Source organism: Abramis brama, assembly GCF_963993115.1.
Source record: "Abramis brama genome assembly, chromosome: 9".
In the NCBI taxonomy this organism is placed as follows: domain Eukaryota; kingdom Metazoa; phylum Chordata; class Actinopteri; order Cypriniformes; family Leuciscidae; genus Abramis; species Abramis brama.
Genome location: NC_139971.1, coordinates 10672887 through 10727625, shown reverse-complemented (window position 1 = coordinate 10727625; position 54739 = coordinate 10672887). Strand labels below are relative to the sequence as shown.

Sequence of the window (54739 nt, the reverse complement as noted above, 5' to 3'; positions counted from 1 at the left end):
GGCCCATTCTCCTCTGACCTCTAGCATTAACAAGGCATTTTCGCCCACAGGACTGCCGCATACTGGATGTTTTTCCCTTTTCACACCATTCTTTGTAAACCCTAGAAATGGTTGTGCGTGAAAATCCCAGTAACTGAGCAGATTGTGAAATACTCAGACCGGCCCGTCTGGCACCAACAACCATGCCACGCTCAAAATTGCTTAAATCACCTTTCTTTCCCATTCTGACATTCAGTTTGGAGTTCAGGAGATTGTCTTGACCAGGACCACACCCCTAAATGCATTGAAGCAACTGCCATGTGATTGGTTGATTAGATAATTGCATTAATGAGAAATTGAACAGGTGTTCCTAATAATCCTTTAGGTGAGTGTATATTTTAGGCAACAATAAAACGAAATATGTTATAAAACACCACACTGTTTTCATTTAAAGAAATCTTAAACATTATAGCCACACAAATGTGGTTCAGGCAACGCGTATTGTTTATATTCACTGCATATAACTTTAGCCTATTTATAACAAAACGAAATATAAAACACAACCCTGCCTCTTTTCGTTCCAAGCGCCCGGTTATCGTCTGGATTTCACAACCTGGATAAAATTTTCATAAATCTTTATAAATAAACCACAGATTTGAGCTTTAAACAACTACATTCTCGCCTGAAAAACTCTTAAAACTACATTTCATGATACAAAAACAGTAGTATTATATTTCAACTGTATATTAAAAAATGGCGCTTCTTATGTTGTCATTCTCCTTGGCTCAGCCTATGCTCGTTATCAGCTGTCAATCAAGCTGTCAATCAAAGTTAACCACGCCCTTATTTGTCATACATTTTATATCTAAATACGATCTAAACTAACGAGTTAGAAAAAAATTCACCCCCTCACAGTTGTCAGGCACTCGGAACCTATCGAAAAATACAATAAAAGTCCATGGGACCAACCTGTAAAAACATGAATTTATGCTGTGAAAACTGACATTTTAACATGGGGGTCTATGGACATTTGCTCCCTTTTAGGACCTCCCCCTAGCGGATTTTCGATGTATTGCAGTTTTTCGCACTTCCGGGTAGGCTTCATTTTTCAGATTAGAATGTTGCCACTTGATTCAAACCCTGCGCAATACACGCTCTCGCGCTTGATCTCCTCTCACCTGCTGCTTTTGCTGGCTCGAACACTAGGCTTATTTGAGATGCGCCTTGCCTCGACTGAAATGTATGCGAGAGTAGGCGGCTGCAGTGAGGGGAGGAGTGAAAAAGCGCAGGCAAGACAGACAGTTCTCTCCTCTTGCAGTGGATCTGACACACCTGTGACATCAAAGATGGATATCGCGGGATTCACGTGATTCACGCTCGTGCACAGTGTTGCTAATAAACTGGATGTAATTTAAGTTCTGTTGCTTTTATATGAAAATAATTATAATGAACAAGACACCCATTTAATTACATAGGCTACCAAAGATGTGTTTATCAATAATCTTTACTCTAATACAGACATGTTTTATATATATAGCCTATATATTTAAAAATATGACAACAATCAAATAACCCATAGATAACACTGTCAGAGAGATTGGGAATACTATAACGTAATTTATACACATAAAAACATGAGATCAGAGTTTTAAAATCAAACAGTTTAAAAGAGAACAATACATCACGGTTGTTTAAACCAATGAGCATTAAAGGTGCTGTAAGTGATCTCGGTTGGCGTAACCTCTTGTTGATGTTTGAATTATTATCAAACAAAACGGAAGCTATAGCTAGACCCTCCCTCCTCCTCATCCACGCACTAACCCCCGAACCCCACCCCCACATCATTCTTATCGGTTATTGGCTGGAACAGTTTGTTATGTTTCATGCTGCAGGTCGCTGTTTGTTGCTCAGTTTGTTTTTGCTGCAGTTTGTGGAGCGTGGGCTGTCTGCAAAGAGTGTTTTTTTACAGTGTGTTCAGGGGACAGGCAGCTAGCAGATAGTGAGGAGATGTTTGCGGTAGCCTATGTGAAAAAAAATGTTCTGCCCTAAAAAACGCGTGAGATCGCTTATAGCACCTTTAAGCTGTGTCGTCAGCAAGTCGTTTCCCATCATGCTTTTGATCAGCGCAGTCGGTGGAGAGCAACTGCGCTAGACTGCAGAATTCGACACGTCTGCCTTGCGTCTGCCTTGCCTGTCCTTGACTTCAGATATGAGACATCACTGTGGCTCAACACTTAATTATTTATATTAATGTGTAATGTGATTTAATGCATTGTTAATATAGAATAGATTCTTACCAGATACTTCATTAATAGGAAGTCTTACTAGTGATTGCATTGTGTTGTTAAGAGATATTTACAGACTGTATGACGCATTTCCATGGTTATTAGCATTGTAAATCTACCAAAATTCTTATACATTTTTAATTTTACGTATATTTAATTTTACGTACATATAAATGGTTCATTATATTTTCTATTAAATGTAAAAGGGGTTCTGGCTTCTCAAGTTAAGATATAGTAGGCTACACAGCATTAATTATAGCTTACAAATGCCTTTTCAGAATTTGCTACAGAATGCAGAGGAACAAAATTAAACCCACCATATTATTAAACCCATCTTAAACCCAGCAGATATTACAACATTACTAAAGTAGATATTACAACATTATATAGTGATCTTAATCATCTAACTTTTTGTAAGCGAATAACCTAATCAGAGAAAGTATGAGGCAAGTACAGTACATAGCATGAATGATTACACCCCATCTGAACATAAAATATATAATAATAATAATAATAAAAAAATGCATTCATGCTGCCAGAATCCCTTTTTACATTTAATAGAAAATGTAATGAACCACTCAAAATTGACATAATAGTAATACACAGGATGATAAGAAAAAGCTTACACAAAAAACTCTTGCTTGATATAAACAAGTAATTTATCTTTCATCCAAAGCCCTTGTTATATTTACAGCTATTTAATGGACACTTTTTACATTTCTGAGGTTCTCAAATCCAATATAATTTTGATGGTGGTGAACTACAGCAAATATGACTTTGAATTCCCATTTTTCTCCAATTTCTTTTAGATATTTTAATACCAATAACACCAATAATAGTGTTATAAATATAAAATGTAAAAATGTATAAGACTTTTGGTAGATTTACAATGCTAATAACCATGGAAATGCGTCATTACAGTCAGTAAATATCTCATTACAGTCAGTAAATATAACAACACAATGCAATCACTAGTACGATTTTCTGTAATAAAGTATCTGGTAAGAATCTATTCTATATTACCAATGCATTAAATCACATTACACATTAATATAAATAAATAAAACAAATATCATGTCTGAAGTCAAGCGAATTACTGGTCATTGGACAGGCGTCCAATCACAACTGACTTCCGGAAAAGGGGAAGTAACCAATGACATTTGAGGTTATTAAAACACTAAGTCCCGCCCCTCGACTGGCAAAAATAATAGTGTTCGAGTGAGCAAAAGCAGCAGGCGAGAGGAGATCAAGCGCGAGAGCGTGGGGAAAGATCATGCGCTTGATCATTGTGGGGTTTGAATGAGCTCGTGAGTCCCCGTTTCCTTGCGTGTAGATCTGTTATCCTCTCGCGAATGTCATTTACTGCGCGCGCCAGCATCAGTTGTGCACTCCGTTAATTTTGTCATTGATTTTTCGCCATAATATGTCCCTCCCATCAGAGTTGTATCTCTCAATGACCTGTCCAAGGCTGTTGAAGAAACGTTTCATTTATGGGGTTAAAACTTGTGGCCCGTGTAAGACTGGTTGCCTCTGTAGGCTACTCCTCATTGAGAGGCTGGGGTACCATGAAGTATGAGAACCAGTCAGGCCCTGCCATCTGCTTCTCACCCTTGTATTTGAGGTTATACTTAACAGCCAGTTCATATGCAAACTTTCTGACCTAAAAGAAAGTGAAATAGAAAACATGACTAAACAGACACAAAAAGTTTTTTATTTATTTATCTGGCATGGCACCTATGCTAGTATTCAATTATACTCAGAAGCTAACCTGTCATATTCTTAGGCCTACCTGACGTGGAGTCAGTCCATAATAAAGGTCTGCTGCCTGAAATAAATATCCATTAAACTCCAGTAAACTACTCTGGGAAGATAACTGGACCCCTGGTTTCTCAGCTTCTGCAGTGATTTGCAGAATCTCCTCAGCGTCACATGGCAGATCCCATGTGTCTTGGCAACTGATCTGACTGACTTTCCCTTCTTTGTGACCTCATCAGATGCTTTAATTAAAACACTGGCAGAGACACCTCTGTCAGTCTTTCCATGTCATTCCCTAGTCATTCTGTAAAAAACATTAAAATCAAGAACATTCTTAGTTGCATGTAAGGGGATGATTGTAACACTTTTTAAATAAGTGTTACAACCCACCCCACCCCTGTCAGTAATTTTTTAGCTTGCTGTATTAGCATAGTGCTTTGAAATTAGCAGGGGGAAAATGCATGACATATTGCCTAAGAAACTACTTTCTACGGAAGAGGATTAGGGCCAAGCAATAATAAAAATAAAATAAAACCATCTCGAGATTAAAGTCATTATAATGCGAGGTTAAATTTTAAATTTTAAATTTCATAAAATTTTGAGAAAAAAAAGTCGAAATACAATCTTGAGAATAAACTCATTAAATATTGAGAATAAAATGATTGTGTTTCGAGAAAAAACTCGAAATACAATATTGAGAATAAACTCATTACATTTCGAGAATAAAGTCGTTGTGTTACGAGAAAAAACTTGTTAAATGTAGAGAAAAAAAAAACTCGAAATACAATCTTGAGAATAAACTCATTAAATTTCGAGAATAAAGTCGCTGTGTTACGAGAAAAAAAGTCGAAATGAAATGTAGAGAATAACGCATTCGATCAGTGTTCATTGTACAGCCTACTGATAGAGGACATGGCAGAGTTGGATCACTTAAGGCCTCATTATACTTCTGCGTCGAACTCACGCCGGAGCCTCTACGCTGTAGGCAACGCGTTGGTTTTCATTTATACTTCGTTGTCCGCGTTGACGCGCATGCAGAGTGAGTGTGTGAAACCCGAGGGAGCGGTCCTAGCAGACCAATCACAGCGCTTGCATCCGCGTAGAGTTGACGCGTTGTTACATTTTTGGAGAGGTGCACGTCAGGGTACGCCGAAGGGTACGCGCGCTGCACACAGCCTACGACGTAGCTACGGCGTGAGTTCGACGCAGAAGTATAAATAGGCCTTTAGTCAAGCTATACTTTAGACTTTCTTTCAGTAACAAAGAAATACTATCAACTTTAGCTAATTATGACAAAATAATAATTAGCATACGAACTTTAAAGGAACACTCCACCGTTTTTTCATATTAAACTCTGTTATTCCCTTAAATAAGACGAGTTGATACATACCTCTCTCGTCTCAGTGCGTGCAATCAATCGCTCTGGCGCGCGGCGACACTTTGATAGCACTTAGCTTAGCCCAGTTCATTCATTAGGATCCAAACAGAGATGAAGTTAGAAGCGACCAAACACCTCCACGTTTTTTCCTATTTAAATACAGTTACACGACCAAGTATGGTGACACAAAATAAAACATGGCGCTTTTCTAAGCGGGTAAAAAAGATAACTATAATGTATGGCGGAATAGCACTTGGGAGCACTTCGACTCGGCGCAGTAAAAAGTCACGTTGGTTCTAATGACAGAAGTGAGAGGGAGAGGGGGAGAGGATTTTTCAGGAGTGATGATGTTACTGCGCCGAGTCGAAGAGAATTTGCAAGCGGCTAGGTCTTTTTAGAAGAAAAAATCTGTCCAATTTGGTCAAAATGGTAAAGCAATGTAATGTACTTCATATGTCAAACAATTGCAAAATTCAATATGCTTTTCCAATAAAAGATAATTAAAAAACAAAACAAAAAAACTTGTCGATCCTCAAGGTGTGGAATTTCGACAAAGGAGACGCTTGAGAAGACGCCAGTACACTTGCGCTGGCCCAAATGCACAGTAAACCAACGAAGTTGACTCGCTATAAAGGTTCATCCAAAACTGTGCGCTCTGCTTACAGAGGATACCCCACCATCCCTCGAATTGTTGGTTTGCTGTCCCCTCATTCAAGTATACTTGAATCTGATAATCAAGTATTAGTCGTCACTAATGTCTAGCGCAGGCTTGTGGAAATATACGGATCCTATAATCTATAAGAGTAAAAACAATCTCAGAGTCAGTCAGAATAAAATCAAACGTTTACAATTTATTGACCAGGTAATGAAGCAATAATTCAAAATCCAATTCGCAAGAATAAAATCATCAGTTAATCATAACATAACAACAATTCAAGAATCGAAGAATTTGTAAAGATTATTACCTGGCAACGAAAAACTACACACATGCGGTTGTGTGGGCAGTCAACCTACAGACTCCTCAAACTTTCTGCACCTTTTCCTTATATACCCAGATAATTCAATATTCTTACCAAATGGCCGTCTATCATTATAATTAGATTTTGGTTCCCTATTCAGGGATTCACACTGGGAGATCAGAATTTGTATTTGAATAGGTTCTTGTTTTACATACAGGAGGTACAGTCTGAATGGAGGATCTGGGGGAGGGAACACCTTTAGAAGATACATCACTTTCTCATATTTTATAACTTCTTTTAGCTTTTCATTATGGTTGGGAGAATGAGACCATTTTACCAGGCGCACTGAGACACTTTAAATGATATCGAACATACATAGATTCTTCTTGTACATACTTTACATTGCATAGGTTTTCAGTGTATTTCAGGTGAGGAGGAGGGGGGATGAAGGGGAGGTAGTGTGTGTGAAGTGTGAACTGCACTGTGTGCTGTGTCTCGAGATCCCTGTTACATATGCAGGAGATAGTTCAAGTGTTAATGTCCAGGGGGGCCTTTTGTTCCATCTAGGGGTCGACCAGACATACTGGCAGCAGCCTTACAAAACACAACGACTTTATTCTCGAAATTTAATGAGTTTATTCTCAAGATTGTATTTCGAGTTTTTTTTTCTCGAAATTTAACGAGTTTTTTCTCGAAACACAACGGCTTTATTCTCGAAATGTAATGAGTTCATTCTCAAGATTGTATTTCGAGTTTTTTCTCGAAATTTAACGAGTTTTTTCTCTAAACACAATGACTTTATTCTCGAAATGTAATGAGTTCATTCTCAAGATTGTATTTCGACTTTTTTTTCTCGAAATTTAACGAGTTTAATCTTGCATTATAATGACTTTAATCTCGAGATGGTTTTATTTTTTTATTATTGCTTGGCCCTAATCCTCTTCCGTAACTTTCTGATCTAATATAAGTTATACAATTTTAACTGCAATAGTACAGACACTAAACAAAATATAGTCTTGGTCAAAATTTTTACTTTTACTTAACGCCTTTATGTCTGATGCCTTTTTGTCTGCTTCCGTTTCATCCGATTCCTTTTTGTCTGATGCCTTTTAGTCTGAGGCTATTTGGTCTGATGCCTAATTGTACGAGACCTGACACCTGACATTGTTTTTCCTGAGACCCGAAGCCTTTCAGTCTGAGGCGTGATGCCGTTTTGTCCAATGACTGAAGCCTTTTAGTCTGAGGCATGACGCCATTTCGTCATATGAGTGAGGTTTGAGGATGTCCTAAAATGTACACCGTACTACGGGGATGTGTTCATTTTATAAACTGTACCGGTATCTAATGTTTTTACCTGATCTCATGTCAGTTTTATATTTTAGTTTTAGTTTTAATGACAAACAAATGCATATAATGACCTGATTAGTGAAGCTCTCTAAAAAACACATACATAGCTACATTTTATATGTAATTGCAATATGCTGAAGAGTTGCTGTATGTATTTTCCTGAGGTTTAATTCATGGGGCCATTTCATACAATGAGTAATCAGTACCTTCCTATTACCTTTGGGGCCAATTTGACCCCATTCAGTGTTTAAAGTCTCTAAATACATAATTAACAAATAAAAATTTGCTTCATATTTAAAGACTTTTCCTAATTTAATGGGGACAACTGGGTAAACATAAAATTAACATGATGATATGGTTTCAATGTTCTGTACACATTTTGTAGCATCTGTGCTCTTTGGGGTCAATTTGACCCCAGGCTCATTTTGCTGTATAAAACATATAAGAAATAACAAAAAAATTTGTTGTTCACAAATTGGTGATTTGACACAAATCACACATTTGTTTTGGATGATATTGAGGTCATTATAACTTGAGATTTTCTGATCTTCAAAAAACGTCCATCTGCTTTAGGGCCCAAACCTAACATTACCATAGGCCTACCTGAAGTATTGCGAGAACCACAATATAGTGGAGGGGGGAATCATAATTCTCACAAGAAATTAGGTATTTCAAGTGCCAATTATATATTTACAGGGACGGGAAAACATAATTCTTGCAAGAACTTAATATTTTGTGCCGTGGGGGAGGGGAAAACATAATATAGGGGAGGAGCAAATATATGAAAGCTTCCACAGAAGCCTTATAAAACATTTCTCTTTGTGCTCTGTGAACTCTCTCTTTATGCTCTTTCTCAATTGAAAATTACTTCCAAGCAAAGGTTCTCTGTCAATTAGATTTTGTCATAGTTCTTTGAAAGTGACAGTGACAGAGGAGAATGTGTCTGAGATAGACGATAATATCGAGGAGGACCCTGATTATTAGGCATCCTCCTCAGATGAGCATAGTGTTGACCCTCATGTTGTCTAGCAGATAAATTACCTTCCAAAACTGGAACGTTATTATGGTCCCACTTCCCACTTGAATGACAGGGTACAACTGTGACCAAATTTGAAAATTTTGCTGCTTCAGTTGTTATGAAGTTGATTCACATTTTTCTAGATTAGTGTGCAGAGTGATCAGAGGCATTTTACATATTTGCAAAAAGCTTTATCACAAAACCCCAAATTTCACTGTTTTTGTCCTTGGCACCAAATGACCAGCTAACATAATTTTATTAATCATATCATCAGCACATGATTGCTATAAAAGGAAGGAAGAAGTGCTTCCAATCATTGTGTTCTTCTGTTAGCAATGGTTTCCTCCAAAGAAAAATGTGCAGCCATCATCTTTGCATCAAAATGGCCTCACATGTAAGGAAATAGCTGCAAAGAATTTTGCACCTGAAAGAACCATTTACCAGATCATCAAGAGCTTCAAGAATAGAGGTTCGGCTGCAGTGAAGAAGGCTTTAGGACGTCCCAGAGTGCCCATCAAGTGCCAGGACCTTCTCCTCCTGAGGAATCAGCTAGGGAATCGTGTCACCAGTGCAGAACTGCTCAATATTAGCAGCAGGAGGGTGTAAGTGCATCTGCACACACAGCGAGGCCAAGACTTTTGGACAACGAACTGGTATCAAGAAGGGCAACAAAGAAGCACTTCTCTCCAATAAAAACATCAAAGATTGACTGAAATTCTGCAGGAAGTACAAGAATTGGACCGCAGAAGATTGGTGCAAAGTTATTGTATCTGATGAAGCATCCTTCTGACTGTTTGGAACATCTGGAAAATCGATTGTCTAGAGAATAAAAGATGAACGCTACAATGTGTCGTGCCAACAGTGAGGCATCCTGAGACTATATCAATGGGAGTTTCAAATTGACCCCAAACCTATCCTTCATAAAACAAATTGTATAATATAATAATATAAAGCTATTAAAATGCCAAAAATATGTATAATTTTTGAATTGTATGTCAATCAGTGACATTTTATAGTGATTTGCTAATTTGTCCATAGTCGTGCAATAGGTATTCTGGATGTATAAGGGGCGGCAGTGGGGATTGGGGGCATGGTGGTGTTTTATTTAAAGGGCTATTTAAGTAGTCAACAAAGAAACATAAAGTACCTGACCTAAACCTTTGTGGGGAAAAAAATCACATTCTGGGAGTTTAAATTGCTGGGGTCAAATTGACCCCCGTGGGTAAAAAAAAATTTGGTAGATTTATGGGGAACAGGAGGGTTAAATAATTATTAAATATTCATATGTCAATATGCATAATGCAGCATACCTGTAACATGAAAATTAAGGACTGTTACCAGGTTTGATTAATATATTTTTTTTGATTAAAATCTTTGTTTTATTAGATTTTGGATTGTCTTCCTCTGCCTCATCAGTTTTAATTTCAAGGTAAGATCTATTACTTAGCTGCTTCTAAATGTGTTGTCCGCTCCTGCCCATGAAGTTGCTCCAGCCTGTGAGTCCGCTCCTGCCCATGAAGTCGCTCCAGCCCGTGAGTCCACTCCAGCCCGTGAGCTCGCTCCAGAGTCCGCTCCTGCCCGTGAGTCTGCTCCACCCCGTGAGCTCGCTCCAGAGTCCGTTCCTGCCCATGAAGTCGCTCCAGCCCCGTGAGCTCGCTCCTGCCCGTGAGTCCGCTCCACCCCCGTGAGTTCGCTCCAGAGTCCGCTCCTGCCCATGAAGTCGCTCCTGCCCGTGAGTCCGCTCCACCCCCATGAGCTCGCTCCAGAGTCCGCTCCTGCCCATGAAGTCGCTCCAGCCCCGTGAGTCCGCTCCAGCCCGTGAGCTCGCTCCAGCCTGTGAGCGCGCTCCAGAGTCCGCTCCTGCCCATGAAGTCGCTCCAGCCCATGAGCTCGCTCCAGAGTCCGCTCCTGCCCATGAATTCGCTCCAGCCCGTGTGCTCGCTCAAGCCCGTGAGTCCGCTCCAGCCTGTGAGCTCACTCCAGAGTCCGCTCCTGCCCATGAAGTCGCTCCAGCCCGTGAGCACACTCCAGCCCATTAGCTTGCTCCAGAGTCTGCTCCTGCCCATGAGCACATAGTTCCACCACTCTATGTTATATTTTCATAGTTACAATGACTTATTAGTAGTTAAGTTTTATTTCTGTCAAATAAGGTATATATCGTTTTTAATATCTGTGTTGTGTTGTCTTATAGATAATGCTTATTGTAAGTGATAATACTAACATATATAAATGCATCATTGTTGGCTTTAAAGGGCACCTATTATGCCCCTTTTCACAAGATGTAAAATAAGTCTCTGATGTCCCCAGAATGTGTATGTGAAGTTTTAGCTCAAAATACCCAACAGATAATTTTTTTTACAGCACGTTTAAATTGTCATTTTTGGGGGCTCAGAAAAACGCACCGTTTTAGTGTGTATCCCTTTAAATACAAATGAGCTGCTGCTGCCGGCCAAAGGGCGGAGCCTCACGAGCTCGCGCTCAGAGCCAGGACAATCTCATCTGATAATATCAAAACAGAAACTCTCAGTAACGGTGTTCATTTCGACCTGGAGTCGCACAATAATGCCCACAGGGCCAGCGAATATTTGCTGTCAGTGATGCGCGGGTCAATATATAAACAACCCTCACCCGACCAACGTTTTCAACTAACCCACCTGCAACTCGGACCGCAAAAAAAGAAAAAGAAAATATTGTAACCGACCCGCTTCCTGACCCGCATTTTTTAAAAGTAGTAAATGCTCATCGTAGCGTCATTGGGCCATAGACGTAGGAACTAGGGGTGCGGGGGTGTGTGAGCTCCGATCAGAGCTCGTGAGTGAAGAGCACATTTCTGAATATTCCGCTCACTCATTCCGTAGGGTCGCTCGCTCAACCCAGAATGGCCTGCTGGTTCGAAAATATGTGGAATAAGGGCTGCCTCCGACTAATTTTTTTTCTAGTCGACTAGTAGTTGTTCATTTAAACCATTCGTGGACAAATCGCCCTTTTATATTAATTTAATTACTTAAATAGGCTATAGCCTACAGGATAATAAAAAGCGTTACCGCACGCATAAAGCTTGCCACAAAGAACCGGTTAAAGTAATGATTATGAATGTGTCTAAATTAGCAAGGAGACATTTAATTGTTTAGTAATAAACTGGTGTTTTCTGTGTCGCTGCAAAGACGAAGTTGACGATGCGGACTCGCCATGAAGGCCAGAGAAAAATGCACATTTCATATGGATTACATAATCAGAGAGTAGCCTATTTATTTTGGTTTGAATATTTTCGTTTAAAAGTAGACATTTCAAGCTTTCTGTAATATATAGCCTATATTTCTCAAATCTGTGAGGCACAAGCTGAGTTTCGGCGCCCTCCAGTTCACATGCAATGCAAGTGATCGTGCCAGTGCCTTATTACATTGTCTGCTATATATTTGCTTCTTATTTATTAAATACGGGCAATTGATTGATAAAACATTGATCAAAATTAAGATACAATTTATACAAAACGAAAATCTTTTAAAAAGAGTTTTCTATAAAACAAAACTTAATGAAGTCGTCAAAATCATGTTTTACCAAAAACAGCGCCGTTGCTAGGAGGGCGTCAGCGCCTCTGCCTTTCAGCACCTCTGCCTCGCAAGCGGATGATAGCCCTGAAGATGCCTAGCAAAGATATACCTTTAGTGGTAGTATACCTTTAGTTAAGTTATACCTTAAAGGGATAGTTCGCCCAAAAATGATATTTAAGCCATGATTTACTCACCCTCAAGCCGTTCGAGATGCATATGTCAATCTTTTTTCAGACGAACACATTTTCAGTTATTTTAGAAAATGTCTTAGACCTTTCAGTGGTTATAATGTGAAGCAATGGGGCTCACCTCGTTGAAGTCCCAAAATGTGCGCGCATCCTTCACAAAAATAATCCATCCGGAAGTGGAGTGTACACGTAGTGTAGGAAGCGTCGTGACGTAGAATGAACGTAGAGTTTTGTTTTGCTCTGCTCACGCTACGTCATACGTCATACTCCAGCATCCATCTCCGTGAACGCGCGTCGACCGCTACCGGAAGCCAGTTATTTTCGTTTATAAAGTTTTAAATATGTATATTTTTACGACAAAAACGCACGGATTACCCTCAGAAGGCCTTCGTTTATCCCCCTGGAGCCGGATGGATTATTTTTGTGAAGGATGCGCGCACATTTTGGGACTTCAACGAGGTGAGCCCCATTGCTTCACATTATAACCACTGAAAGGTCTAAGACATTTTCTAAAATAACTGAAAATGTGTTCGTCTGAAAAAAGATTGACATATGCATCTCGAACGGCTTGAGGGTGAGTAAATCATGGCTTAAATATCATTTTTGGGCGAACTATCCCTTTAAGAGTCTTCGTAGCGCAGGTTGCGTATGATGCGTAATGGAGATTCCAAAGCGCTCTTATTTGGTCAGAACCATGGAGAGCGATCGTGGATCGGTCCGTCCTATGCACCGAAACTTTTAACAATGCAACAAAATATTTAAAGAGCATCAAGCTATTAAAATCTATATTATGTATACGCACAGATAATATAACAGTAGGCTATATTAGTCAATATTTTTTATTAGGTTAAGCAGTGATTGGATAAGTTTTTTATTTATTTTTTTTATTTAACGTTTTTAATTTAAGGCCCACCCACAATTGGTCTGGCCCATCCAAAACTGGAATCCTGGCGCCGTGCCTGGTTGGTCGTGCCAGTTTTGTGGCTATCAAATGTGTAAATAGCATCGCAAGAAGTACACATGACAAAGCCAGCACTTTGGTCATCATCTTTCATTATTTCGGCAAATGTCTCCCACACTTTGCTCTTTCTATTTTTGTATTTGCGGAGCTTCCACTCCCCAGTCTTCACCTTTTCTCTTGCCGCCTCCATCTCTACCTGCAGACTGAGCTTGTGCGTCATCTTCGCGCCAGTTATTCAGCCAATAAAGTGTAGGCCTATGTATTTCATAGAAAATTGTGTCTAGTAGGCTACTATATAAATTACAAAGATTTAATTGGCATCCGCAGGCACCCGCTCATTTTGGATCAACCCGCGCATCACTGTTTGCTGTATGGAGATTGAACAGGTTTATCTTAATTACGGTTATAACTTATTTGTCATCTGCTTTTATCCACTATTAATACAAGCCTGCTGTAGCAAACCCTGTCCAAATGATGACCAAAATATACTGAGGAGTTCAATGAAGTTTAATGTACATCACACAAAAAATGAGGGGTTGGTTTTACTCCAGAAAATCACTGTAAGAGCTGAATAAACACAGTATAAGAAGTGCGCATTAAAGTCTTATTCATAAACTCTCTCTCTCTCCCTTTCATTATAATGGAACATACAAAGTGAAGTACACAAAATACTCGTTACAACTAACAGTAAACAAATATACACACCTTTTCAGTGGGCGCTTAATAAACTGGTAAACTTTATATCCGTAAAACGGCTCGATGAGCTGTCATAAAGTGCGCGCACTCACTTAAATTTCTTCCATGATCAGTCACGTTAGGCCTGTCGCTCTGGAGACTGTAAGCTTGATCACGAACAGTTGGTGCTGATCCATCCTCGAGTAACAATGAGAGTAAATGAAGACTGCTATGTTCATTCTTACATCCAACAACAAAACACCTCAGTCACTTAGGAGACATTCTTGTCTACAGCTGCTCCGGCGTCGAAACACTGGTGGACTGTGTCCAGCTCACTCAGGGCGTGTCTATGCTCAAACTGCAGTGTCAATCAACAGTCGTGGGAGGGGCCTGTGCAAAGTGATGTCACATTGCCCAGAATCTGAGAACAGCTTGTTCTGAGACAGTGCTTATGATTTATGGGGATTTTAAAAAAGCACTGGGTGGATTTTTATCATTATAGGGTGGTTGTGTACACACACTGCCACTGCCAACACACATTTATGTTCAAACACCATGTAAAAGTGAATTTTGCATAATAGGTGCCCTTTAAATAAAGCGAAAACTTAGGATGCAATTTAAAAAATTTTGTTAAGAAATCGCGAAAATGTGTTCATTATGCATTTTAAATTATTTATTTGTAGATGTAACTAAGGAACAGTAATTCTAAATAAATGGGAACCATCCCCCCTCCATCCCATACAGAAATCATACTGTTACAATTATTTAGTTGTTAGTTTCATTTTCATGGACAATTAAAATGTCTCAGGCAATTCCATGCAAATGTAATCCATACCATGAAAAAATAAAGTTTTTACCTAAAGATCAAAACAATTCTGGCCCATGCTGGCAAAGGTTGAGGGATCTGAGCCTTTTATCATCTGCCTGTTTAGTGGTATGACAAAACCTGAACCATTGGAAGACTATGTCCAAGACCTGGTAGAAGAATTTAAGACAGAGCTCAGGGAAAATGGAATCCAACACAATGGAAATGTCATACAGGTTCACATAAATGCCTTTATCTGTAATGCTCCAGCAAGAGCTTTCTTGAAAAACATAATCTACCACACTGGATACCACAGCTGTGAGAGGTGTGAAGAGGAGGGTGAATGGCTGGGCAAAATAGTGTTCAACAGCAAGGATACATCCCCTAGCAGGACAGATGAAAAGTTCAGCCAGATGGCCTACAAAGCAAAACACCAGAATGGGGAGACACCACTGATCAGAGCAGGCATTCCATGTGTTGGCTCTTTTGTTCTTGATTACATGCACCTTGTTTGCCTTGGGGTTGTGAGGCGCATCCTGTACTACCTGTGCAGGATCCCCAATCCTCGTAGACTCTCTCTGAGACAGAGAGCTGAACTCTCCAGTGAACTCATTAAACTGAGGAACTCAATGCCCAGTGAGATGGCAAGGAAACCCAGAACCCTTCAGGAGTTGGCTAGATGGAAAGCCACAGAGTTCCGGCAGTTCCTGCTGTACACTGGACCAGTGATACTCCATGGAATTGTGGACCCGGATTTATACCACCACTTCCTTTGCCTGACGATTGGAATGTCGATCCTTCTTTCTGCAGATCGCGAGCGGAGAAACTACATTCTACCATATGCAGCAGACCTCCTTAATCACTTTGTAATCAATAGCGCTGAGGTCTATGGAAATAAATTCACTGTCTACAATGTGCATAACATAAAACACCTCCATGAAGATATTGCACATTTTGATTGTTCGTTAAATTAAATATCTGCTTTCCCTTTTGAGAACCATCTGAAAACCATCAAGAAGCTTGTCAAGACCAGCCATAACCCTTTGGTGCAAGTGGCAAAGCATATGGCAGAGAAGGAGCATGCACAAAAAAATTCGAAACAGAAGCAAACTCGCATGCAGCCAGTGTCCGCAAAGCAGACGGACAGCTGCTTTTTGCTCCAAGATGGCAGCGTAGCTTTTGTAACTGAAAAAAAAAAAAAACAGATGGCAAATTAGTTTGCAGTGTCATCCCAGATCACCAGACCTCCAGCCTATTTGAAAAGCCTTGCCAGTCTAAACTCCTAGACATTGCTTTTGTTGGCAGTACCTGCAGCACAGCTAAAACACAGCTACTACAAAGCCAGGACTTGAAAACAAAAGCTGTACGTCTACCACATTGTGGAGGATATGCCATATTCCCTTTGTTGCATGATATAGAATGAAAAATGAAGCTTTTTCTTAATTTCTTTTCTTTCTTTTTTTTTAAGTTGCCCTTTTGTAGTGTAGCGGATGAGCAGATCATTAATTCATTCTTTGAGTTTGAATTAAGTAATCATGGCTTGTTGAATCTAAAACAATGGACATTCCTTATGAAACCCAAAAGCTTTTAGCCTCTGAACTCATGTATGTAAATCAAACTCTCTGCAGGCTAACTGACCAGCCTGGTGCCAGCATGGCTGGGTTTAGAAGGCTTGTGGCAACTTTTACGGCTTCCCAGATACTTTATAGCACCCTAGACACCCTTCAGAACAACGTTCTGCATTCCAAACCCCCTATCTCTTTGCACCAACGAAACTTTAGATAACGAAACTTTCTATAGACATTCCGAACACACAAACTTACCTTACATTTAATTCAGAATGATTCAGAACCTAAGATGATGTATTAAGGCATGCATGTTTGGTTAATTTTGTTATGATCATATAGTTATGATCTTCTAGTGTTTGGCTCTGAAATGTATTTTTGAAGAATGTTTCTCCCAGTGGAATCGCATCCCGTAACCCGATCTCACGGCAGGTCATAAAGTTTATGACCAACAAGCTTCAGCAGCTCATCCAGTTCCTCTGCAAGAGACATTCCAACACACACACAAACATCCATGGAACTTTTCAGAGGAAAGTACCTCTAAATGTTTTAAATGCATTCCTTTTTGTGTTTAGATGTCTTCACATGCCATACTGGAAGTACTGACCATTTTATGACGTTTATTTGAAGGAACGAACTTTTAAATGCTTCTATTCATGCATGTGATTGTAACTTTATATCCTTAGCTGTTTTATAATTCATTCTTGGTATCTGTTTAACTGTCTCATTCTGACTAAACCAACCGTATACAGGAGTTTACAGTAAAATGTATTATTCTATGTGTACAATCTTTTCTGGGTAGAAATGACGAAATTTTATACCATCATAAACTATGCAAATAAGTTCTCCTGACAAGACAAAGAAGAACTCTTCCCGCCCGAGATGCGCTAAGATGATTCGGACGCAGAGGAGGTGTGAACCCATCTTCTCCATAAGAGGCTGACACCGAAGTTTCAAAGCTCATCTTCTTTTTACAGAGAGCACTTTTTTACGAACCCTCATCGTTCAGTGAGAGAAAATCCATGGCTCCCTTTTAGGGAGCGTTCTCCGTTTTCTCTTTTCTTTTCTTTAAGTCTTTTCTTTATTTACGTCTTCGGACTCCTACGTTCAGTGAAGCGAATGTAGCCGGTAACTTCAACTCAAAGAAAAGAACTCTGTTGAAATTCCCGCGGCTCCGCTCCTCTTTCTTAAAGGAACACACGCACGCTGCTCCACATGCACGCTGCTCTTAAGGAAACTCACGCACGCGCCGCTTAAGGAACGACCCGAGCACATGGCTCTTTAGGGAGCTCTCATCTCCGTTTTTCTTTTCTTTACTAAGTTTTATTTTCATATTCGCCTTTCCCACCACAAGGGAGATGAACTCTGAATTATTTCTTTGGTAACTTCACATTCGGAGAACCTTTAAATCTTCCTGCGACCGCGCTCGCCCAGAAGACACGAGAGAACTAGCTCCAAGATAATGACACACGCGCCTTCTTTCCTCAAGCAAATACAAAGAGAACCATATGCAAGTATTGATTTGATTTGATTTGATTGATGTGATTCCTTGTTGTCTCTCTCAAAAGGTTGCATATGTGAGTTTTGCCATTCCATGATCTCTCTCGGATCGCAGATTCTCATTCTCATCCTCACTCACTCTTTCATCCTCTCTCTCTCTCTCTCATCTGTTATCCGTTTGTCTTGTATTGTTTTACTGTTTGTTTTGTTATGCGCATATTTACTCTGTGTGAATCGTAGTTATGTATTCATTAGTTCAACTATTAAATTCCATATATTCCTGATTGTCTCTGTTTTAAATGCTCATATAACCAAGTCAATGAGATGTTTCGATCTTAAGCTACATGCTTTATCTTGTTACGATTTCAGTAACCTAAATTTGATAAGGACAGGAGAGTTGTTTCAATGGCCAGAAACTATTTTTCCTGAAATTATAAGTGATAACTTTATTGAGAAGTTGATAAGTTAATCTTACGGCCGTTTTGCTGGACAAACAACTGTTTGATAATTATATTAATTTCCATTTAAGGTTGTCTCACATAAATCGATCTGAAATAAGACTATTGATATATGAATGAGGAATTATAATTCGTTGTAATTGATTATTCATATATACAATCGGATCTGTGTTCAAATTCGATAATTTAATGTAACTGTAATATGCAATATATTAATCATATTCATGATTAATTATTAAAATTCCCTATAGATCATTTGAGCTAATGTTAACGTACTACCCAGTGCGGCTACAGTAGTTTCAGACATATTTTTTGCAAGGGCTGTTTGGATTGAGGGTGAAAAACATTTTGAGGGTGTCATCCCAAAAAACTGGATCCTTTAAGATGAAAAGGTTGTGAGATGGCCAAAGACCCAGGTGCAGTCAGCACATAAAAAAAAGTTAAACCCCATGGAGGACTGGCTCACTTTCCTGCTGGGGAAAATAAAAATGACATCAGGTACAAATACACATACAGTAATGACCTACTGAATTTGGTGTTGTTATTATTTCCCTGCATTATTTATGTAGCGTCTGGACCAATCAGACACACACAAATTATTCATTTATTTAATGAATAATCCAGCAAACTCACTCTCCCAAATAAGGCCTTTGAAACTACCCCCAAAAACTAACATACCAAATGAAGTTTTACGACCCAAAGGAATGTCCTGAGAGCTGCGACTCTCACTTAAACTCTTGCAAAGGAAGAGAAATAAAAACCCTGTTAATCCTATATACAGTATTCTATATATATAACCACTTGATAAATGTGTAAACATGTATCTGATTTTCCCACCTCATGATTTTCCTTTTATGTGGTTGTCTTTTGTATTCTTGTAAACTCTATTGGGTTAATGTTTCAGACTTTGCATATTATGGTTAACCAAATAATTTGTGTGGCATGTTTGGTATCTATAAAATCCAATCTTTGTCTCCGATTTGTAAATCTACATTACATTTTGCTAACTTTGTGACGCATTAGTATTATAAGCATCTTAAAGATTCTTGTGTGAAACATCCAATCAAATTACATGTTCAAAGGAACAATAGGTCGTAAAAATTTCCCTCCAAAGGAAAATCCTCTCATTGGCTCTTGCACCTCCAGAAGGTGTTACTTCTTCACACTTTAAAAACCCAAGATCAGCTTTCAGCTCTCTCTTACTCCTGTACTGGAATGCTGACGTGAAGAAGATGCTGAACTAGAAGTTTCTAAGGACCCACCAAGCTTGTGCCAGGCTGCGGCCTTATCTTTCCATTCACCAAAGATACTCTGAAAACCACTGGTTCTCTCTCATCAAGACCACATGAGCAAAGATCAACTGGAGCCTCAACAAATTGCATCAGGACAGTTTAATTCAAATGGGCGAGACATGCAAGTATAAAACTTAGTCTCATTATTTGATACATTAAGTATCCTTACCCCTTTAAAGAAGGGCGCGTTAAAACTAAACTGATGGTTTGCTCAAGGCTGTTGATCTGCTGAATTTCAAACAATGCTATAACTTCTTGCTTTCCTGTATTCTGCTCAGTGGCGTAACTTTGTTTTAAAAAGTGGGTGGGACAGGTGGGGGGAGGGGGGGTAACTCAATGCTAAATCATAAAACAGATGTATGTACAATAACATTACATTACGATGTCCAGCAATCGATTTAAATAGTACAGTGATTGGGTTTAATTAGTCGTTTAATGAGGCCTATTATATGTTGATCTGACTAGTTTAAGCGTGTAATTAAATGGTCCAGGGGCAGAATTTTCGCCCAGCGTGTCAGAGGTTGTCGGTTCTAACTGCACTCATATATATATATATATTTTTTTTTTTTTCTTGATTATGTTTTTCAGTGGTTGTATATCAGGCATGGACACGTTTGTGTGCATTTTGTTTTGTAATTTAACCGGAACGAATAGAGAGTCTCTCCACAACGGATTGAAGCGTGCGTCCGAGTGAAGACTGTGCGCGAGCCACAAACAAATACAGTATCCGCGCCACTGATCGCAGCGGCAACAACGAGCACTTTGATCAGTTGATTTCAAAAACAACACATTTCAGAGCTAGATCGCCTCTTATTTGACAAACGAATGAAATTAATGCTCTGGTAGTTAACTGGAGATGTTTTGTTTATTTGTATTGGTACATTCGTGCCGCAAGATGTTTCAAAAGTGGTGGGGACAATATCGACCTTAGCAAAAAGTGGTGGGGACATGTCCCACCCGTCTCACCCGCAAATTACGCCTATGATTCTGCTTCAGCTCTCTTTCCCTTGGTAAACTGTATGCATGTATGTGTGTGTATGTTAGAGTAGTTTAAGTGTTTAGACTAGTTAATAAAATCTTGTTCATGTCACACGTAAAGTTGTCCTGTCTCAAGCTCATAACTGGAGTCACTAATCATTTAAATTTTTGCTACTGCTCTTAGTAGTACTGGAAATTAAGAAAGACATTTCCCATGCCCTGGAAATGTACATTTCTTAGAGTTAATAAACAATTAATCCTGAGTGTTCACGGGACAAACAGGCTAATTGATTGTAATATTAATTTACGACAGTAAGTTAATTATATTAACTGATCCAAATATTCATAATCAATTATAACCAGTTATTATTAATTATTAATATTTTATAGAGCTAATTTGCTACATTCACATACAGGTAACTTTACATTTCTATTTAACTTGGCGATTTATTTTGTAGAAAACGAGAAAGACTGAGCTTTTATGACTACAAATCATCAGCCCAAACTGACCACGAAAATATCATCACTATGCCATATAAAAAGAGAGTTGTAAAAAAGAGGAAACATAACGATTATATGGAATGTAAGTGCATAATTGTTCTCCAAAATATTTTAGACATATACAGGGCTCGACATTACCGCTTTGTCTGCTTGTCCAGGAGTGGTTTTTGAAGGGGCAAGTGAAAGAGAATTTTACATGTCCGACCAGCCAAGTAGACAAATAAAAAACTACAGTGAATTTTTTATTTTATTTTTTTATTAAAAAAAATATATATATATATATTTAGTGTAAGTGGCAATAATTGATCGTGAATGTAGACTACTTGCTGTAACAAGGTTGCACTGTTGAGGCTTGCGCAGCAAACGAGCACTGCAAGCACAGAAACAATGTTAGTTGTTTAAAGAGTAGATTTTCCTGTAACCGAACATGCTAATGTTATTGCATTGGATTGGATTGGATTGCATATTTACTAACTTTGCTCACCTAGAGTCTTACAACTTCTCAAAAATTAGGATTAGGCTATGTTTTTTTTTTCACATTGTAACTCTTTTGATGTTCCTGGTAAAAATGAAAAAAATTGCTTATAAATCCCTTATATCCCCATCCTCACAAAATATTGAATGCAATCTTTTCGTCAACTTGTTTTCATTCAATTAGGACAGTTTTTGTATTTATTTTTGAAACCTCATTGATCTTATGAATATTGGTCAAAATATTAACGGCCATTTAAAATTCACTTCGCTGCCCCACCGAGGGTACGTCTGTGGTTCACATGACCCCGCTGGTTTAGTTCTTGGGAGCCTGGCTAGAGCTTCCCAACCTGTCCTGCTGGGTCGCGAGAACCATCAGGCTCGGTTATGTGATTCAGTTCGCACGATCTCCTCCTAGCTTCTGGGGAGTCCGTTACACTATGGTCGCCAAGGCTTAAGACATTTATTTTCCTTCGGTGGTACAGCCTGAGACATGCACAATAAATAAAAAAATGCCTTCTGCATTTTTGTTTTGCTTTTCCTTCCATTGCACCGAACTCGTACCGAACCGTGATGTCTGAACCGAGGTATGAACCGAACCGTGACTTCTGTGTACCGTTCCACCCCTAATTCATAGTTGTTGTAAAATACCCCTTTCTTATCTGTTTTTGTCGTTTAACATATATTCATAGCTTTCAAAAAATAGTGAGAATTATTCAATATAAATTATTTTGAATAATTGATGTTTTATAAGTCAAACTAACATTTAATGTTCAATTTGCACCAGTATTAAATGTTACTAAAAATAAGACTATGAACAGGGGGTACAAATTGTTTAATATGAGTTATTAAGAGCCCATTAAGTTATTAAGCCTACATTGTAACTTGGGTTACTGAATTGTGTACTTCTAAAGAAAATTTATCAGATGTAAAGACACCATCTTGTCTATAATGATATTCATTAGCTGCATGTGTCTAATTAATTTTCTTTTCTACATTTCAGTTTCTTCCGAGTCCATTCCTGGAGTTAATGCACAAAATGCAGAGAGCATGCCCCCCGCAAAACTAGAGGCAAATGAGTGGACAATTCTTCACAATTATCTCGACATCAGCGGATTCAGCGATGATTTGTTTTGTGGAGCAGATGAGCTGTTCATCATGAGCACACCAGACCCCACTCCTCTGCCACTAATGACACCAGAGCCTTGGACTGCCCATGTCACGGCCCCAGACCCAGTTCTTCCACCAGTCACACCAGCCTCAGTCTCAGCTCCAGAGAGCCCACAAATAGACCACCAATGAGGGTACCATGTCAAGCTAAATGCCGACGGCAATGCACAGAAACTGGCCTTTATCTTTGCCTCAGTCAGCCAGGTTCCAACGGAAAAGGTCTGTACCAATCCCAGTCGGCAGCGGAGCAGGTCGTTTGTCTACAGGCTCCAGGATACCCACAAGACCCTGCAGGTGTGCAAGCTATTCAATCTTTCCACACTAGGCTATCATCCCACCAATGATAGCCTAGTTCTCTCAGTCATGGGCAAAGCAATAAGAACTGCTCTTGCTCCACCCAACGACATGAGAGGGAGACACAAGCCTGCCAACAAGCTGGACTTGCAACCATTGATTGACCACATTGAATCCTTCCACCCGTCAGTCAGCCACTACCGGAGGGAGCATGCACTATTCCGGCGCTATCTCCCAAGTGATGTCACGGTCAAGCTCATGTTTGCCGACTTCATTGATAAAGGGAACCGCTGCTCTTATGAGACTTACCGTAAAACAGTGAAGTCAAAGAACATAAGCTTTACCAAGCTTGGAGAAGAGGAGTGAGAGATGAGACCTGCCTGTACCAGACCGCGGCGGAGGCAACGTCAGACATGGCATCACGGGGGCTCCCAGTCAAAGTTATCCGTCCCTCAGTCAGCTCGTACCAGCGGGAACTACGACTGCTTTCATTTTGGCAAGTGGCTGGAGACCAGGACGCAGTAACACCGAGCGGCACGCGCTCCCAGGAAGATGATGAGCCCCGGCAGCGGTTTAAAGAAAAGTTGCAGGAATTCAGACGTCTACCCCCTACAGATAAGTGATTCCCCACAGAACGCATTTAGACTGATGCTTGTTCGAATAAGAAAATAGAAGTTGTCCTTTTAGTTTTTGCTGTGCCCTTGTTTTACTCCTAACTTTAATTGTAAACTAAAATGTCGGGGCATACAAACATTTTGAAGACTGGCTAAAATCATAATGCAGCCAACACAGTGGGCCCCACGCTACATGATGAGCGGGTTTTCCCCTGAAAGGTGCTCTAACATCTCGAGCCCCTTAAAGGTTCAGTTCATTGGAACCTCTGATCTGGAAGCAAACCTTATGTAAAGAAATGACATTTTGATATTTCTGTTAAAGATTCCACCATATTTTAGTTATGTTCATGTTTTACTTGTTATTGTTATGGGTGTGCATTGCTTTTATTTGTTTTTTATGGAGATGTTTTCAGTTAAAAACACAGGAAAGCATGGCTGACAAACATATTCTAAAATTTGCATAATTTAATGTGAATGGGGTTCTTAACCCCACTAAGAGAAATAAAATATTGTCTAAAATGAGAAAGGAAAAAGTACAATTTGCTATGTTACAAGAAACACATCTTAATTCACTGGAACATTAAAAAGGATGGGTTTTTTTCTAAAATATATTACTTTTCCTATAAATCAGGTCATAGGCGGGGTGTGGCCACTCTAATATCACAAAGAGTCCCATTTGAACTTATCTCTGAAACTACAGACAAAGAAGGGAGATTCTCGCTGATAACTGGTAGAATAGATGGAGTCCAAATAACACTGTTGAATGTATACGCTCCCCCAGACAGTGACATTTCATTTTATAGAAAACTATTTGATTTAATGGCACAATCAACTGGTATACTTATTTGTGGAGGGGATTGGAATGTACGACTTAATTCTAGGCTTGACTCCTCAAGACAGATTCCCCAAACGTCTTTGCAGAAGAAAATTAAGATCCTCATGTCAGAATATGGTATTGTGGACATTTGGAGGGATTTATATCCAACAAGCCGAGATTATACCCACTTTTCCCATGCACATACAGTATACTCTAGAATTGATTATTTTTTTATTTTTAAAAGGGATCGCCATAGGGTATGTAACTGCGAGACTGGAAACATTGATCTCTCTGACCATGCTCCCCTATTGCTAAACGTAGAAATAAATTTGAGATAAATTACCAAATTAATCAAATCTGACATAAAAACATTCCTAAAAGAAAACCTTAATGGTGAGGTGAGCCCAGAAATCGTCTGGGACACTTTGAAAGCGGTTATGAGCTGGCAGAAATTACAAAAAAGCAATTTTTAGAGAGGGACAAAATGATTTCTAGATTTATATGGTCAGGAAAAAAGCCGAGGATCAGATTTAAAACATTACAGCTCTCCAAAGAAAACGGGGGTCTTACCACATCTTAGAAATTATTTCTACTCTGCACAAATTAAACCCCTGATGAATCTATGTAATACAAACTACCATGCTAGGTGGAAAGACATTGAAGTACTTCTTATGTCAGAACCACCTTTACTGGCAATACTGGGAAATAAAGACTTAGAAAGGACTCTATGCAAGATTGAAAACCCTTGGATAAAATCACAATTAAACATCTGGACGGAGGCTAAACATGAATATAAATTGCACGGTAATTTGAAGATAATGAGGTGGTGTGCCTATGACCCTTATTTCGAGTCCAATCAAACAGATGTTGGATTCCAGAACTGGGTGTCTAAGGGTATAACAACACATTTCTCATTAACAGATAAAGGTAAAGTGAAAGATTTCCAAACACTTAAAACCAGTCATAATTTGGAGAAACAGGACTTTTACAGATATTTACAGATACGTCATTATCTCAATCAAGAAGTTATTAGGTTCCTGGATGTGCAGGAACCAGTGCTTCATGAAATATTGATGGCATACCAGGCAAAAGTCAAAAAAGGTATTGTTTCACGGCTGTATAAGGGATTTATGAATAAACAAACAAATTCAACATTATATGTGAAAACAAAATGGGAAAGGGAAAGTAACATGAAAATAACTGATGAGGAGTGGAATGGTTGCTGCATATCACAGTGGAAATGCACAAACTCACATTCATGGAGGGAATTTGGTTGGAAATGTTTGATCAGGTTTTTTATTACTCCAAAACAGAAAATTCCTGGTCCTGGGGAGGAGACTAAGTGCTGGAGGCAGTGTGGAAGTGAAGATGCCAACCATTGGCATATATTCTGTGATTGTCCAGTAATAAAACAATATTGGATAGAGATACACAAAGATATCGAAAATATTCTCAAAATGAAAATACCTTTATTAATAACTTTATTTTGGGTAACACAGACTTTTTACCTGATTATGCAAAGTATCTGTTCAGAATTTTAATTATTGCCTGTAAGAAAACTGTCACCAGACACTGGCTCCTCCCTGATCCCCCTACTCTGGAAAAATGGATAGAATGTGTTAATGAAATCTACCAGATGGAAAGATTAACATTTTCACTCCGTTTGCAGATGAATAGATTTGTAGTCTTATGGTCAAAATGGGTATCCTATGTTAATCAAACACAACATGCAGGAATGTTGTCCTGAATGTTGTCAAGATAGTGATAATCAAGGGTTGATTTTATTGTACTGTATTCTATGTACCGTATATTAACAAAATAATTGTGTTGTCTTTTGCTTCTATATGTATTAGAGATTTGTCTTATAGTAATGCACCCTTTGTTTTGTTTTCAATTGTGTTCTTATTATATTTACAAAAATGGGAATGTTGGGAATGGAGAACTTTGGTCTAGATCACAGACTGGAACTGTGACCATGAGGTAATGTAAATCTGGCTATTGTATTGTTACCAATGTTTCAAAAATAAAGAATTTCAACAAAAAAAAAAAATTAAAAAAATTGTGAGCGAGAACTGTAGTCTGTACATGCATGTGGTACTAAATACATGTTCCATTCTGTCCAGGATTATTACAGATTATTATGTATTAATACAGAGTTTTTTCATTAATTCTGGAAAACATACACACGTCATCAGATATAAGCATATTCCTATACGTTTTGTCAGAAAAGGGTGAATGGTATTTGAGAAAGGGCGTCTACATATTACTGGCATAGCCAAATCAAACCTTTCAAATGTAAGAAATATTTGTGGAATGTTACTTTAACCTCTTAAAGTGTTATTTTACTTAAATTAAGTACAACGATAAAGTTTTAAAATGATCCAGTAAAGTTGTAGCCTTCTCATTATTTTTTATTTTGTAATATTCTATTGATGTAATATTAAACCTTACTAGACAGAACTCACTAAATGTTATTTTAAGGCTATCATTGTTATCATAGAAATGTTTGTATAGAGTGATAAAAGTCAAAATGGTCAATAAATTAGAAGTTAAGGTATTTTGCCTTTGTATGACCCATTATTGTTTTGCAGATAATGCAAAGGTAGAATACAGTAACTTCCGAGTGGAGCCAGTGTCCTCTCATATACTCACTTCAACCAGCCGGTACTAGGATCTGCTCAGATGTCTTCGCTTGCTCGCCATTCCACTCCGCGGACTGGAGTGGAATAAGGTGAGCCACCCCGAGAAGCCCTGAGTTTCCTCCAGCGCTGTTGACGTCAACGCCAGAGTTACGCCACCGGCAGCTTTCGCATTGGCTAGGTGCCTGGTTCCCCCTCTGGGCGACCCCCACATGTGTATTTCCACTGTAAGCCTCTCTGAGCATGTGTCTTTCCCTACCCAACCCCTACCCCACCCCTAACCCCACCCCTAACCCCTAACCCTACCCCACCCCTACCCCTACCCCTACGCACATAGGACCATTTCCATTGTGTTTTGGCTTGTTTCCAATGTGTTTCTGATTTTGTTGTGTTATAGCACTTCATTGTGTTGTGGTGCTCTCATTGTGTTGTGGCTTCTTTACGTTGTGTTGTTTAAATTTCATGTGTTGTGCACTACTGGGCCACCTGTATGTACCCCCTCCGTCACCTCACGTACCCCGGGTAACACGTACTCCAGTTTGGGAGCCACTGAATTAGATCAAACACATCTTCTCATACACATGTTCTACAATGGCCTATTGTTATTGTTTTTTCATCATTAAATCATTATTCCAGGCTGTGAAATAGGGGGTACATTAAACAGTAAAAACAGTCAAATAATTTTATATTAGTTGTAAGTGATCAACATCAAATGCAAATGTCACTCAGTTTTCCTTTTTCTGCTGCAGCACTTGACACACAGATATCGAACTGTTAAAAATATAGATAGAGTGAATATCAGAACAACTGCAAACAATGTAACTGCAACATCTACTGAGTAATAGGAGTACCAAGGCAGTTTGTAGGACTCTGTACGGAGGTGAGCAGCACCTTTGTGTCTCATTACAAACTCAATCCAGAAGAGGGCGCTGTCCAAAGGTTTAACTGGTTTATCTCTGTTCAGATGAGAGAGTCTCTGCATACTCAGTCTGTAAGATGGTTCATTGATTACTTCCTGTATGGCTGCATGCAGTGTGTTCTTGTTTAAAGTTGAGACGGAGAGTATCTTGGCTCCTCCCTTGTCTTGCAAACGAAGAAGATTGTCATACTGGTCAAAAAAGAATGGAATCCCAACCACTGGAATACCATGGTACCAAGCTTCTTGAACCCCATTGGTTCCGCCATGTGCAACAAAAACTTTAGTCTTTGGATGCCCTAGAATATCATTCTGTGGCATCCAGTCAACCAGTAATGTGTTGTTCCCCAAAGTAGATGGTCTCTTTCCAGTGTATCTCCAAATTACCTTTTGCGGGAGCTGAGCAAAAGCAGTAGCTATTTCTGCTGTAAAATCATCTGGTAGGACACTGATAAATGACCCTAAAGACATGATGATGACTCCATGCTCTCCAGAACTTTGCATGAAGTCTTCCAGATCATGTGGAAGGGCCTTTGCTGGTTTACACTGAAAGCCTCCAATGTAGATAATATTTGGCATTGTTGGACGTGGAAATTCAAAAACAAAATCAACCCTCATAAGCCATATATCAGCCCCCTGGAGAAGTTCATAAAAACTTACAGGCGGATGAAAATATTTATCACATAATGTTTGGTACAATGGCAAATTAAAACGTTTGTTCTGAATGTCCATTAGCAAATAGAAGAAAGCGTTTTTTACTCGTTGGAAAAAGTTCATCTTGTCAGTGTTTCCGGATCCTGTGATAGGGATGTAAGACATTGGTGAGGGAGCGACGTCAAAGTGTCCCTCTCCAGTAGCGGTCCATCTCACATTATATACCATGGGTAACTTGAGTTCATGAGCCAGGATAATCCCTGCACCCCACGATGGATCAGTAAGTATCAGATCATACTGCTTTTCCTTCAGTGTCTTCAGAATCTCCGCACTTTCAAATATGTTTGTTATAAGCTGACATATCATTTCATGAGTTTTATGAATAGCTTTGGATACATATAAATGCAGCTGTAAAGCGCTCAGCTGGCTCTTTCCTCTTTCATAGTCGATCATTTTGAAGAGGACATTGTCTATAAATTCTTCATCCATTCCTTTGGTGTTAGGTATGGTTATAGAGTTGTAATAAGTTGAATTCTCCTTTACAAACCAGCTATTATAGGTGCGTATTACATCAACGCTGTGCCCTTGACCATGTAAAGCCTTGATGAGGATGTCCATGTTCACCCAGTGACTTCCCTCCACAGGCAGCACCAAGATTTTGCCACCATCACAGAGAGAACCAAAAAGGATTACGACTGTTATCCAGAGAGAGACAGAAATGGTGTTCCAAGAAAATTGAGTCATCTTGCCTGTAAATGAATAAAATAATTGGATTATATAAATTTGTATAATATTACATTTTTATATGTTGTCGACACTGTGCAGTAGAGATGACATTATGAAAGGGACACTTTTTTCATCCGGGACCTGTACTTTTTCAGAGTGAGACAGGCAGGTAGAATCATTACAAATGTTTTGTGAGAGAACACAAAGTTTCTCAGGGGAACACAATACATTTGGGTGAGAACATAAAAGTTTTGTGAGAGAACACAAAAATATTATTTTCCCTCCTATCTCATTTTTTCTTTACCACTCTTTCTTTTCCTCTCAATTTTCACAAAATTCTACTACCCTTACGAAAAAGAAGTACACTTCAAGTTCATTTTATTAGTATACTTTAGTGTTCAAGTATATTTTTAAGTATATTTTATGTAGTAAGTATACTAATATCAATGTACTAGTAGTAAACTTGAAAGTGAACTATTTCAATTATTATTGTCTGTGTTTTTGGTGGCTCATTCACACGGGCAAATAAATGTTCGTAATTCCCTCGAGTTTACGGACTTTACAGCGTGCACCCACCCATTCACACTTCACTAGCTGAAACGAAGATCGCGCTCCAGTATTGCAATTCAAAAAAAGAACTTATTTAAAACCAATTTATTAGTGAAATATATTATATATATTATAGAATATCATATTATTGTATAAATATATATCTTCTTTTTATTTTATTATTTGTCCATATTTACAACAAGCCTGCCTGAAGAAGGTATTATAAATACCGAAACGTCGCGATATGCTTGTTTTTCTATTCATTTTATTTGGTTTATTTCATTTTATATAATTTTTACTCTTTCACACTTTGATTTCTTGAGATACTTACAGGATGGACGTCTTTAGAGGCCGTGTGAGACAAAGACATGCTCCACGATACAGACTACTAATTACACTACCACAAAAAGCGTCCAAACTTTCCAAAAGAGCTTCCATGTTGCGCCAAAATGCTTAATTTGACGTTTCCATGACAACGGTCCGAGTTGAGCTTCCGGATCACGTCTTTACTGTAGTTTGTTTTCTCTTTTGCAGCACTTCATAGTTTTTATTGGAGAAAAACTATAATCGGATTGGAGTAGAGCATATTGAGATATTTTATAGTGTAATATAGTTTTAATACAGACGTAAAATGGACTGTTAAACGGCCCGTAATGGTTATTACGTTCTTTAGGAAACGATAGGCTCACAGAAAAACAGCCCAAATCACAGACATGGGGATTCGCACGGGACTGGTATTATCAGAGGACCCCTGTGTTGGCCGAAATACGGTAGGTAATTTTCGGGGGAATTTTTACAGACATTTTTACAGACATGGCAGATTCGCACGGGATAAAAATCACAGACGACCTCTGCGATTATTACAAATTACCGGAGGTCCCTAGGTAATACTAATCCCGTGTGAATAGGGCTTTTGACTACAGGAGGAAACATACAACAATGAACCAGGGGCCCGTTCTTCGTACGTCGCTAACTCACTTAGCTGGATTTGATTGTTGGCGATTTGGCATGATCTTGGATTGTTTGGTTCTTCAACGCTCATCCTGGACTTGCTGTCATAGCAACATGTGCGCAAACTTAAACCTGCTCGGGAGCAGGCTTATTTCATGTTAACAGGATTAGATCCCGGCTTCATAAGCGGAGCTGATACGGGAAGTCCAGCGCAGCGTGATAGTGCACTTTCTGAGATATATATTTTTTCTCGTGATTCGTGAGATTGTCGTTTTTTGTCGCTTTTAGGTTTAAAAAACAGTTTTAGTTTTTTTTGTGGCATTTCCAAGCCACTTAAGACCCAATGTTGTAAAGCAGTTTTTTTTTATTTTTTTTTTAGGCTATCATAATTTTTTATGAAGATCATACAATCATGACCATGCTGATTACAGATATGTCACTCAGGCTTCACTAACGTGATTGGTACCATAGACTATAGGCTACTATAGACTGCCATCAAGGCCTCAATGAAGGGGATTATGTGAACAGAAAGGGGATTCACAATGTAAATGTGCAGCCCAGTTACTATTGTGATTCTTAATATTCCAGATTAGTAATATTATATCAAATAAAAAAAAGGCAGTTGACTAAAATCTTCCATATCACAAACGTGAAAGCAAAATGTCCAGGATCTGTGCATGACTTAAGAATTTTCAGAGATTCACATTTATGCACATTATTTGAAAGTGGTAAGAAAAGTTCCACACTTAAATATCAAGCTCACTGTATTACATACACTTATGCTGATCCTAACAGAACTGCATTTTTTCATAGGTGATTATGACATGTTCCTGCCTGCAGACAGGTGTTTTATGACCCCATTCCCTGACCCAAACCAGTTACAATGCAGCTCCAGGACAAGGGCACACAATGAAATGAACTTTGGCTAACTAAAGGGAAGATTTCAGTGTCTGAAAAGTCTGAGGGGTTGCACACCTGACAGGGCCTGTGACATTGTTGCATGTGCCATATTACACAACATTGCCAAAAAAAACCCCACTTTTCATTAAATGTTTAATAAAAGACAAATATGCTTAGTTCCTTGAGTTTTATTTCAATTGTTCTTTGTAAAGAAAAGCCAGTGGTCAAGTGCCTGCAACAAGAGATAGACACATGCCTCATGCAACAAATAAAAAGGAAAAGTTGTCTATACACTGCCCACCTGTAGGCCTATGTCTGCTCTGTCTGTGCAGACTCTTCTGTAGGCCTTTCTGTAGATGTGGAATTCTGCAACTTATATTGCAGCCATAAAGCATACAAGTATAAATTAAGTAAAGTTATTTATGCACTTGCAGGTAGGCTAGTTCCTCCATATGACAGTTATCTGAGAGGGTTTATTCACTGTCCAGTGCAATGGAAACAAATGGACATTACAAAGTCTTATACTTTCTTTCCTTTGGAAAGTTAGAAAATGTCCACTTACTGCACATATTTCAGCCACCACTTTCTTGGGAACAGATACAAGTGTTGGTGTATTATGTAAAAGTGCACAAAAGAGGAAAACACAATGCCATTACAATGAACTACACTGGGGAAAAAATGTGATCAATAACTCATGGCAAAATATTTTTACATTAACATAAGTTTATCAGTTTTCACTTTCACAAGTCAAAGCAATTCATCATTACTCAAGATTTAACAGTTGAAATGACTATACAGCCTTAATGCAGCAAAAATTATTTTACAGTGTAGGCTACTAAGATCTTTTCTATTTTTTTCTCAGCCTTTTTCTTGGTTGCTTTTATAAACAGACAACCATTTATTTAACAGTGCCTTTTATAAAAGAGACTATAATATAACTAAAAATTACCATTATGTAGAATATTTTTGTACTTCACTTTTATTTGTTCCCATGTTCTAGTGTGGTGACTGACATTACAATGCACAAAGTAATTATGCAATTATTAAAATACAAAAATATAGACTAATAAGTGATAAAAACATATAACATGGCCACTTCTAACGGATTTAAATTGTCTGCTACTTTTTGCCAGCCCTCTCTCCTGGCTTTTGCAGACTTTGAGGTGTTGCCTGGCGTTTTGATTAAACATTAAAATTCCGAATAAACTTCGACTATTAGTTCTTGCTCTGCTGAGGAGAAAAACTGAGCGCGCTCTTTGGCCACGGTGAGCAGCCAATAGCAGCGTTGCTGATCAATGTTTCTACTATCGATACATATCCCCTTTTAACTAGCGCATGAACGCGCAATTATCTCAGATAACTCAATCCAGCGATACTAATCATATCCGGCAAGTGTGTTCGAAGAACCGAGTTAGCCAGATCATGATTCGCATGATGATATCATCTTGGATGTGTCATTTGATCTTGGATGTAATAAGCAACGTACGAAGAACGGGCCCCTGCACAGGACTGAAAACACATGGAGAATAAATAGGGAGAGCAAACAAAGCAGGGAGAGCAAACAAAGCAGGGAGGGAGGGAGGGCAGGTGGGGCAAATTAATCAATAATCAGGTAAAAGATGGGAGGGCTAGACAATGGACAGGAGAGCACATGGCACAAGGAAACACATGATAAGCCTTGTGCTCACACCAAACATGACACAAACACAAGCACTTGGCCAGTAAAACAAATCACCAGCCATGTGCTCACACAAAACAAGACATGAACATTCAGCTAATGAAAACACTCATAAGCCACGTGTTCACACAAAACATGACAACATGAAAGCACACAGCTAGTGGAAAACACAAGCTGTGTGCTACACAGCACAAGACAAAACATGACATGAAAACATGCAGCCGATGTAAACACGAACTTCGTGCTAAACAAAACACAACACATGTGGACAAAAGAGCGTACGGCCCGAGCGAACTCGAAACCGCACACGCTCACACGACAAGACAGAGCGCACAAGAACAAGCGTAACGCCCGTTTCACACATACTTCATGTGCAGTGCGTATGCTGTGCAGGAGCAGCATGCGCTATAGTGCTTTCACATATGCTGTGTTTGCAGTGCATAACTGATCCGCGGCTGTACCACAAACACATACTCACTATTTGTATTTTAAATCCATAAGTTATCAGCAACTTTTATTTTAAAAAAGTTTTGTCAGCATTGCGATTCTCTTTGTACACATATACACTCTTTAATAGACATATTACTTTTTAAACACAATTTAAACAACGTATTATTCAATGCATTACTTCTATATAATTATATATTAAGTTGCTCAAGCAAGTGGTAAAATATTTAACCATGTTTACTTATTAAAATCGCATACATTTTAAATTAAAACTTACCCTTTCTTTTGCATAATTTAAATCTTGCATAATTAAATGCATTTATGGTGATATTACATTTTTTTAATTAAACGCATTTATGGTGAAATTACTACATTTTCAGGTCAATCTGTGTTCATTTTGACCACGAAACATGCGCTGTCTCTTTAATTCAGCGTTTGCAGCACAGCAAAAATAGACTCGGTGCGGAAATGATCGCTGCACTGCTATATACGCACCGCAACTGGAACGGATCGACGGACTGCAACCCCACATGGAAAGAACCTATATGAGGATATATGCGCATATATGAAACCTATATACAGCATATATGCACATATATGATAATATATATGCTGCATATATGCGTATATATGCCACATATAGGCAAAATTGAGGTGCATATATGTGCATATACAGGCCATATAGGTCTCCTGTATTGCTTCTTTATATCCACATATAAGCCCTATATGTACATACAAGATATGTCTCCTATATAGCTCATGGCAGGATCTGGTCATTTTGTAGCTCATATCTCACTTTGGCAACTGATGCCTAGCTCAGATAGGCACATCTATCAATTTGAAGCTCACGGAGCTGAGAAGATCAAAAAGATAACATATATTATAGATATATGATATATGTATATATAGATACAGATATATATACATATATTTTTTTCTGTTCAGTTTTTTTGTCTTATTTTTGTTCTTGTACTATTTGATTGTTCTTAAGTAAATAAATAATGTAAATTTCTACATTTTGGGCTTTTATTTATGTTGCCTATGGATTTTAATAATTTTACTAATATATAGGTAAACATATAGGTGCATATATAGGTGAACATATAGGTGCATATATATGTGCATATATGCACACATATATACGTGCATATATGTACCTATATAGGTACATGAATGCACAAATATATATGTACACATATATGTACATATATGTGCATATATGTACATATAATATAGGAAAACGGCCAATTTTATATATGTCACATATATTAAAAACCTATATCAAAACCTATATTAAAACATATATGTTTATATAGGTTATTTCCATGTGGGACCGCGTGCAGTGTGAAAGCTCTAACCTGTTAACAAGGGTACGGAAAAAAATACGCACCGCATACGCACTGCAAACGGAGTATGTGTGAAACGGGCGTTAGGGTAGGCTAAAGGAAAGCCTTGACCATCCCCGATGCGAATTCAAGGCACGAGGGGGATACTGACAGAGCCTGAAGATCTCCTACTCTCTTTAGTGAATATATGGCTAGAAAGAAAAAAAACACTTTTTTTAAGGTAAGAAACTTTTCTGTAACCATGTCAAGAGGCTCGAAGGTAGCCGCAGATAAACCTTCTAAAACCAACGCATGTCCCAAGCTGGAATTCTGGTTCGGGCTGCAAGCCTCAACCTCAAAGTGCCATGAAGGAAACGTTATCAGAGGGTTTCTCCCCAAAGATAATCCACCCAAAGTGATGTGGTAGGCCGCTACGCACACCTTCACACCATGTCCTAACCAGACGCGATGCGATAAGATCATAGACAGTAAAAGAAATGGACACAGCAACCCCATTGGATTCAATGGCGAAAAGTGAAGTCAATTAGAAGCACTCACTTCCTGATGCCTGAGCGTACTGCGCAGACTCAAACTGAGCTTGACGACGTAGATGTGATGTGAGCAACCTGTCTGTCTTTAGTAGCTGTGCCAAGAGTAATCTGAATCATTCTCTTCCGAAACTTGCAGAGACGGAGAGCGTGAGTAGGAGGTGTCCATGAGCTAGGAGCAGGAGCAACTTTTGGTAAGTATTTAATTAATTATTTTGTCATTTTGCCTCCACGTCCCCCGATTGCCCGCGAGCTTCTCCTCCTGTCCATACGGTAATTTCTCTACTGTGCGACAGAGAGTCACGTGGTTATGACGCAACCGTTAGCCTATTTTTACAAAAACTGCTTCTACATAACGTAAGATACAAGGTAATGGAGCCTTTTATACATTTTCGTGTTTCTTTAGAAATAAATAATGGACAAATGGAGTCTTTAAATGCCTCAGATGTAAAGTTATTCACTGTATGAATGGGAGTCAATGGAATGCTAACAGCAGGTGATGGTCTGCTAATCAATGGCGGCCCCCGGTGAAGCTTCAGTTTCCGGCTGATAGATTACCCCCCTGGATAAGATTCCAGCGACAAATAATTTGTCTGTCCACACTAGACGGGACGCGACTGCGAGATGCGTCAAAATCAATCAAAACCCACAGCCTATCAGAACAGCGTGTGGGCAGAGTCTCGCGGCAAGTGCACAGCACCAGAGAGTGGTTTTGACGACACTCGCAAGAAAATGAGTAGGCTACATAATCAAATTCACAAATATTACACCATTTAAACATTATTAAAAATACATAGGCTACTGAGTTACTAAAACAATCTTTGTCAAAAAATACACTTGTGTGTTCACAGTCTGAACGTTCTTGTTACCATTTGTTTAATTTCAAGATCTGAGGTGAATTATCCATTGTTGCTTTTAAAGCTAGCTGGGAGCACTAAATGATATTCAAAGTCACATTGCATGCTTTTAACATTAAATAAAGCACATAAACAGTACGTCTCAGGTTACGAATGTAACCTATGTTCCCTGAGAACAGGGAATGAGCACTGCGTCAAATGACGCTATGGGAACCGCCTCAGCGTGACCAATGACTGAAGTACCTGTAAAAACCTGCCAATCATATTGGCCCACGTCAGCCATGACGTCATGCTCTGACGCACCCGGGAAGTATAAAGGGAGCGCTCAGAGAATATGTCATCCTCTTCGTCTGAAGGGACTGAGTAAGCAGACCGGAAGCATGGCAAAGAGACGCAGTGCTCGTTCCCTGTTCTCAGGGAACATAGGTTACATTCGTAACCTGAGACATTCCCTTTCGAAAGGGAACTCCCACTGCGTAAAATGACGCTATGGGAATGCTATACCCACGCCGCCATGCTAAGGGGATGCTTAACAACTATGTGTAACAAGCACAAAAACACATTAACCCAAGGTTAAAGCCCCTTACTGCTTACACGTCAGGCTAACAGTAGCACTTCTCCCTAGGGCCACCGCTGAGCTACAGCTCAAGGCATGGATACCACATCTACCGAGAAGGGTTCATTAAAGGGAGTACGGCCCCGAGCCAAAGGTCTCTGGCCTGCTACTTCTGGGGGAACCAAAGTCGACCCCTATGCCAGGGAGGCTATCACGCTTAAAGGGACACCAGGCAACGTTTTCGTGTTAATTGATCATCTTCGTAAGTCGGTATATGGTTAAATGACTCATTACAGGGCGAATGAAGACTCTCTCACCCGCCCCTACTGCCTGTAGGAAGAATATCCCGCTTGCAAGTTCGGTGTATCCTACTTCCTACGTCCTTCAGTCTCACAAAGTCTCAGACATCGCGAGAAGCAGGATCAGTTTACGGCAAACATCCCCAGCACAGAGGCAGGCTAACGAAACCCGGCTAGCGATTGTTGCAAACGTGTGTATAATACAATACAATACAATACAATACAAACTTTATTTCTATAGCACATTTAAAAACAACCATGTTGACCAAAGTGCTGTACATTGAGAAGAAACAATAAGTAGACAAGATACAACACCAGACAATTACAACAATTCTCATGCCGGATTATAAGCCAAGAAATAAAAATGTGTTTTAAGTCGCGATTTAAAAACCAGAAGGCTGGGAGCCAGTCTAATGGTAGAGCCGGGGAAGAAGTAGCGAAAACCCTTGACGGAAGATGAAAAGAAAAGGAAAAGAGCTTCAGACCGAGCGAGGGCTCGCACACGTATCAACATTGGTCAAGCTTTTTCAGAATGGCGAGAGCTGAAAGACAGAGAAGGCTCCAAGTCAGATGCAGACCTCGCATTCTTGCTTTTGCGCTTGTAAGTAACACTTTGATATTTTATTTTGTGCATGGTTGTACTTTCATTGCGTTCGTTATTATCTGTAAATGTGTTGTTTACTGTATTTCCAGAGACGGTTGATGAAGTATCTTTGGTATTTCTATGAATGTCTGTTACGGGGTAGCTAGGTGGCTAGCGGAGATCGTGTGTTTGCTAGCAAGCATGGGTATGGTTTTTTAGGTAGTCACAGTTCTTACACCTCTTTTCTTTTTTGTGTGGCCACGCGTCATAGTGTTTTGTTGGTAAAAAGACTTATATTCCAAGATTAATTAGGGTTAATTCTGGACTGCAGGGACAGGAAGATGTTCATATCTGTGAAATAGCCGGTTCCTCTGCTTAGCTGGGTTGACAGCTGATCAGCTGGGTTGCTCGTGGCGAGGGACAACAGTTCGTTTTTACGACAGTGTGTTTGAAAGCATTTACTACCAGACACTAGGGGGAGCTAGGGGGAGCTTCGTAGAGAAAAAACACTCAGGCTTGCCTGGTGTCCCTTTAATGCTGAAGCCAACAACCTATTTAGACCTAAGGGAAGCGGAGGCCTCAGCAGGAAGACTCCGAGAGCAGAGGAAGCCTGCACACTTACATGGTCTTCAGAACTTATTCTTAAATTGTGAAAAGTTCAAAAATGCAGAGCTCAGACAGAGAACGGCTAAAACAACTCTCCGATATTGAGAGGGCCCTTATTCTAAACTACTGCTCTAAACTACTGACTCTAACCTCAAATGCTGCTTGCATGGGAGCCTCAACAGGATGACTCTCAAAGGAGAGGAGGCCTGACACATACTAGAGTTAAACCAAAAGCAGTCCAACTGTATATATGGAGACCTCAACAGAAAAATCTCCCGAAGGAGCACATTTAGCTAGGAGAGCTAGCTCGACAATAAAAAGGAGCTTCAGGGAGTAAAGGGCCTAAAGCACCTCCTCAGAGAGAGGGGCCACTTCTAGGACTCTACCTGCAAAGCTATTTGCATGGAGGCCTCAGCTGAATAAGAGGAAGCCTAACACACATGCCCGTATATATGGAGGTCTCAGCAGGATGACTCTCAGTGGAGAGGAAACCTGACACACATCCCTATGATGGCTAGCTTATCTACCACCAGAGCCCAGGGAGCGAAGGGCCTAAAGCACCACCCCAGAGAGGGAGGGGCCACCTCACAGCTCCACCTGCAAAGCTGGTCGCATAGGACCTCAATAGAATGACTCTCAACGGAGAGGAGGTCTAAAACATACACTGTGTATATGGAGGCCTCAACAGAATGACTCTCGAAGGAGAGGAGGCCTAACACATATAGCTAGGCCACTTCTAAGACTCCATCTGCAAAGCTGTTGGCATGGAGGCCTCAACAGGATGACTCTTGAATAAGAGGAAGCCTAACACATATGACTGTATATATATGGAGGTCTCAGCAGGATGACTCTCAATGGAGAGGAAACCAGACACACATACCTATGATAGCTAGCTTATTTACTACCAGAGCTCAGGGAGCGAAGGGCCTAAAGCACCGCCCCAGAGAGGGAGGGGCCACCTCTCAGCTCCACCTGCAAAGCTGGTTGCATGGGGCCTTAATAGGATGACTCTCAAAGGAGAAGCGGCCTGCCACATGCTACAGACTTAACTATGTATACGGAGGCTTCAACAGGAAGACTCTCAAATAGAGAGGAAGCCTGCCACACATACCTAAAACAGCTAGTTACCTATTACCAAACTGTTCGCATGAAGGCCTCAGCCTGAGGCATGCACTGTATATATGGAGGCCTCAGCAGGATGACTCTTAATGGAGAGGAGACCTGGCACATATACCAAAAAAATCTTGTCTAAGCTAATTGTATGAAGTCCTCAAAAGGGATGACCCTTAAAGGGGAGGAAGCCTGAAACATGCACTGTGTATACAGAAGCCTCAGCAGGATGACTCTCAATGGAGAGGAAGCCTGACACACACATACCTATGATAGCTAGCTTATCTACTACCAGAGCTCAGGGAGCGAAGAGCCTAAGGCACCACCCCAAAGGGGGGGAGGGGCCACTTCTCAGCTCCACCTGCAAAGTTGTTTGCATGGGGCCTTAGCAGGATGACTCTCAAAGGAGAGGAGAACTACAACATGCTACAGACAAAAAAAGTGTATATGGAGGCCTCATCAGGATGACTCTCAATGGAGGGGAAGCCTGACACATACAGTGAGGAAAATAAGTATTTGAACACCCTGCTATTTTGCAAGTTCTCCCACTTGGAAATCATGGAGGGGTCTGAAATTGTCATCGTAGGTGCATGTCCACTGTGAGAGACATAATCTAAAAAAAAAAATCCAGAAATCACAATGTATGATTTTTTAACTATTTATTTGTATGATACAGCTGCAAATAAGTATTTGAACACCTGAGAAAATCAATGTTAATATTTGGTACAGTAGCCTTTGTTTGCAATTACAGAGGTCAGATGTTTCCTGTAGTTTTTCACCAGGTTTGCACACACTGCAGGAGGGATTTTGGCCCACTCCTCCACACAGATCTTCTCTAGATCAGTCAGGTTTCTGGGCTGTCGCTGAGAAACACGGAGTTTGAGCTCCCTCCAAAGATTCTCTATTGGGTTTAGGTCTGGAGACTGGCTAGGCCACGCCAGAACCTTGATATGCTTCTTACAGAGCCACTCCTTGGTTATCCTGGCTGTGTGCTTCGGGTCATTGTCATGTTGGAAGACCCAGCCTCGACCCATCTTCAATGCTCTAACTGAGGGAAGGAGGTTGTTCCCCAAAATCTCGCAATACATGGCCCCGGTCATCCTCTCCTTAATACAGTGCAGTCGCCCTGTCCCATGTGCAGAAAAACACCCCCAAAGCATGATGCTACCATCCCCATGCTTCACAGTAGGGATGGTGTTCTTGGGATGGTACTCATCATTCTTCTTCCTCCAAACATGTTTAGTGGAATTATGACCAAAAAGTTCTATTTTGGTCTCATCTGACCACATGACTTTCTCCCATGACTCCTCTGGATCATCCAAATGGTCATTGGCAAACTTAAGACGGGCTTTGACATGTGCTGGTTTAAGCAGGGGAACCTTCCGTGCCATGCATGATTTCAAACCATGACGTCTTAGTGTATTACCAACAGTAACCTTGGAAACGGTGGTCCCAGCTCTTTTAAGGTCATTGACCAGCTCCTCCCGTGTAGTACTGGGCTGATTTCTCACCTTTCTTAGGATCATTGAGACCCCACGAGGTGAGATCTTGCATGGAGCCCCAGTCCGAGGGAGATTGACAGTCATGTTTAGCTTCTTCCATTTTCTAATGATTGCTCCAACAGTGGACCTTTTTTCACCAAGCTGCTTGGCAATTTCCCCATAGCCCTTTCCAGCCTTGTGGAGGTGTACAATTTTGTCTCTAGTGTCTTTGGACAGCTCTTTGGTCTTGGCCATGTTAGTAGTTGGATTCTTACTGATTGCATGGGGTGGACAGGTGTCTTTATGCAGCTAACGACCTCAAACAGGTGCATCTAATTTAGGATAATAAATGAAGTGGAGGTGGACATTTTAAAGGCAGACTAACAGGTCTTTGAGGGTCAGAATTCTAGCTGATAGACATACGAATAAATAGTTAAAAAATCATATATTGTGATTTCTGGATTTTTTTTTTTAGATTATGTCTCTCACAGTGGACATGCACCTACGATGACAATTTCAGACCCCTCCATGATTTCCAAGTGGGAGAACTTGCAAAATAGCAGGGTGTTCAAATACTTATTTTCCTCACTGTATACCTAACCATAGACAGCCTAACTGTGTATATGGTGGCCTCAGCAGGAAGACTCTCAATGGAGAGGAGGCCTGACACATATATCTAAGAAAGCTAGCTTATCTTCACCAAGGCTCATGTAGCAAAGGGCCTAAAGCACCACCTCACAGAGAGAGGGGCCACTTTTCAATCTCCACCTGTAACGCTACTCTCCTACATATATATATATATATATATAAAAAAAAAGTTACACGCATGGAAACCTCAGCAATATGACTCTCACAGGAGAGGAAGTCTGACACATTCTATGCACAGGCCAAATGGTGCATTACATACAAACCTTAAGTTAGTTAAATGTTTAAGGTAAATAGGGCCTGCCATATAGCGGAGGCCACACATGATTTCATAGAAACTATCTGTATAGCAGAACAGATCCGTTCCAAAGAAGAACGGAGGCCAAACAATTCCAGGAATATATCAAAATATATTACTTCCAAATTAAACGTTTTTTTGTTTTTTTTGGAACAGCCTGTTCTATGTTCAAAAGATATATACCAAGCCTGATGCAGATCGTCAGATTTATAGATTATCATCATGGGTCCGGCACATGGGCCTGATGTTACTTTAAAAGGGGGAAAGAGGGAAGGCAGGGCGTGTAAAGGGAGAATGGTGATTATCTGCCTCTTCCAGGGCGATTACCATCCCGGTTAGCCTGGAAGTCTTCTCTCCTTACCCCCTGCCTTTTCCTCCTGGACTCGCGCCGTCTCACGGTCCTGCTCCTACCAGGAGGAGGGGCACGAGTGGCGACTGAGTCCCGCTGGCCCTGTCTACGCTCCTCAAAGCGAGACGGGCCAGGACCCCCGGGGTGTCAGGGTGCGGACCTGGACCGGCGCGGAATATAGGATTTATACGCCGCTGACCGCGCCCTCGTCTCTCTAAACTTTCCGACCACTGCCTCGACAGAGGTACCGAAAAGTTCGGAGGGCGAGACCAGGGCATCAAGGAGAAATGATTTTTCTTTCTCCGCGATGCCAGAAAGGTTCACCCACAGGTGCCTCTCCGTGACCACCATAGCAGCTATAGAATCTGCTTGGTGGCCCGGAGAGCCAGGTCTGTTGTGTGGCGCAGTTCAGCTACCGCATCAGGGGATAAGCCCTGACCCTGGTCCAGGTCCTTCATCTGATCAGCCTGGTACGCCTGCAACACAGCCATTGTGTGCAGTGCAGCACCAGCCTGACCTGCCGCCGCGTACGCCCTGCCATTCAGACGAGATGTGGTCTGAAGAGGTTTGGATGGCAGGGTTGGAGCTCTTAGTGCCGATGCCTCCCCCTGCGCGAGATAGTTCGCAAAGTTATCCTCAGCAGGAGGCATCGACACATACCCGTGCTCCTGCATCCCTTCCACATTGGAATAACTCCTTCTTTGGAAGCGATGGATGCGGGAAGAATACGGGTTCTTCCATGCCTTCATGACCTCAGAATGGAGGTCAGGAAGGAATGGAAGGCTCCCAGGAACTGATGGGGTGTGGCCAGAGAGGAAGCGCTCGTTGAGCCTTCCACGAGCAGCTTCCTCTTTAACACGCTGCCAAGGCAAATCAAGCCTAACAGCAGCCCGCTCCATCACCTCCATCAGTTCCTCGTACGCGGGGCAGGAGGGCTGGACAGGCTCATTTATCATTTCCACATCTTCGCCCGCCTCACGCTCCTCCTGCTCGTCCTGGCTAGACGCCAGAAGAGCACTGCCTGCTGGCCCAAAAGACGCCTGAGAGAGATCATCTTCGGCCAGCAGCTCATCCTCGTCTCGCACTGACGATCGAGAGAGATTCACTCCTCTCTCGAACTCGTCAGCGAGGTCTCTTTGCGACCCCCACGATCTGAGCCTTCTCTCGGCCTCGGCGCAAGAGGGACCCGAACCGCGGGGCAAAGAAGACTGTCTCTCTTCCCTCGAGAAGAGGGACAGACGAGAACGAAGAGTCCTTAAGGGAAGACTCTCGCAATGCGCGCACCCCACCCCCTTTTCTTCTTTTTTTTGTCCATTTCAATGGACGTCAGGTCAAAACAGGTGTACTTAACAAAAATGTACCATCATAAAATTAAATAATAAACATAACAATTGTTGGTATATAGTTAAAGCATTTTCTCAAGGTCAAAAACTTTTCAACAGTGTACTATTTCAACTTTAATTTTGAGGTTTTTGTTTTACAGATTGCACATTGTTTGTAACAAACTAAATATCTTAGAATCAATCAATATGGTCATATTAGAGTCATTTTCTTTGTGCATCTTTCTTTTTTTAGATCAAAAACTTGAACATTACAACATTTCAACTTTAATTGTAAGGTTTTTGCTTTATAGATCGCACATTTGTTTATTCATAACAAAATAAACCTAGGAATCAATCAACGCATTCACGTTACAGTAATTTCCTGTGTGCATCTTTGAAAAAATTTCTCTGTAAACGATTTTCTTGTATTTTTACAGTACATTACTGGCAGCACGGTTGCCAGCAAGTTACTGTATTTCGATTTCCAGTAACTGTAATGTAATTCACTTTACAGTACACAAGATCAGTACTGTAAACTACTAAATAGTACTTTACTGTATTTTTACTGTATTTCATAATTTGGTCTGCTTTTGCTGTAATTAATTATACAGTATTGTACTGTACTGTATTGTATTGTACATTGCTGCTAAATATTATTGTAATTTTCAAAATAATTAGTAATGATGATAATATTATATTATAATAATATAATATGTAGTTATTAGGAAAATATAGGCTATAGTAGGAAAAAATACAATGGAAGTCAAATGCTACTGTCAACTGTATAGTTACCAACATTTTTTAAAATATCTTCTTTTGTGTTCAGCAGAATAAAGAAACTCATACAGATTTGGAACAACATGAGGATGAGTAAGTGATATAGTCAAATATAATTTTTAGGTGTACTATACCTATAAAGGGATATTTCACCCAAAAATTAAAATTGGCCCATGATTTACTCCCTCAAGCCATCCTAGGTGTATATGACATTCTTCTTTCAGACGAATACAATCTGAATTATATTAAAAAATGTCCTGGCTTCCAAGCTTTATAATTGCAGTGAATGTGTCAGGTTTGGTATAGACGAAGCAGACTGTAATGGTAAGTTAAATGCCTTAATTTGCAGAATGGATTGGTACAGCGAAACAGGTGAGTAAACAGTAAGTTGAATTTCAGATGATAGCTTAACTGAAGTGTAACCAAGTCTCTCTCTCTCTCTCTCTTGCAGATGATGATGAAGGAGTTCCTTAGAAGACGGAATGGTGACTGGCTGAGAAGATCGGGATCGAAGGAAGATATACAGGTAAGTATGGCAGAGAGTCTGTGTCATGTGTAGACGAGATCAGACAATGACTGAATGTTTGTAGCAGGTATATATGGGTGAACTGATGATGAGGTCCAGGTGACGGTGATTAGTAATCAGGTGACAATGAGCGTGTGAATGACTGAGTGGGCGGAGTGAGGGAATGAGTGGAAGGAGATGGTGATGGAATCCTGACAGAACGGGAGGAGGAGGCACGTCATCCGAGGTGGAATCTGAGGGAACAGAAGAGACTGGGTCAGTGAAGGGTTTGAGGAGAGAGACATGGAAGGAAGGAGAGATCTTGTACTGAGGTGGAAGGTTGAGTCTGTAGGTTACTTCGTTCAACTGCCTCTGGATGGTGAAAGGTCCAATGAATCGAGGACTCAGCTCATGGCAAGGCAGGCGGAGGCGAATGTCCCTCGTCGATAACCACACCTTCTGACCAGGTTGGTATTGGGGTGTATCGGCTCGTAGACGATCCGCTTGATCCTTGTGCCTCCGCACTGCCTGTTGTAGATGCACATGAGCTGAGTCCCATACCCCCTCGCACTGATGGAACCAAAAGTCGACAGCTGGAACCTCCGAGGGCTCACCCGACCAAGGGAAGAGAGGTGGCTGATATCCGAGGAAGCACTGAAAGGGGGTGAGCCCAGTGGTACGCTGAGTGAGGGAATTCTGAGCATATTCCGCCCAGGGGAGGTATCGGTTCCAGCTGTCTTGGTACTGGTGGCAATAAGTTCGCAGATAACGTCCTATCTCCTGAATCTTCCGCTCAGTCTGGCCGTTGGTCTGCGGATGATATCCTGAAGAGAGGCTGACAGTGACCCCGAGGAGCTTGAAGAAGGCGTGCCACACCCGGGAGATGAATTGGGGTCCCCTGTCCGAAACGATGTCTTCTGGAATGCCGAAATTTCTGAATACATGATGAAACAATGCTTCAGCTGTTTCTAAAGCCATGGGTAAACCAGGTAAAGGTATCAGCTTGCAGCCTTTGGAAAATCTATCCACAACGACGAGCACACAGGTAAATCCACCGGATCTAGGAAGGTCAGTCATGAAGTCCACTCCGATGTGTGACCAAGGGCGTCTGGGTATAGGTAGTGGCACAAGTTTACCCTCAGGTAGTCTCCTGGGAGTGTTGGTGATGGCGCAGACTGAGCAGCCACGGACGAACCTGGAGACATCTTCGGAGATGGACGGCCACCAGTACCGCTGACTGAGGAGCGAGAGGGTACGCTTGCTACCTGGATGTCCAGAGCCCGGAACTGTGTGAGCAGAGTCCAGAAGGGGAGTACGAAGATGTTGAGGTACGAAAGTACGCCCTTCTGGACCTCCCGGCGGAGCAGCATGGCGAGAATTTTCCTGAGAGATTTGCTGGTCGATGTCCCAGAGAATGGGACTGAGGATTAAGGCTGGAGGGAGGATGGTTTCAGTACTGAGGTCCTCTGAAGATGAATGATGGAGTCTGGAAAGAGCGTCTGCCTTGCAATTCTTACTTCCTGGACGGTAAGTAACAATGAAGTTGAATCAAGTGAAGAAGAGTGCCCAGCGGGCCTGGCGAGGATTCAATCTTCTTGCCTCACGAAGATATTCCAAGTTGCGATGATCTGTAATTACTTCGAACTGGTGATTTGCTCCCTCCAGCCAATGTCTCCATTCTTCTAAAGCCAGTTTTATGGCTAGCAGTTCCCGGTTGCCGATGTCGTAGTTTTGCTCCGCCGGGGACAGCTTTTTGGAAAAGAAGGCACATGGATGGAGTCTGGGAGGCTCACCCTGCCGCTGTGACAGCACCGCTCCAACCCCAGTGGAAGATGCATCGACCTCAACGATGGATGAGGATTGGTGCTGTCGTGAAGACTTCTTTGAGGCGATGGAAGGCTTGGATAGCTGTGGGATTCAAGGACAGAGACTTGGGTCGATTCTTTAATGAAGATGTGAGAGGAGCACTGATGAGACTGTAGTTCTTGATGAATCTTCTGTAGAAGTTTGCAAAACCGAGGAATCTTTGAAGTTCTTTGACAGATGTGGGTAATGGCCAGTCTTGGATTGTTTCCACCTTCCTCTGGTCCATCTGGATACCATGCTGATCTATGATGTAACCCAGGAACTGAACAGAGGTGATATGGAACTCACACTTCTCCAATTTCAGGTAAAGCTTGTGTTCTCTCAGTTTCTCTAGTACTTGAATGACATGACGATGGTGTTCAGCAATTGAAGATGAATAGATGAGGATATCGTCAATGTAGACAATCACAAAGCAGTTGAGGTACTCACGGAACACTTCGTTCATGTACCCTTGGAAGACCGCTGGAGCGTTGGACAGCCCGAAGGGCATAACCTGATATTCATAATGGCCAGATGGGGTGACGAACGCTGTCTTCCACTCATCTCCATGCCGTATACGGATCAAGTTGTATGCACTCCAAAGGTCCAGTTTCGAAAATATGCGAGCCCCACGCACCTGCTCCAAGGCAGCTGGGACCAGAGGAAGGGGATAACTGTATTTGACGGTTTGAGAGTTGAGATGACGATAATCGATGCAGGGCCTCAAGCCTCCGTCCTTCTTACCCACAAAGAAGAAACTTGAAGCGGCAGGGGAGGTTGATGTGCGGATGAATGTTGTTGTAAAGCCTCCTCCACGGCCTTCTGCTCCGGGATGGACAGTGGATAGATACGACCTTTGGGTAGAGTGGCTCCAGGTAGCAAGTCGATTGCGCAGTCCCATGGCCGATGAGGTGGTAGTTTAGTAGCCAGTTTCTTGCTGAACACATCCTGGTACGCCTGGTACTCCACTGGAATCTCTACTTCATGCTCTACTTCAGGGCTCTCAACCGAGGTGGAACAAACAGGAACTTTGGACCTCTTCTGAGGCGTCGATGATGAAGAAGGGATTGTCTTGATGGATGATAGACAGGACAAATGGCAGGACTCACCCCAACGTAATACTTCACCAGATTTCCAGTGGAGTGTCGGCTGATGTTGAACTAACCAGGGGCGTCCCAGGATGAGCTCAGTGGTGGACTCCTCCAGCACCATAAAATAAATCTCCTCTGAATGAAGACAACCAACACGCAGCGTCAGAGTAGGTGAACAGTGACGAATTCGACCTCGACCCAGCGGTTTTCCCTGGATGGTTTGTACATGGAGGTCTTGAGAATTGCGATGTTTGCGGATGTTCAATTTTTGGAGAAGCTGTGTGGAGATGAAATTCCCCGCCGAACCAGAGTCAATAAGGGCTTGCGCTGAGACACAAATACGAGAAGTTAATACATGCACAGTGGTGCGATTTAAAGCTTCAATTTTAGGTGAGACTTGAATTGTGCTTACCGCTGGGCATGGAGGTCGAACAGGGCAAGAGCTGAGAAGAAGATTATCAGATGCACAATAGAGACAGAGTTTATGAAGAATTCGTCGTTGACGCTCTGAAGCTGGAAGATGGGCGGAGCCGAGATCCATAGGCTCTGGTGCTGGAGGAGTGACTGATGGAACCGTGGGCGGAGGACATACAGTGGGAGTCGGAGAATCACAGGCTGATAGTCTTTGCGAAACTCGAATGGATTTTTGAATTCATTTCTCAATTCCCAGACTGTCGTCGTAAACCACCATCAACTGACGAATGTTAGGGTTAAAACCATGACGAAAAGCTGTGATCAATGCTGCCTCATTCCAACCACTGGATGCCGCTAAAGTGCGGAATCGTAAAGAGAAAGTACTCACAGAAGATTGGCCTTGACGAAGATTGTAGAGTTGATCATGTACTGATAGATCGGCAGCTGTTTGACCGAAAACTTCTTTGATGTGTTGTATGAAACCGGAGAGGGATTTGACGACTTCCGAATCTGAATTCCACAGAGACTGTGCCCACTGAAGTGCTTGCCCAGACAGAAGTGAAATGATGAAAGCAACACGAGCTGAATCGTTGATGAATTGATGTTCTTGCATGGAGAAATACAAAGATACCTGAAGTAGAAACCCACTGCAGTCCTCCGCCTCACCGGAGAATGTCACTGGTCGGGCCATGGGACACGCTGAGGCAGTGAACGAAGCAACGGGCGCTTGAGGAAGTGAAGCTGAAGAGGTGTGTTGATGAATGGCGATCGGATTGACAGGTGAATTCGCTGTGGATTCCGAAGGATTCTGCATGGTGGTCTGATCTTCTGTCAGGTTTGGCATAGACGAAGCAGACAGAATGGTAAGTTAAATGCTTTAATTTGCAGAATGGATCGGTACAGCGAAACAGCTGAGTAAACAGTAAGTTGAATTTCAGATGATAGCTTAACTGAAGTGTAACCAAGTCTCTCTCTCTCTTTCTCTTGCAGATGATGATGAAGGAGTTCCTTAGAAGACGGAATGGTGACTGGCTGCGAAGATCGGGATCGAAGGTAGGTATACAGGTAAGTATGGCAGAGAGTCTGTGTCATGTGTAGACGAGATCAGACAATGACTGAATGTTTGTAGCAGGTATATATGGGTGAACTGATGATGAGGTCCAGATGACGGTGATTAGTAATCAGGTGACAATGAGCGTGTGAATGACTGAGTGGGCGGAGTGAGGGAATGAGTGGAAGGAGATGGTGATGGAATCCTGACAGAATGGTTGTTTCTGCTTTGAAAGTCCATAAAAGTGCATCCATCCATGATAAAAGTGCTCCATGCGGCTCTGGGGGGTAAATAAAGGCCTTCTGAAGCGAAACGTTGCGTTTGTGTAAGAAAAATATTCATATTCAAGTTACGCTTTAGATTTAAGTAAAATACGTATGTTCGTTTGGCCGGGAGCTAGTCATTTTACTTTATAAAGTTTTAAATACGGATATTTTTCTTACATCTCCATCTTCCTCATCACTCCACATAAAGTCAACATCTGAGATATTTCCATCAGCTATATGTTCAAGCACTTCAAGAACTATATTCTGCATATGAAAAAGTTTCAAAAATGTATCGGTCTTGTAACGAATACGACTCTGGGTTAATTTGAATTAGCTCAAGAATATAGGGAATTTTGGAAATATTAATAATTATGACTCATGGTCATAATTCATAAGTCGCATGTACATTTATTTTATCAATTATAGAGATTACCTTGTTCTGTAACTGGTATGATCGTTATTCATCATTCGTCCAGCGAATAAATGTAAGATTATCACAGTTAAGAAGGGGTATCTATTTACAAACTCCACGAAAGTTTATGTTCTGGCCACGGACATCAAACTTTCTGAGTTTATTAATTAAAACTACTCAAGTAGTCTATATATCGAGCTTTGTAGCTTATAATTGGATCTTTTAAGTTTCATTGACTTATAAGGTGGATTTTCAAACACAGAGACAGTGAAAAGTATTTATGAATTTTAATAAATGCAAAACTAGAGATTATATGAGCTACGAATATAAACGTACGTAAAAATGCAAACAATATAACAAACATATAACCAAACAATAACATAAGTGATCAGAATGAAATGAAATGAAAGAAAGAAAGAGAAGAGAAGAGAAAATTAGTAATTATTACATACAGAAACCTTTGTTCACGAGACCCCTGGAAACAGCTTTTATCAGCTCAATATATTTGCAGAATTCTGTGCTCTTTCGGGTGAGGCTGAGGCTGAGGCAGGAAGTGGATCTTCTGCTGGGTCTTCCCGGTGCCGCGGGAAGTTTAAAAAGGCTCACTGAATGTAATATTACCGAGAAAGTCAGGTGCGTCTCCCGGGACGGGAGAGGTTGCAAATCTTGGTTGCAAAGACGGCAGGCTTTTACATGACGCGGGCCATGTGTCCCAGAGGCCAAGGCGAAGCCTGTCCAGCTGGAGCAGCGCTGCACGTGGAGAAGGAGGAGGAGGTCAGGGACCGGAGAAGCAAGGAAGTGGGATCAGCGGGATCGATGAGAGAAGAGAGAGAGGAAACAGGGTCTCTTGCTTTTTAAAGACATCTGTTTACGCCCTGTCTTTGGAACGACAGCGAATCAGATCTTCTTATCTGAGGCGGGAAAAATTATCTTTGTGTAAAGAAAAGAACACGCCTCCGTTGACCATGTGTTTTATGAGGGAAAGGATCATATTTAGAAATATGATATTTCCTGGAACAAATGCATATTATTGTACTTTGCAGTCAAGATTCGACTCCGTTAGATGGAGAGGATTTCAGAGATATCAAACGCATCACATGAAGGTTGTAGAAATGCAACGTTACAGGAGATATGCAGAATTACACACATTTACAGTTGTGATTACCACATGACAAAATCATAGACACCCCAATATGACATGGTCATAACAAAAGGCACCTCAGAAATATATCCACATTTTGGTAATGTCTTATGTGGGAAAGTCAATGAAAAAATCTGTGTGTGTGTGGTGCGTTTGGGATGTGAGTCGCTTGGAATGTTTGCCTTTTCCGAGTCGTAGAGTTTTATGGTCTGGGGTAAGGTTACAAAACCATGATTCTATTTGAGACCCTAAATTGGGAGAAACATTCTTTCGATAAACACTTAGAATTCAAAACTACACATTAGAAAACCAAACCTCTATTATAAGGTAAAACTAATCACACATGCATATAGGAATGTACATACATTAGAAAATAAAATAAAAGATATTTCTCTTATTCTCAGTTATACACAAAGGATGTTTGTGTGTGTGTGCGTGTGTGTGTGTGGAATGTCACGAGGCCAGCCAAACTGGCGCTGGCAAATTGGTCCTCGTGGGGCAATTATTAACCAGTAGGACACAAGACGATGTGTCTTACCATCATATGATCACTTAATGCGAAAAGCAGATGTCATTGTTGCTACAGTCCTGTGATATAGATTTTTTATAAGAAATTGCAATCAGCATTACTGGACTTCAGTTACTGGAATGTGATTTCAGTAACAGGCTTTTGAACCCTCCATTCTAATGGACAGACACATTTGAAAAAATCCTGATTTAAAATGTGCAATTCTACAGTCGATTTTTAACTTTAATAAGTTCAATCTTTCTATTTTACATACAAACTATGAAATACTGGTAAACATATCAAAAAAATTAAATAAAACCATAGAAAATGTTGCTTGCTTCTGTGTTTGGAGTGAAGTGCTGCCATGCTTCTCTTCAATGTAGTGTTTTTTTTTTATTATTATTATTACTACATGCAGAGCTTTACTGCCATTTGATTGGATGACAAACGTCCAATCTCATGGACTGCAGGCTTTAAACTAGGTGAAATGCTCCAGAAGTAAAAAAAAAGGGGGCTGACATGTGATGTCCATTGTAATGGACGCAGGGTCCGAAAGGGTTAGGACAAAAACTCTGATTAGATAGGCTACCTTTTATGTTGCTTCGCGTGTAGTTAGGACAAGATAACCCTGCAGAAAAACGATCTTGCAGGAACTCTTGTACTGAACCAAAAAAAATAAAAATAAAAAATAGCAAAAATATGTTTAGTAGTATATGAGCTTGTCTAAAAATGTGCATCATAATACAAAATACATTTTACAAACAAATAGTATATGGTATAATAGTATATATATGAAGAGTTCAGATGCAAAAGCCTCAAAGTGCCATCTGAAATTTTCTTCTAGAATGATAATTTTTATCAAGCTTGTATATTTAAGTTCAATAATTTCACTTAAATGGCAATGCAAATTACCTATTAATTGTCATTTAAGTGAAATTACTTAACTTAAATATACAAGCTTTATAAAAAAGTATCATTCTAGAAGAAAATTTCAGATGGCACTTAGATGATTTTGCATCTTAACTCTTCTTATATAAAACATTTTTCACACAATATAAAATCAAATATAAATAACAATCCTGACCTGCAAGCATCACACAAAATTAATTTTTAAAACTGCTGTAGAAAACTACAGACGATCTCTGAAATAATGCAAATGTCACATTTATTTTGTTGTTTTAGTTCATAAACTGTAGCTAACTTACGGTTTGTTCAGTGCTGATATCTTTGTCTTGGCATGTTACTCTCTGTCTCTGGCAAATTTTTCCTTTAGGCATTGCACCTTATCAAATACATTGAGCAGCCCACAGCAAGAAAGTTCAAAGTACAAAGTTTATTTGTGACATAATCTATAGTATATGGCAGAGATTTGTTTTTAAAGTGCACACTTTTACTTGATTTGCTAGTGATATCAATTCTACAGAGAAGAATTTCTACTACTTTTCAACACTATGACTATATCTGTGCACACTTGCTTATTATTAAAGCAACATAACTATTGATTTAAGAGTACTTTGTTTCATTTGTGCCCATTTAACTGCATGCTATCGGTATCTGGACAGTGAACATGAGATAGAGCAATGAGGGAAAGAGAGTTTACATGAGGTAATGAGAGATCACGTGGTGGAGTGCATAAACTGTTGAATTTTGTGAACAAAGACAGAATGCCACATGCACAGGCAAATGTCTCAATAAAAAGTTGGTATGATTAGATCATACACATCTTCTCATACAGTTTTCAGTTTCATACACAGCTCTTTTTTTCACATCATTACAGACAGATATGTTTGTGTAATGGTTGGAGATTAAATTTTCTCAGGAAATGTATAAAAGGGTTTTAGAAACAAATGCACAGACTGTGTGAAAATTCAATATTTATTATTCCATTAAACGTATGGCAACATACAATAGAGTTTCAAAGAAAAACTGATATTTTTGCAAACTTTCTGCTGCAGCATGTGACACACATAAAGTTAAAAATATGGAGAGAGTGAATATCAGAACGTACTCAGTTACTAATGTAACCTCGGTTCTCTCTAGAAGAGGGAACGAGTACTGCGTAATATCTTACGCTAGGGGAAAATCTCTTTTCCGCAAGATATTGAAGCCAAAAATTATCCTTAATTTTGAAATAATGTAAAACACGTTGCGGCAGCATGCAGACATAGGCAAGACGGCTCGCGCACCTATTGGCTGCCCTGCGGCAACTGCAGCAGCCTATCGAGAGAGGCCCCTCATGACGTCAGATCCAATCGGGGCGCTTCACGCCTACTGCGTCATGTCCCGCTGAAACAGGCGTGGCTTGGGCCTATAAATACAGCTCGACAGGCTGACAGAGTCTGGTTTTTCATCGCCGAAGTGAACCAGAGCGTGTTGCAGGCACGGCAAAGATACGCAGTACTCGTTCCCTCTTCTAGAGAGAACCGAGGTTACGTTAGTAACCGAGTACGTTCTCTTACGAGAGGTAATATCTTACGCTAGGGGAACACAGTGTAAAACGCCGTGCGTGCTGAGATCAGGTGCCCGGGGCTCATATAATGCATGATCACCAGGGACTCGCAGAGAGTCCGGGAAAGAGGGGCTAGAACAGCATCATTCCCGTAATAAGTAGCGTCCTAAAGGAGCAAATTATATCAATAGTGTTCCACACAGCCAGGGCGAAAAAACTCGGCCTGGACTGATGAATATTATGGGTCTTACACACTGCCCATAAAGTTATTTAATCGATC

The 54739-nt window shown here is 40.5% G+C and overlaps 1 protein-coding gene across 2 annotated transcripts; it reads right to left on the bottom strand.

The window, feature by feature from the left end:
• Positions 1 to 27792: 27792 nt before the first annotated feature.
• LOC311089777 (UDP-glucuronosyltransferase 2C1-like) lies at positions 27793 to 53314 on the bottom strand. 2 transcript variants are annotated; one of them, XM_084124744.1, is made up of 2 exons: positions 53216 to 53314; positions 27793 to 29519 (listed from the first exon to the last, which is right to left on the bottom strand). In XM_084124744.1, exon 2 carries the CDS (start codon positions 29512 to 29514, stop codon positions 27922 to 27924), a length of 1593 nt encoding a protein of 530 aa, XP_083980870.1. In that variant the 5' UTR covers positions 29515 to 29519; positions 53216 to 53314; the 3' UTR covers positions 27793 to 27921. The 2 variants fall into 2 exon arrangements, with proteins under 2 accessions (XP_083980870.1, XP_083980871.1); XM_084124745.1 differs by lacking the exon at positions 53216 to 53314 and adding an exon at positions 52600 to 52663.
• Between the last annotated feature and the right edge of the window lie 1425 nt (positions 53315 to 54739).

Excerpts from the sequence above, each read along its gene's own strand:
- LOC311089777 (XM_084124744.1), bottom strand. The coding sequence starts at position 29,514 with ATGACTCAATTTTCTTGGAACACCATTTCTGTCTCTCTCTGGATAACA.